Raw genomic sequence first — 70,247 nt, 5'->3', positions numbered from 1 at the left:
TAATCACTTACATTTTCCTATTTACACATGACACTAAATTGCAATACCATTTGTCTCATTAATTATTGAGTAGTGATATTTTAACGACCATTTTGGTACACCTTTGAGACAACTTTATATTGTTCTCTATTTTCATTGGTCAAAAACAATGAAGAGAGAAAAAAAGAAGAGAGGGAATAAAAACATAGTATAGAGAGAAAGTTGTAGAAAAGTTGTACCAAAATGGTTATACAAATATCATTTCTCTTAATTATTAGGCCTAATAATGAAATCCGATTTTCTCCTACATTGACGGTGTACAATGAATGAATGACATACCAATGTTGGAAATTTGATAAAAGGAAAAAGCAAAAGTTGAGTAACTTTTTTGACTGAATTGTGAAACAGGCAAAGATGATAAGGCCATTTGCACTTTCCTATGATCTTTCTTATTTATGACTATCAATATGCAAGACAAACATTAAATTACCACCCACGCCTCTGTCTTGTTTTGTACCAGTATAAATTTGCATCCTTATAATAACTTATCAACCCTATCTTATACACTACCCTACCCCTTTTTATTCCTTCTCTTGTATCCCTTCGCTTTGTTTCAACTTTGAACTTACGTATTCACAAATATAATATAAGGTATTTCTTTGTTTTATTCTTTCATCTCTTATGTTATCAGTATCACTGCCTTCTCTGTTAGTTTGCCTACGTATGCATATCATATGATCATAGTATATTGTTTAATTATTATTATTATTATTATTATTATTATTATTATTATTATTGATCTAAACCTAGCCTAGCCTATCCATGATTCTATTTTATTTTTTCTCAACTTGTTAATTAAATAAGAGGGTATATATGTACTAATCTCAGTGACTGATATATTGGATATTACTCAATTCAGCATGTATACTGAATTTTGCTTCTGACAGCAAGGATCTCGGATTCCGAGTCAGTGGCTATATGACAGAAAAGTTACGGTGACTTTAGTGCGATTTTGTATTTTTTATGCCAGAGAATAATATAAGAGAAAGATAGAGATAAAGTCACCGTGTCTTTTACGTCTTAGTCACTGAATCCGGATCCAAGGATCTTATGGTTGGTAATGTAATATGCTTCTTCTTCTGAGTTACGAGCATAATACGTATACAGGATACTTGAATTTTGACCAAGGTTTTTCAGGAAAAATGGTAGAGTAGATAGTGTTTCTGTTGATATCTTTTTATTTATTTTGATTTGTTTAACAAAATGTTATTTTTTTTCACATCACACACCAAGAGAAAGATGTGAAAGAATGATGCAATGAGAAGGAAGAAAGAGATATATAGAAGTGAATGAAGATCAGTTAAAATATCGAACTGTGAAAAGTTTCAAACTTTTCACTAGAGTCTTACATTTGATGAAATATGACTTAAATTGAGTTTACAAGTGAGAGATGTCCCTCAGTTCATAAGTCATTTTTGTAACGATGAGTTAAACCTAATATAGTTAAATACCTAATACGGTAATGAATCTTGTATATGCTCTGATACAGTATGCAGGAAGGGGTTCAATTGATCCTCTTGAACTTATAGAAATGCAAATATACCCTTATATATTTTGCATTCGAACCCCTGAATTTTGTTCTGTGCCACTAGCCCAAAAAGGTCCAAGAACTTAAAAGTTTGAATCTTCTAGACCAGGGTCCCGACTCCGCCACTAAGGGTCTATTGAAGATCTGTTAGTCCTCTCACTATCGGACCACTCAGGTTACGCTCGCATCCCTCACCTTACCTTACAAGCTGATTTAGTAAATATGAACTAAGCCCAAAATAACCACCTAATTAAGTTCACATAAGCTATTTATTTATTTTGTTTTTTCCATTGAGCTATTTATTCCATTTAGATATATTTTTTGGTTGCATGTCCTTTATATGCATGATTTTCTTAAAGCTGAACATTGTAACACACATGCTTCACAGGTTATAATTTGTAACTAAACAAAAAATGGTTAAGAAGATCTGTGGAATTGGAGCTGGATATGTAGGGGGTCCAACAATGGCTGTTATTGCCCTCAAATGTCCTTCAATTGAAGTAGCTGTGGTTGACATCTCTCACTCTCGCATATCAGCTTGGAACAGCGACAAACTCCCTATCTATGAGCCTGGCCTAGAAGAAGTTATACAACAATGTAGAGGAAAGAATCTCCTCTTCAGCACTGATATAGAAAAACATGTTTATGAAGCGGATATAATCTTTGTTAATGTCAACACACCAACAAAAACAAGTGGCCTTGGAGCTGGCAAAGCGGCGGATTTAACTTATTGGGAAAGTGCAGCGAGAATGATAGCCGATGTTTCAAGATCAAACAAAATTGTCGTTGAGAAATCAACTGTTCCAGTTAGAACAGCTGAAGTAATTGAAAAGATTCTAGTCCACAATAGCAATGGCATGGTCAAGTATCAAATTTTGTCAAATCCTGAATTTCTTTCTGAAGGAACTTCCATTCAGGATCTTCTAAATCCTGATAGGGTTCTAATTGGAGGAAATGATAAGAATCTTGGAGGTCAAGAAGCTATTCAAAAATTGAAAGCTATATATGCTAATTGGGTTCCTGAAGATAGAATCATAACTACCAATCTTTGGTCTGCTGAACTCTCTAAGTTAGCTGATAATGCTTTTTTGGCTCAAAGAATTTCTTCCATCAATGCCATGTCAGCTTTATGTGAGGCTACTGGTGCAGATGTTTCACAGGTTTCTTGTGTTTTAAGTAAAAACACCAAACTTGGTTCTAAATACTTAAATGCCAGTGTTGGTTTTGGTGGCTCTTGTTTTCAAAAAGATATACTCAACTTGGTTTATATATGTGAGAGTAATGGACTCGTTGAAGTGGCTAATTATTGGAAAGAAGTAATCAAGGTGAATGATTACCAAAAGAGTAGGTTTGTAAAAAAAGTCGTGACATCCATGTTTAACACAGTTTCAGGTAAGAAGATTGCGGTTCTAGGATTTTCCTTCAAGAAAGACACTAGTGATACAAGGAAAACTCCTGCGATCGACGTTTGCAAAGGTCTTTTGGCAGATAATGCTTGCTTGAGCATTTACGATCCGCGGGTAAGTGAAGATCAGATTCGGACAGATTTGTCTACGAATGAGATTCGTTGGGACTGTTCAACTCAGGTGAAGCCGGCGAGTTTTACTAATGTGAAGCAGGTTAGTGTTTTTGGGGATGTTTATGAGGCAACTAAAGATGCTCATGGGATATGTGTTCTTACTGAATGGGATGAGTTTAAGACAATTGATTATCAAAAAATATTTGATAGTATGGAGAAACCAGCATTTGTTTTTGATGGTAGAAATGTTTTGGATGTTGATAAGTTGAAGAAAATTGGATTTATTGTATACTCAATTGGGAAACCAATAGACCAGTGGGTGGATTGCTAGCTTCTATGTTCTGTCCAAATAAAAATGTCATTGCTTTGAGGTTATATCTATATTGTATAAGATATCAAGAGTATTACTCATGTATCAGTGAGAGTGAGAATTTATATCAAAATAAATAAATACCTTTTATTTATTGATAAAAGTAAATTGATTCCAATAGAGTATGTTGCTAGTTTTTTGCACCTTATATATGCTGCATTTATAAAGCTTATGATGAATAGTTTTTTTTTTTTTTTTTTTTGAGGGATCTTATGATGAATAGTTGAATAGTGTAATCTACTAAATTTTTCTTCAATGTATAAATAATTCATTCCATCCACATATCCCTAAGATTCTTAACAAAAATACAAAGATAATGCTTTTGGTTTAGTTTCATTGTTTGTTCATGTTCATTGTGCATTCCACATCAGTTTAGGCATGAAAACTTGATGGAAATTCAGCTGAATCATATAACCAAATAAAGCATAAATGGGAATGCATAGCTAATGGATCTCCCTCCAATCTCCATGATTGTCTATATTGCAAGGATATGGAACCATATAAAAGATACAAACATGTACACTGGATGCACTACCTTCACCCAGGCTAAATAGAGAGAGCCAAGCACACCATGTTTAACCGAAACCTTAACCATTCAGAATGTGATGAGGAAAATTTATTTTCATGTTTACCTGTCACAAAAGAAAGAAAAAAAAAAAAGAAACATTTATTTTATTTTGTTTAAATTTATGTTTAATCCTGGTGAATATAGAGGATTTTTGCGGTAATTCTTTTAAGGAAAATGTTTGATATACATCAAAACAGTCCGTGCATACTTTGATAAAGAAAGAAATAGAGACTGATACGTGACAAGTTGCTAAGACAGTTGTTAACAAGTGCTCTTAAGACAATTGATAAAAAGTCTAAAGAGTAAATTTTATCTTGAAAATGATACATTTAACACATTGAGGGTCCGTTTGGTGCACTTGATAGGGAGACAGGATAGGATAGAACTATCATATCTTGATTCAATCGGTTGTTTGGTGCACCAATAGGAAAGGATAAATTAAACCTATTTCCTATCCTATCCTATCTAACCTTTGTTATTTTTATCCTTAGTTTTTGGTGGGTTAGCAACCTGATAGCATAACAACATCACGCACACGCATCTTTTATTCTTCAAAGACCCTCTTTCGACTCCATCCCTCTCCAATAATTCTATGTCAAAATCGATTTCAGTTTTTTTTCCTCTCCCAATGGTTCATCTCTCTCTCTCTCTCTCTCTCTCTCTCTCTCTCTCTCTCTCTCTCTCTCTCTCTCTCTCTCTCTCTCTCTCTCTCTCTCTCTCTCTCTCTCTCTCTCTCTCTCTCTCTCTCTCTCTCTCTCTCCTCTCTCTCTCTCTCTCTCTCTCTCTCTCTCTCTCTCTCTCTCTCTCTCTCTCTCTCTCTCTCTCTCTCTCTCTCTCTCTCTCTCTCTCTCTCTCTCTCTCTCTCTCTCTCTCTCTCTCTCTCTCTCTCTCTCTCTCTCTCTCTCTCTCTCTCTCCACTCCACCGCCAACCTTTCTATTTTAGTTTATTTTTCTGATTTATCTGAACTCAATTTCATATTCTTGGATGATCTTTGCATTTTCTGGTAAAATTGCAAAACAAAATTTTCACCTTTATTTGTGAATCGTTGAACACTGATTCATTTAAATCCAATTTGATATTATTGGATTATGCCCTTTTCTGGTACAATTGCAAAACAATTTTTTTTAACTTTATTTTGTGAATCGGTGAATAAATCACCAATTATTGAAATTAGTGGCATCGGTTTGCTTTTGAATGTTATTGGTACCTTTGTGGCATGGATTTGCGAATGTTCTTGCTGCCTTTGGAGTTTTTGAAATGGCTGAATGTTCTTAAGTTTAATTTTTGTTTGGCTTACCAAAGGTGTACCAAACACATGAAAAAATAAAATTATATTTTCCTATTATTTATCATGTGTGCATCAAACATATGATAAGATAAATGTTATCAGGTCACTATCATATTATATCTTTATCCATCTTCTTATCCTATCATGTGTTTATCCTATCATGTGCACCAAATAGGCTCTAAAAGTTTGAAAAGTGACTTTTTTTTATATAAAATTTGTAAATCATATTCTTATTTAAATATTTAATAAGTGTCCTTAAAAGACTTGTTAGCAAGATCAAAAAAAATAAAAGACAAAGATAAAGTAAATTGAGGGGTTGAGTGTTAGAAAACTAAGGTGTCTTTATTTTAGTTTCTAACCTCAAAAAGTTGACCTGGCAAATAGAAATATGCATAATTATTTTCATAGGATTGGATGACAATGTCTATGTCAAGTGTTAATATCTCAAAAAAAATTGCCAAGTGCCAATATCACATTAGATGAAGGTGACATGCCACATTTGTATTGAGCCATTGACACACGACATTTTTATGGCCACTATTGCCCCGTCTTCATTTAATATGTGTTTGCTATTGGAGTAGTTGTGTCATAGTCAGAGAAAGAAATTAAAGAAATAATAGAGATTTTAACCATTGATTTTCATATTATCAATCCATTTTATTTTATTTTATTTCAATTTTTTCAATTTTTTTCTTCAATTGAGACAATCCATTTCTAATTTCTTTGAGGCAGTACTACATGACATGTTATTGCCTCCGAGCACCATCATTTACATGAAATTGACACTTGACACAATCATCTTATATAACAATGACGATGTGTATTTTTGTTTGCTCTTCAACTTTTAAAGTGATATTTTATGTCATGGACTAAAAATAAAGACATTGGACTTTAGATGATGGAAAATCCATTTTTTTTTCCGCATAAACTAAATTCAAAATTCATTATGTTTTCATCGACTAAGCATGTTGAAACATCTCTATTGTAAGCATAGGCTCCAGCCGATCAATTGAGGAAAAGAAAATTGCTTTTCACACGGATGAATTTGCTTAAAAACACATGAAAATAACATTTTTACCCCTAATGATAGTAACAGTTGGAAGTAAAAGCGTCATTTCCATGTATTTTTAAGCAAATTAACCTGTGTGAAAATCAATTTTATGAGGAAAAAGAAGGAAACGATGCATATGTTAACCCAACCCAAGTTTGCCAATGATCTACATAGCATTGGGCTTAGACACAATATTTCGAAAGCAACTTTTTAACCCCATTGATTTCTTAGAAACTACACACCCCACAAAGTGATTTATCAATTTTGGATGAAAATGAAATGTTTTTCTTGTGTTCGGATGAATAAATCCAGGAATTATTTATTTATTTTTTAGTTTAGTAAAAACTCACGAATCTTTTTGTAGGATTTCTTTTTAGTCTTAATCCTCCGGTTCTTAGAAAAAAAAGAGTCTAAATAATCTGAAATTCGATAAGAAAGTGAATAAAATATGACTAATTATAATTTCACCTATGTTTTGAATTCAAATCTTTGGAACGATTCATCTTTAAATGTAGATCATCGATCATTTAAACACAATAACTAAGCCAACTCTTCTAAGTATTTGAGATCTTGACTATTTAGTAAACTTAAACAAATTAAGAGTTGATACAATAACAAGATATTTATATTTGTACTAAAATCATATTTGACATAAAGTAGAATCACTTCTTATATGGTATTAAAAAAATCCATTCTTATACTCACCACCCCAAAATTAATCACAGAAAATGGAAGATCTTGGTGGGGACCATGTCTGATGTGGTAGCCCAGTCATGGACCAAAAAAATCCTGTGTGGAGAAACTATTTACAAAAATGACCAAAGTACCCATCATCAAGTTAAAATAATTTCCAAAGTAAGTTAATGCAATGCAAATTTAAAAAAAAAAAAAAAAAAAAATCAAAAAAGTTAATGCAATGCGACCAATTTAGACATTTTTACATGTGAAGAAAACAAGTGGAAAAGTTGGTTCCTAATATCTTCACATTGACTATAGTTTTGATTCTTACACATAAATGACCTAATTAGGCTGAAATAACCTGGCATGGGATATTTTTTGCTTTGTTAGCACTTAGTAGTTAAACCAATTGCACCAAAATACAAAGGTAAAACGCTACAATGGTGGGTTTCTATACCAAACCACACTTTTCACACAAAGGACAGGTATATATGATTGGTCCCACATTATCACATAACTTATTTAATTTCTCAAACTAAATTCCCTTTTCAACTACATGAAAATTTTAGTAATTCTTTTTGAGTATCTCCAAAGCATTTCTGGTGAGAACTTCCCCCCTAACACATGGACCATTATTACTTGTATGAAGCAACGCATGCACCTTTTAACTATACATTCTATATATATGTTCTTGGAAAAGAAGAAAGAAAAAAGAATGAAGGTTGCTGTTTTACAAGTATATGGGATCTCACATTTTCCACCATTATCTATTTTATTTATTAATTATCTTTGTGAAGGTAATCTATTTTTTTAAATGAACTTTTTTGAAAAGGAAATTAAGCTATAATAAGGTTCCAACTTCCAACTGCTAGAAAACACTAGCTTGTGATTTGATTAAAGTAATTATCATGCAAATTATAACAAATTATAGTATTTGCTGCTATCTAATCATCCACCAAAGAAAAGGAAAGTTCTACTTTCTAACCATTTTCAGAACTTCAACCACTGATATTTCAGCTACATCTAAACTGACTAATAGAAAGTTGAAACCTTAGCAAAGTGGCTAAGATATCTATTACATCTTCAACCAACCTTTTGGCTATAATTTTTATATTGGTCCTTATGATAATTACATGAAGAGGGTGTCTGCAAAAAGAAGCTAATTAAATCTAAAACTCCCTAATAAATGTTAATAATGGGAAAAAAAATTAATGCTATAGAAAGGTTCAAAATCAAGTGCATGACAGCAATTATATGCATTGAATTTACCTATAAGTAGGCCATTGTGAATCATGTGTTGCTCTTTTTCACCTTATGTGTTAGATCAATTAGATTTAGTAAAAGTTAGTTACACTAAAGTTTTGTTTGACAAGACAAAATTTTGAGGTGTTACAAGCTCATATCATAAAAATAGATCCGTTTAGTAACAATTTTTTCTTAGGAGTTTATAACTTAGTTTAATAGTTAATAAGATAATTGAAGTAGCTTATAGTTTTTCATTTCTCTAGCAATTTTACCCCAATTGTCTAAAAAATAATATTAATTAAACAAGTTTTTTTACGTCATTTTATATACATGAGTTAGTTCAACCATTAATTTTATAAAACACTATAAATTCAATTATATCAATTATCTACTATAAATTCATGGAACATGATTTGATGCTGTTACAACATATCTTAGTCGTACGATCTTCAATTGGTGGTTGAGATCAAACTGTGTGAAACTGGTCAAATCAATCTGAACCGTTTAATCACTTGTCTACTACTGAGATCACCTACTGCATGAAGCAGTTACAATAGACAATCTAGATCCTAAATTCATCCGTTATAAACTACCTTATCGGTTATTCCCCTTTTTTTTAACAAACAAACATAATTAGTTAGTTATACTAGTAGTTAATTAGTTGTTCTCATTGGTTATATAAACTTGTATCCCTTCTTTTCTTTTTTTAGGGAAAACTTGTATCCCTTCATGTAATCGAGGATCCTCAATTTTCATTATCAATACAATTTGTATATTACTTTTCTATATCTTGCATTATATATGACTTCCATAAAAAATAGTAATATTATGGAGCTTAATCAAGAGTACTATGTGATATGAATTTATAATTGTCCAAAAGTAATTTCAGGGGTAGTTTGAAATTTAAGACAATAGACACGAAATGAATCTAGATCTATGATATGATTAAAAAATAAAAATAAAAAGCTAAGTAGAGGTTGTTAAAGAGGTGAGCAAAGGGAAGCTCTGTCTAAACTATTAAGCACGTGTAAGGCTAATCACTCTATTATCTACCACCGACAGTGTTTATGGGACTTAATCACGGATTGGATTGGTAGCATTTGAAATGGTTAAGCTAGCATAAACCTTAAGGAAGGTATCATATGCTAAATACACAATAGAGTAGAACACAATACTAATAATGAGTGTTCAATATTATTTTTTGAACCTTTTTCCAGTTGTATGTGTCAATTCTAGATAGCTGACAATCTTACCTCTCAAGTGAAGCTTTTGCTCTGTATATGGTACTCTAGTATATTACCACTTAGCATAGCTCAACCACTTCTATGCAAATTACATACATGCTCACCTGTATTCTCTCTTAATTTTGTTTACTTACATTTATTTCAATTTCTTTGCTAGACCCCAAATTTTTTATTTGTACCTAGTGAGTTTTGTTAGACTTGTATTTGTTTGCATGGAATTGTACATAGTAACAAAGGGTACTAGTTCTACTGAGTGCAACTATTTTTGTATAAAAAATTATTAGGTGATTTAGATTATGGGGTTCATCATATTAGAATACGTCTTTAGGAGTTAAATAATGTTGGATATATGAACGAGAATCTCATTATGTTAAATCATTTCATTAAATTAAGAACAACCACACAAGTGAGATTGTATATATATCTTCACCAAAATCTTTTGAATATTGAATTTATAGATCATCTTACTTTAATGTTTGCTCAAATTCAACTTTTTCATCAAATGAGAAACTTTAATTGACACTTGTAATATCACAGTAAATAATAGTGTTCACAAAATACTTATACATTACTCATCAACGAGATCTTTGTACCAACAACGAAAGTTGAATCATGTTATTCAATTTCTTAGCAACTTGACAACTCTCTTTTAGTCCATTAGCATTTAGCACAAATTTACTTTTATTGACTTATTAGGTATGTGATCTCAAAATTTCATGATTATTCGAATATTTTTTTAAATATAAAAAAAGAAAGCAAAATAAGTGGCGAATTGGAATAAGCTTGAATGCATCAAAATTATTACTCAAATTTCTGAGAAATTAAATCTACTCAGAAGACTTTGTCAAGCATCTTGAAAATGTATTTATTTCTTCATAAATCCAGCTATAACGTAGACGTGTATAATTGAAGTGAGTTAGTTCATATTGATATATCAAAAAAAGGCATAACATGTTACATTATACAGAAGATATGGGCTAAAAAATATGGAGTGCACATCGAGTGTGTGTGGTAGCTAGCTGCTAGGCACACCGCATACATTATGCGCCTGCACATGATTCTCCTAATACAAAATTAATGCGGATGATAAAAAGTCCAATCATACCATTTCGAACATATAGCAATAGCATACTCTAATCTTCAGATCCTCTAATCCATTTGTACATGAATTTAATTATTTATCTCTAGCAAATAATCCATATAAATTAAAAGTAGGAGAAGAAAACAAAAATGATAAAAATTGACAAATACAGCTAGGTAGTGTACTAAGTTGCCGGCAAAAAGGGACACAGATTAAGTGTAGTAATTACGGAGAGGTTGCTGTATGGAGTCATAACATTAACACTTATAATAAGACATTCATGTTACGATTACTGCAATGAACATGGCCGGCTTTGATCTAATTAGGAAAAATATGCCGGCATATCTTCTTGATCTATATATGGTTTTGCTTCAATCCTACTTTCATAAAGCTTCTTGCGTGCTGGCTTGATAATTTAGAGTTCGGTTAAAAGATAAATAAAAAGTTGGTAGAAAATCATTTCCATTAAAGATTCATCTCAAAATATTAATCGTAACTTATTAACCACTTAAGTTTAATTGTTAGAGAAGTCATACATTTATCAAACACGAAGTCATAAATTTTGATGCATTGCACTATGGTCATGATTAAATAAACCAGTCACACGAGTCACGACGCTAGACAGCTTGTATTAATTGTTTATTATTGGTGTATTTGGTGATGGCTGATATCTAAGACAATACTTTAAAGTTGTTAAGCTATTAATCATATTGCTGCAACTGATTTTGTATATAATCGTACCTTGTGAATGATAGGTGCTATACTGGTACATTATACATGTAGTATACATAGAAACATGCATAATGTGGACAGTACTAGTAGACACACACTGACACTGCACACATTTAAGATTCATCTATAAAAATAGTCATATAACTAATAAGTATTGCAAAAAAGCTACTAGTATTTTTGTTACGTTATAGGTACGAAGTTTTTTAACATGCTGAACACATAAGGTTCCAAGATATTAAAAATTAAAAGAAGGCATAAAATTGTTATGAAAAAAGAAGAAAGGTATAAAAGTAAAATTTAAAGATGTTTTGGATTACTGCTATGGTATGGTATCAAAGTGTCCAACTAGCATACTGAGTAGCCAGCCAGTGTGAATAACCAACTCTAACCTCTCTGCATCAAACATAACATGTATTTTTAGAAGCAACCTAACCAATTTAAACAATTCCTGTCATGCCAAGAGAACTTAGCTGTATCATTGTGGCCTTTGGGATCAAAGATGGCATTTACAATACTTTATATCTACGATTCCAAAAGGATATATATATTATAACAAATAACAAATTTAAATTAAGACAACAAGAGGCAGGTCATGGTGATATACTCTTGGACTCACATAAATGTTCCAATTTTTAGTTGCATTACTATTCCTCTACTAAGCTAGTCCCTGACTTACATGATTTGGTGGTATCACATTCCCATAGTTCATCTATTACAATGGTCCATGACTTAAATTAAAAAAGTAAAAAAAAAAAAAAAAAGAGATTTGTATTTAAGCTATGAAAGGATCAATTGAACCGACCATATAATAAGAATAAGAAGAAGTTGAAATTAAAACAAAATATATATATAATATAGCAGAACTAGAAAATGACCCCACCAAAAATATTTTTGCATGGTTTATTACCAAATAGACCTTATAATGCAGCTAAGGAGAATCAATAAACAGTGACATAGCATGTTGATTGGGAAATGAAGCAAGCAAATGGATAGAGGACCCACATGAAAATCTTTATTAAAATCATAAAAATAATAAAAACCACTTCACTAATAGAAAGTCCAAAGAATAACGGCCGAAGAGTGGAACCTTACATTTGAAGAGTGTGTGTGTGAGAGAGAGAAAGAGAAAGAGTGGAGGCATTTTCTCAATCTCAATAGCAAGACAAAGTAAAGAATATCAATATCAATATATAGTTGCAAATTTAAGTTAGTTTTTTTTGTAGGGTTCCCTAACCTATATATAGACCCAGCTTACGTGGATAAATCTTAAACCATTGGATCAAGAGTAGCGTAACATACTTAGTTGAGTACACGTGCTGTCATGCTATCCTCCCTCTTTTTTTTTTTTTTTTTTTTTTTTTTAATAATAATAATAATAATAATCTTTGCTTCCATGCATGGATTTCTCCTCCAAATATAGTGAGAAAAAAAGAAAGAGTGGAAGAGAGAAATCAACGCTTAATAAACACTATTTTTTGTTTTGTTTTGTTTTTCTCTCTTTGCCTTAGCTTGTTAATATCCATCATTAGCAACAAAGTTAACAACACAATACAATACAACTCTTCAAGTTTTGATTTTTTCTTCAAAACTCAACTACCCAAGAAGCTACTACTACTAATAGTAGTAACCATAACCAAAGTTGCTTTGCTTCACTACTCATTCATTCTCTCTCTCTCTCTCTTGCCACTCTTTCTTTCTTTCTTTCTTTCTTTTTCTGCCTTAGATCTTGCACTACCTTTGAATTTTGTTCAAGTGATGCAGTTTTTTAGCTCTATTCAATTCTGATCTAACTTCTCACACTTTTCCTTCTTTTCCTTTTCCTTTTTGATCTGTTTTCAATGGAAGAAGATCAAATTCAAGAATTCAAACATGCTTGCAAATTCTGTAGCAAAAGCTTTCCTTGTGGTAGATCTTTAGGAGGTCACATGAGGTCTCATATCAACAACTTATCAGCTGAAAAAGCAGAACACAAAGAAAAGCAGCTTATATTTTCAACAAAAAAGAATGATAGCATTGGTTCTGAAGCTGCAACTAATGGTAGCTATGGTTTAAGAGAGAATCCAAAGAAGACGTGGAGAAAGAGAATTGCAGATTCAAGTGAAGATAGTTATGTGTATGACAAATTCTGCAAAGAGTGTGGAAAATGTTTTCACTCTTGGCAAGCTTTGTTCGGTCACATGAAGTGTCATTCAGAGAAAGAAAGAGTTTCTAACAGCTTGGAAGATCAAGATTCATGGACTAATGATGCTAAAGATGTTCAATCTGATAATGAAATCACTGCTCCAAATAGGAAGAAAAGATCAAAGAGAACAAGAACAAGGTATAACATGGTAGCTACTGCAACAGCTTCTTCTTCTGTTTCTGAGGTTGAACATGAGCAAGAAGAAGTTGCTATGAGCTTGATTATGCTTAGTAGAGATGTTAGTCCTTGGAGTGGTCTTCATTATCTTGCTGCTGAATCCTCTGATAATAATTCTGTTTACTTTGAAGCTCGATCTTCCGTTCGAACTAATCTTGTTACTAAATTTGATGCTAATATTGCAAAGTTGATGAAGCAAAGTGAGAACAAGAAGTATGAGTTAGGCAATTCTGTTTCCAAGAATTTCAAGTTCAAAGGGAAAAGTTTAGAGATTTTGGATACTGAAAAAGGATTCAAGATGATCAAAACTGGAGTTTCCATCAAAGGGTTTCTCAAATCCACAAAATCTGAGCTTGATTATCTGTCTACATTGGAAGATTCAGAAGTTGAAAATGGGAAAAGCAGAGTCAATGGAACAGAATCAGTTCTATCAAAGTCAGCTACTATAAGGAGTTCTGTGAACAACCCTCATCATGATCATGAAGATGAATTTATCAAGAATTTTAATAAGAGAGGAAAGTTTGAGTGTACTACTTGTAACAAAATCTTTCATTCTTATCAAGCTCTTGGAGGTCATAGAGCTAGTCATAAAAAGAACAAAGGGTGTTTTGCTTCTAAGATTGAGAGCAGTGAAAACAGCATTGAATTTGAAACTGATCTCTCCCATCATGAACCAACAACTGAAAGCAAGCTCATGAAGATAAGTGATAACATTGAATATGTTCAAAATATGGGAGAAAGAGAAACAGTTCGAGATTCCAAGAAGAAGATTAAAGGGCATCATGAGTGTCCAATTTGCTTTAAGGTTTTTCAATCTGGTCAAGCCTTAGGTGGACATAAAAGATCTCATATTGTTGCTACTGGTTCTGAGAGTAGAGTTGTACTTGAGGAACAAGTTCCACAGATTAGGGACTTTCTTGATCTTAATCTTCCTGCTGCTACTGAGGAAGAAAGTAACAGTCATGCTGATTCTAACAGACCTTGGTGGATAGTTGAAGGCAACCATAATCAAGAGGCACTGGTAGGGTAGGGACTCATATCTAGCTAAACTTCATAAGAGTGAATTTTTTTGGTCTTAACCCTTCGATGCTCCTCGAGGGAACGGGGCCCACATAATCTGACGTTCGACCGAGAAGTAAGTAAAAAATTGTTCGAGCGAGTCAGGATTCAAAGTGAAGATTTAAAACTGTATAGAAATAGTTCTGCATTTATTTCATTCATTCTTTACAGGATTCATGTATTCTTCTCCCAAGGTATTTCTGTTTTTTTCATTTTAGATTTTTTTTTTCAAGTAGTAAGTGAGATGAACTTTCCTCCTTTTCTTTTCCTTTTTGTTTTTGGGATTCTGTATGTTATATTGATATTGGTACTTAGTTCATAATTTGTGCATGACTATTAGTGGTAATGTTAGTTGTCAGTGTTTGAACTGTGAAACTAACTGAGATGTCTACTTGGAACTTCTCTTAGATACTAAAGGAATAAATTCTAACAAATTTTGTGTAGTGTATACAGTTGTGTTATTTTCACCCACTTTGATCAGATCTTGCATCCTAGAGATGTACTTAAATTGTATAAATTCCAAAAGTGACATGCTTGTGTTGTGGGGTAACTATTTATATTTATCTTTGCATCAAAGACAATGAAATGAATGAGGGGTTGAAAAATGGGGATAGGTACTAGAAGTGATTTTATTACACATGAAGAGATAGAAAGGTTGATTTTATAATACTACATACAACATAAAGAAAGCATGTGAGCTCAAAGGTGGTTGTTTAGTCACCTACCATAAAACCTGACTACCCATCCATCTCTTGTTTCCTTCTCTTTACTTCGCAGGCACACAAGTGGTGTGCTAATAAATCCTTCTCACTAATTACTATTATTAATAATTCATCAAGATAGTGAGTTGGATAGCTGGACCACTACAATCTAATGTAACAAAGTTAATTTACAGCACCACAAACTTAAGCTCACAATAAAATTAAGCTCAACCTTTATATTATCACTCTTTCTTCGATTAAATATAATTTAGGCGAGTCGGTTCTCGGAGGTTTACTAGGATCAAGAAAAATATTGAAGGCTCAAAGAGTATCGATAAAGATACTTGCATAATATCCACTAACAAAATTGTCACATTGGAAACGAGATTAAAATTCAAGTCCTTATGAAATATGAGTTGAATCTTTACCACCTAAATCCCTTTTTCTTTTCTATTAAAATGACATTAATGTTTTGACATAGTATAAAGTGTAATGGAGGAAGGGTAAGGTGTACCAATTGATTTGGATTGCTATTTTGTGCTAACCAGTTGAAAGAAAGTGGAGCAATACATATGTGCTTTTTAATACGTCACATACAACTAATTTAAGCGGCATTTGTTGGCAACATGGCATGGCATTTGGTCACTAGTATGGAGGGAGTACTGAGCTTACTTGGTTTTATTGGTAGTGGCAGATGATGCAGTTAGTTAATTGTTTTGTGCACTGTTGCAATGCAAAGAACAAATTGTTATGAAAGCTATGCTATCTGAACAGTGCTTTTTTTAGTTACTAGTTAGGCAGCTATTTCTCTCAACTCAAATGAGTTCTTTTTTTAAATGTTATATTTCATGTATTTATTTATCTGTTAAAGTGATATAAGATAAAGAAACACTTTATAAATATAAAATTGCACAACATTTTTATGATAAATTTAAGTAAATACGCTCCTACCTCAAAGTTTGGTCGAGTATGTATCAATCATTTAATATCATATCATTTTTTTTTATTAATTTATTCTAAAATAAATTAAAATTTTGAATGAATATATTAAGGAAATGAATTCTCTCAATTTATTTTTTCTAATGTTTTCTAAAATGTCGAACATCTCTATTACTGAATCACACTTTTTGTAAAAAAAAATTCTCTCTCTTTTATAATAGAAGGTGAAGATTTTAATGGAATATCATATGACATGAGAGGATCCATTCCCAAACTTTACCTACAAAATACAAATACTCAACCAAACTTTAAGATATTTGGAAGTTTACCTTATTTTATTCAATGTGACATTGGAATTTTAAAGGAGAATTGTTTTTTGGTACCCATAAAAAAAAGTTGGGCAGTACTAGTAGTGTGCTGATTTTTTTGCCAAAATGGGTACATCTCACTTTGATGCTCTGAAGTTGCTTTCGTCTCCTCCTGTGTTATATTTAAATAGAAAATAAATAAAAATAGCTTGGAAATTTTATTAAATAGCTTAATAATAATAATTTACATTTTTTTTTAATGGCTCTAATAATTTACATTGTGTTGGTTTTAGCTTTTCAAAGACCTAAATACCATGTGATTGAAGGAAGTTTCTTGTGTAAAATGTGCATTAGAATTCCTGCTTTCTACATTTATAGCAACTCTAAAGTCAAACAAAACAGATAGAGATAGTCCTTTTTGCGAAGGATCTAAAATAGGTAGTTAGTTGATACTATATATGTCCCTGATAAGATTATTCAAACAACCAGTCAAAAAAATAATAATTCAAACATTAGAAAGTTGAAACTGATATATTTTCACAAATGGCCTAATTTTATAGTAGTTACTAATTAACTCAGTCTTTAATAATTATAAGTTTTGAGAATAACTGCTATACTTTCTTCTTCACATTGTTATGTGTACACATACATTACGGCTGCTGCAGTTTAATATATAGAAAATAAAGTCTAAATGAAAGTGTTAATAATGTTTTTGTATTAAATCGTTATTCCACATATCAGCCTTACATCATCCTCTATATTGGTATAATTTTTTTCTATATTAAAAAAGGTAAAGTCTGTATCAGATCGAAGCAAAAAAAAACTTGGTAGCCTGTCAACTTAGTTTATGGATAGAGTCAATGGTATTCATTTAGAAGTTTGATTCCTGAAAATGTTCATATATATATATATATATATATATATATAGTGGCACAATTTAATAACAACATTACGATAAAATAATAATGAAATGAAGATTAAGATGAGATGAAGTCTTGATAACAATGTGATCCATGCACTAAAAAATGAACATGTGGCAATCAAATTACATGGTAGGTGTCGTGAAACAAACAACAAATGATTAGTTCAGCTTTTATTGGATCTTGGGATTTCCGATTCAATTCACTTTTTAATTTAACATTGGACCGTTCTTGATGTCAGAGGGGAGATAGTAGTTTGTGTATGTGTGTTCTGAAATAACACTAGTTTTTTTTAGAGGTGAAATTATACTATAGTTGATTAATCACAAAAAATAGTATATAATTGTTACCCATGAGCTTAACACACAGTTGCGCAGGGCAGGGTTCGAAATGTCTATAAGTCATGGAAACATTACTTATAGTGCCATTCCCAAATCAAAGTTTGACAAAAACAAAATTGAACTTATTAAATCAACATCTCACTTATTGAAAATTTTGGCATTGAATTAATGTAATGGTACTTTCTGGTCAATGTTAGCATGATGACATCATATTCAAATCTAACATTACACCAAAACTTCACATTATGAGACTCAGAAGTCTTAACTGGTTTTCCTTTATGGCTTGCATCTTAGTCCATGGAAGAATACAAAAATGTGACTACGCACTACCCACTCTACCGACTCCAATCTCTTTAATCCTTCTAATTACACGGGTTTTTCCTTTTAATGGTGTCACTTTCTCTTCTTTGAATTTCCTATCTTAACTTAATTGCTTTTATTTTTATTCTAGTATCATTTATGTCAGACTCACTTTTTCTTTACATATATTTATCACGTCACGTACTATTAACTTCAATAGCTTCTGCATTTCTGTTACGGAACCCAACATAGTGTGCATTGTTAATACTCTTAATTGTTTCTAGTTTTCACTTTAATGGAATCAGTGCTGCTGATGAATCATGTTACTGACTTTCATAATCAGTCACAGTCCATCTGCTTGTTAATTTCTTGGTGCTATTTGGATGATACATACTACAAACTATTTGGAAGTTCATTGTTTATCAAGTTTTCCGGTGGCTACAGCCTACACGGACATACTTTAAATGTACATATCAACCAAAAATTTCGAACTCAAACCGAAACTCCTACATATCAACTTTCTTGTGGTACTGAAAGTGTACTTTTAAACCGGAAATGATTAATAATTTTTTCAATAATTATATTATATACTTCATAGTTCATACAATACAACATACCCCTCGCATCACAGCTATTCGCTCTATCCTTAAGAGACCCTATGAAACACCCAAAAAAAAAGTAATTAAATAAAAAATTCATTTTTCCAAAATTTTCTTCAAATATTTTTATGACTCCGTCCGTATACTCGAATTCGATAGAAAAGTATATTTTAGAAAATTGAAAGTTTAATTTACCAAAATATATAAGTTCTTTACGGAAAAAAAAAAGTTTTGATATTTGAAGTATGTAAAAAAAAACAATGTGTTTTAGAAAACTTGATTATTAAGGATATGATAAATTCTAAAAATTGAAAGAAAAAAATGTACACATTATGAACCATAGAATTTTGTGGAATTAAAAATTAGTTTTGAATTGTAAAATATTTAGTCAATTCAAGAAGGTAAATATGATTTATTTATTTATTGTATAATGGAATATATTTCTGTTTTTCTCAATGTCAAAAACTATTTTGAAGTCACTACAGGGGTGTGAAAAGTAATCGTGGGTTAGTTTTTCACGAGTGATACTGTGTGGGCCGAAATCCAGCGTATTGGCAATTTCAAGGCCTTTCACATTTATCATCATCGTATTTTCAAAATCTCTGAATCATCGGTAGTATTCATATTTTTTACTCAGAATTTCCATTTTGCTAGTTTGAACAAAGTGTTCCCACAAATTAGTATTATCTGGAAATCAACATCACAAAGGTTTCGAATTTGCTTGCATAAATGTCACAAGTGATACCTTAATTGCAGAGGAAATTGGAACAATATTCAGAGACAGAGAGGTAACCCTTTTGCTTCATTGCATTATCAATTAATCATTACTAGCTTTCATATAATTTGGAATTCAATCTTATTTATGACATTCATACATATACTAGAAAAGTGCTCATATGGAAGATAAGAAATACATCCAAAACTTGGAAAAAGAGCTGCTGAATTGTTCTCAAGAAATAGGTATTTTGTTATGAATTTGATTGCTTAGTCACAGAAATAGGTGCTCTTTAATAGGCATAATTTGATTTCAATTTTTATACAGATTATCTTCAGGATCAACTTAGTACAAAAAACACAGAAGTGAACTATCTAGAAGAGCGTGTTCGTGTTCTTGAATTGAAATTTAAAGAGACTGAAGATTTACGAAAACAAGTTTTCAGCTTAAGGGAGGAGCTGAAAATATCCAATTCAGAGCAGTTTACCTTGATTCAGGAACTAGAGACTAAAGAAGTGGAATTAGAGCAGTCAGGTTTGTCTATAGAGAGACTGGATGAATCATTTTCGTCAATGGCATTAGAGTCTCAGTTTGAAGTCGAGAGTATGAAGCTCGAAATGATGGCCTTGGAACAGAATTTATTCGAGGCCAAGAAGATTCAGGATGAAACTCTAGAAGAAAATAGTAGAATGAGTAGATTGATTGACGAGTTACAGGATGCATTGCAAGATGCACATAAAACCATCATCTCTCTGAATGAAGAAAATAAAATAATTAAAGAGAAGCTTGACACTGCCAACATGAGTAGTATATTATTTTCTCAAAAGGTTGAAGAATGGCTGGAAAACAAGGATAGACCGCAAATCAAGGATCAGTTTCCTGTGAGCAAAGAAAGGAGCAAAGCATATGACACAAGGTACAAATTTTGAAGTTTTGTAATATACTAATGTGTATGACGAGTTATACGCGAAATTTGTCCAGTTATTTTAATTAGGTTTCGTTGTGGTCGCCTATTTACTCTTGCATTTAATTTGGCTTGATCTTCTATTTGATAGATAAGAGAGTGGAATTGTCACTTCTTCTATTTCAAATGAATAAAATGGAAATAGGGTTTCTCAATTTACTTTTCATAGTGTTTTTCATATTAAATTTCCATTTTTACATAATGTCTGGTACTGTAAGTGTTTTTTTATTTTATTTTTAAGAACTGGTACTGTAAGTGTTAACTGTTAGTTTTTAAGTGTTTATGAAGAAGCTAAGTGAGAGAGCTTCTGAAAATAATGAAGGTTCAACTTATGAGAGAAGTCATTAGTTAAAGTACTCATGGCTTTTGAAAATCGTTTTGATTTTACTTTTCTGTAAGTACTTGTGGAAAACTTTATCCAAACTAGCTTTAAATATGGCTATACGGATAGTTATGTATGGAAAAGACTTGATTACTGTCTTTTTCACTAAACGTTGGTGATAATGGTGGTACCTCATTGTTTCCATATGGACAGTTATGTATGGAAAGACTTGATTGCCGTCTTCTTCACTAAATGTTAGTGATAATGGTGGTACCTCATTGTTTTCATTTTGTGTTCACAATTTGAGGTATACTTTCATTAACCTTTCTAGTGATCATTTCGTAATATTTCCACAGAATTTATGGAGAAATATTGGGTCCACTCCTTGGTATTTTGGCAATGAAATTAGATCCAGCATCAGAATTAAAAGGGAAGATAGAGATGTCCTGTCAGATCCAAGAATATGAGTTTCTTGTGGAGAAACTCAAGGTACGACTATTGATTTAAGCTTAATCATTGAAGTCTCTTTGTGAGTTTGTTAAACACATAAGATAACAAGTTTTTTTTGACGTAATTGCATGATTAAAGTAATTCTTTTGCTATTGGAGATATATGTATATATATAATTTTTTAACTTCCTTTACTAGGAAGAATTAAGAGTGGAAAAGTTGAGGGCAAAAGAAGAAGCAGAGGACTTAGTTCAGGAAATGGCAGAGCTGAGATACCAACTTACAGGTCTGCTAGAAGAAGAACGTAAGCGCCGTGCTTGCATTGAACATGTGTCCTTGCAAAGAATTGCTGAGTTAGAGGCTCGGGTATGAATTTAGAAGTTACACATATCATTTTTCCTCTTTCTTATCCATTATAGGCTATTCAAAGTTGTAACGTTTTTTTTCCTTTTTCCTATTTTTTTATTGAAGCTTCAACGAGAGCATAAAAACCCATGACTTCTGTCAGATATCCCTTTGAAACATAGAGGCTGTCATTGGTCTAAGTCTTTCTGAATTGGCTTAAAGAATGGATCTTCAAGGTTTGTGTCAATGTATCTCTAAAGCTACAATCTCAACATAAAAATAGCTTGCTAACTAGAAACCACCGGTGTCTACAAAGTGGAATGATCGAACTCACAATTCTTGTTAGATTGAGTTCAAAGTCCAGCATATAATTCTTATCTCGTGTTTTTCTCAGCCATGTGGTTTAGATCAGTGACCTTTGTGGCTTTGACCCGGTTCTCTTGTATTCTATAGGGTGAGTGTAGTGGTTCTGGGTCCTTATAGCTGCATACTACGCAGTACTTGTGAGTTTATCTTTCTCCTCTATTAAAATAACTCCTCTCTAGTCTGACCATGCTCTGCCGCAAATTCCGGCTTTCTGCTGAGGCTCTGACCAGGAACAAGTCGAGGAGCAGAACTTCTAACATCTAATTTTATGGAGAAAAGAAAATAACGGAAGTTTGTAACAATGGCCAGAACATAGTACCATGATGATGCATTAGGTTCCTTCCCTCTGTTTCAGTTGTTAAAAAATTGGAGTTTGCCCCATCTTTAATTCAAAAGTGCTGAAATTTTCTTCATTGCCGGTTTCTAGAACATATGTGTACTATCAATCTTGCACTTTCCTTTATGACTCTTGTGAAGTGTTTCACAAATCCAATTCCACTAATTTGAACTGCTATTCTTTGGCAGGGGTTGTAGTTTGCAAATGCATCCATAGAAAGAAAATTGATATATTCTGGACAGTGTTTTTTCTTGTTCCTTGGTGTCAGCTTCTATTGAAGCCAAAAGAAGCGAACTGCATAACAGATCATTGCATGACACCAATTCCACCTTTCACCATCACCACTTTTGTATGACATCCTCAACCACCTCTTGACACTCTATTGTTGTTGTTCTTGTTGTTGTTTGACGCCCTCCGTCTCAAGGGCTAAAATATATGTTAAGTCCAAACAAATTTTGAAAGGATGCCTTTTAAATTAATTGAAATAATTATTATGATGATTATATTTGAAATTTATCTTTGGAGTTGTTTGATTCTTTATCAATTCCTATATGTTTGTGTTTGAGTGAGGGCTACAACATATGTTAAGTCCAAACAAATTTTGAAAGGATGCCTTTTAAATTAATTGAAATAATTATTATGATGATTATATTTGAAATTTATCTTTGGAGTTGTTTGATTCTTTATCAATTCCTATATGTTGAAATTGATTATCATATTTTAAAACTCTTTTAATTAATGTTTCCATACACACATGTATTTGAGCTTTGCCACCCGTTACGGTCATATCCATCTCAAAGGATTACTCTTTGCAATTGATCAAAAGAGAATATCTGATTCGCGCCAAAAAAAGAAGAAAAATACACGCATATAGATTTTTGTCTTTTTTTTAGGGAGAAAACCTATCACATCTAATTTTAAATCAAGTGGGCAATACAAGTAGGTATTGTGGAAAATAACTGAGAACAAGAACTAGAAACAGATGATAAGGAATCATATGTATAAAAAAATACTAATAATTGAAGTCAAGGAAATAAGTCATTTGCTACTTGTTCATGATTGAGCGGTTTTTGGATCCCAGTGTGTTTTTGTTTTACAAAATTTCCACCGTCTTCTGTTGATCGGTTGTATTATGTTAAGAAAAAAGCAGCAATTAGTATATTTATAAAGGTTAAAAGAAAAAGAAAAAAAAACATAATTATTGAAAATAAAAACATATTTAAATCAAAAGGAGTTTAGGATATAAAAGGTTGATGAGATTTTAATCCCAAAGTTGTTGATTTTGATCACATGATTGAGGAGGTTATATGTAACATAAATTTTAATCAATCTCAACCTCGACATTGTTGATTCTTTTAGACTATATAAATAGGTGGATTTTAGGGTGAGGGTTCAATTAAGTACCTCGTCGATGGACTATGAATAAAATAACGTTAGATTTAATTAACGTTTAGATTTTGTTGAAAATTAAAAATGAGAACAAGTTTACCTTGCTACACACAATCACGTTCCTTTCCTTTTCTCTTCCCCATCCGGTTCCTTTCTAACCAAAACTTCTGCACAAGATGTTATTTTAACCAAGACACACTACAACATAATGTTTTAAGCATTAACTAAAGGTGTGCAATGGAAATATGGATTTGAAATAATGCGACTGTTCCATATGTTTCTTCTCACCATGTTTGGTTAAGCAAATGTGAGTTACAATTTGTTGTAAGTAAACACCCCTCTCAACAAAATTGATTCACAATCCACATTGATTTCATTCAAATTCAATGCATAATGATTTGATAATTTAAAAAATAAACTTTTATCTTCATAATTTCAATGAGAATAATAAAGCATGAAGGATTTTTAAATCGTAAATAAATCAAAACCTCTCTCAACAACTTCAGACATTCCCTCATTCTCTTCATTATAATCTTAAAGTTGGAAGGATGCACAACCAATGAACTCCCAAATAATTATACGAAGAAGGGAGATGGGTTTATGTAAATGCGGTCACTGATGAATGGGAAAAGGGGAGCAGAAGATGGGAGAGAACAGACAAAAAGATCTAGTGCAGATAGCCTATAATAGAATATATGCGCTTGATTGATCTAATGGCTCTCAATTATTGTTAATAGTGGTTCACCGGTAAGAGACTTAATTGAACCCTCACTCTAGAATTCACCATATAAATATATACTTTTTTTTTTTGAGCAAATATAAATATATATACTTGAATGGAAGATTTGTGTGTTTTTGAAGAAGATAAAATTTAGAGATTTATGGACTGAATTTTTTCTTTTCAATTCTATCGTAATAAGGTGAACATATATATCGGATGAAAACATTACATGGCAGCAAAAAGATATTCTCTTAACGACTAAAGTATTTGAAATTATTTTTTTGAATTATTAAATTTGTATTTTTTATTGAAAGAGAATAAAAGTTTTTGTGAGTATTTTTGGTAAAAAAAATAAAATCATAGCAGTGAATATCCATCCTATGACAGACAGAGCACATCTGAAAAGGTCCCACCGAAGTCCCAACCCCACTAGATCAGATCCATTAAACTCAACTCAACGGCTAAATTCAGAAACAGAAAGAACGCCCCCTATAGTAATAAATAAATAATCGAAACGAAAAAAGAAGAGCGCGTCAATCACCAAAAACACGTTCACTCCAAGTTCTTCTTTCTTCTTCGCAAACTGCGTTTTCTTTGCAGTTTCCCAATCGAACTTTTGTTGACTGACGCCATTTTCCAATTGTCTTTGTTCTTATTCTAATTCCTCCCTCTTCTCCGAGGACTTCTTCCAGGTACAACTTTCAATTTTTATTATTTTCCCCTTAATTCCATCATATTCTTCTGTTGATTTTATACCCTCTTCTTGATGCAACTTTTGTACCCTTTTTTTTGTGTTTCTTTACTCTTACTGTATTAACGTTTTTATTTATTCTTTCTACCCTAGTTTATCTGATTTGCCCTTTTTAGTCAACACCACTATTAATTGATGCTTTTCTCATAAGTTGATTAAGATTAAGAATATTCATGTTTGGGTCTCAATAGATCTTGCTTCAATATTACAGGGAGTAAATTCAGGATTTGTTGAGAACTTTACGTTTCATCTGCATTTCACTCAATTCTGCAATAACAGAGACGACAATGTTCAATTCAAAGAATTCCCCTGTCAAAGTTGGTCCCGTCAATGATGTTAAATCCTGGTCGAATCCGTTTGATTCTGATGATGAGGAAAATGATAGCAGAAAGACGAGTTCATCGAAGAAGACGTCGTCTTCAGAACGAGCACTAGTTACCTTAGAAGTGAACACCAACCCGTTTGATGATGTTGATGACGGTAAGAAAACTCCATCATCAACGTATGCTCATCGATCAGCAGACCGTAACAGGTATAAGAATCATTTCCGTGATTCTGGCGGAGTAGAGAATCAATCCATGCAGGAGTTGGAGAATTATGCTGTTTACAAGGCTGAGGAGACTACCAAATCGGTACACAATTGTTTGAAGATAGCAGAGAACATAAGAGAGGATGCTGCCAAGACATTGGTCACCCTTCATCACCAGGGTGAGCAAATTACTAGGAGTCACCATGTCGCCACCGACATTGATCGAGATTTAAGTCGGGTATAATCTTCTTAATATACATTTGTTCGGGTGCTTTTATATAGTGCTTTCTTCATGTTGTTTTGCCTTTTTGGAAAAATTTATGTTGATTTTCATAGAACTTGTGTGATGAAACCCGTTCAAATTGGTATCGTGGACTAAGTGTCAGTTTTGATAAACTTCTCCACAAGCACTTATGGAAAAAGAAATATCAAAAAGAATCTTGCAAGCCTATGAGTATTTTTAAAAAAATAGTTTTTCTTATTAGTTGAAATTAGCTTTTGCATTTCTATAAACTTATTTTGTTAGAGAAGCTCCAAGCTGTTCCGAAAATTTACTAAATTTTGACTGTCTTATTACCTGCTTCCAGGGAGAAAAGCTTTTGGGAAGCCTTGGTGGCCTCTTCTCCAAAACATGGAAACCAAAGAAGACACGTACAATAACAGGCCCTGTTATTTTTGGAGGTTAATATTTTCTCTCCATATCTTTTCTTTTCTAATTATTTTGTGTTGTATCATTATCATAGGTATAATGTGCTTCATGTTATATGTAGATGATGCGGTCAGAAGAAAGGGAAACCACTTGGAACAGAGAGAGAAGTTGGGATTGACTTCTGCATCCGAAGGGCAGTCCAGGCTGCGAACTCCACCTCAGGAACCAACAGATGCACTTACAAAAGTTGAGGTTCGTATCAACTCAGTGAAAGATTAAACTGTTCTATAAATTAAGCCTGCTGAACTTGATAAAGCTTTAGTTTCTTTCTGATATAAATCCATTTAATCTTTGTTGGTTACTTTCCATTATACTACTATACTTTCAACTCTATTGATCAGATCACTAGTTTGCATCATCAGTTTTATTCACAGCCATTAATAATGTTGCAAACTCTTCATTTTCATTTGTGATTTTCTTCTTTACCTTGCACAATATTAGTGTTAATATAGAATTCAGATGCTAAATAAAGTGTCCTGAAACAGTTTGAAAAGGGTAAGCAAGATGATGCACTGTCAAATTTAAGTGATCTATTGGGAGAGCTAAAAGACATGGCTGTTGACATGGGATCAGAAATTGAGAGGTTAGTCAATTGTATTCTATTTACTGTTTAATCTTAAACAAATAACAAAGTGATGGTCGATTTGGCATCTGTATCAACCCATAATTTATTTTGGTAAATGTTGCAGGCATAACAAAGCCTTGGGTCATTTAGATGATGATGTGGATGAGTTGAATTTCCGAGTGAAAGGCGCTAATCAGCGTGCTCGTCGTCTAATGGGAAAATAAGACTGATTTTCAACTTTTAATCATTGTTTTTCCATACTGTAATGGATACATCATTTGGGTTAAAGACCATCTTTAGTTTTTACACTTACTGAATTTGCCCTAGATTAAATTCACCTTTTGTGCAATGTCGCTGCTCCATTCAAACTTCTTTATGTCTTGTGATAAATTGACCATAATAACTAACAACAAACGACAGTGGAAAGAAAATCTCTTTATATAGAATTTTTAATTTATCATTGTAGAATCAAACCGTTCACAGTAATGACTAACAAACCTGTAGTGATAAATCCTAAGGTTTTGTTTGGGAGGAAAAGGCAAGAGATGACTTTGACGATAAAGGGACGGGGAATGGGAATTGGAAGGGAGAGTAGTTTACTACCTTGTTTAATAGCTTGCAGAGTTTTATTTTTCTTCATTGGGCTAAAATCCTCCAATAAGTGGGAACTGTAAATGCATCAAGGGAGGACTTTGGAGGATTTTGAATAAACTTACCAATCATTTTCCTCCCTTTATAATATTCTCTAAACAAAGAAGATATTACTCATAAGTATGAGTATATTATTCCATGCTTCTATTGAAAAACACTGTTCTACACAAACCCGGGGATTCTCCTCCCTTTTCGTCCTTGCTCCCATATAACGCCCAACTGTTCTGAAGGCATTTTGCTGTGAAGAAAAAATAGAGCTACTACGTAAAATTTCAATGAGTTTACAATTCCAAATTCCTAATATTCTACAAGATTCAAAAAACATTTCTTGTTACAATTTACTGTTTCCAAAACAAGTTGGAGCATCAAGGTTGGGGTATACAATAAATGCAATGGATAAAGGATCTACGTGTATCGAAGAATATACATTATTGAGTACTGGATCCAATTTAGGAATTTCTCCATCATCTGTTAACTTTAGCGGACTACCATTCAGCAACATGGTTTTGCTATTTAGGTCATTATCTTCTGGTGTTAAGTGGTACTCCTCCCTGAATGTGACATCTGATAGTTTTGTTCCAACCCAAGAAAATGCCTTCTTGAGTTGATTAATGAATGAATTATCCATGTGGGTGTTGCTTTTTGCATCTTCATTTTCTCCATTACTCACATGCACGCTGTCATGAACATTGAGTATGAACTTAGTCTGATTGCTTAAGTTGATTAGCAGTAATGTTACTCCATCCTGCAGAGTGAAAGAAATTAAGAATGGTTATAGGAATGCTCCAATGTGTTGAGCTAAAATTCAATTTGCTAACTGTCAAAAGCTTTTGTGCACATACATGTAATGTAATGATTCTTATATGATAAAATTTGTATGCCAAATGTCAGTGTGCAGTGTTGTTCTATATGATTTTGTATCAGCTGAAGTTTTATAAATTTACATGTCAAATTAGCATACTTACTCTGCCTTTTGAACAATGGGCGTAAGTTCGTAAAAATGGTGAAAAAACATCACTAGAAGCTGCAAGAACACCTTTCCCCATAAGTTTATGCCACAAAAGTGCACTGCTCAAAATCAAATCCAAAACATAGGATTAGATATATTAAATAATTGGCCATACATATTATAATTCTTAAACAATTTGGAAAAACAGATATATATTACTGTTTTCTCCTTCATTGTACATTTTTTTTTTCAATTTACACTTGCCTGTAGTAGTCAGGATTGGGAGTGAAAGTGGTGACATTAAGAAGGCCATAGTTTCCTCCAATTAAGGTCTGCCTGCAATAGACCTTAGTGTTGTATCTGGATGCTAATCCAAGTTGATCTAAGTACCTACAATTAATTTAAATTTCAGAATTTCTAATTTCTCTTTTACAAAATAAAGCATAATCATTAATTTAGCACAAAAAAAAGAACACAAAATGGTGGAAGGAATTTCCAAACATTACCAAAAGCTATCCACAAATGTGTTAGAAACATCACGACCACCACTGTTGAATGCCCCGCCGGCTTCTCCAACCCAAGCAGCCGACCAAGGACCATGTGTTTGAATGGTTTCTGAAAGATTGCTAAAAATTGATTCTACCTTACTTAAGTGCGCTGGATCTAGAATCTTATTTTCAAGATGTGCATCATTACCTAAACAAAAACAAATCATTTAAACCTCTAGTAATATTCTAACAAATATGTTGAATGTCATCTATTAATGACTACAGCAGAAAGAACCATGCAAACCTGGTCCCAAATTGTATACATGATGAGTGATCACATCGACAACGCCTGTGCCTGAAACCTCAAGAAGCTTATCAAACCATTCCTTTTGATAGAAACCTCCTGGTGCTATAAGTGATGGTTTGAACTTGGTGTACTTGTATAGTTTGTTTAAATTTTGTTTAAGCTTGATCAAGTCTTTCCCGTATTGTGCAGCATCAACACTTGCACCAATGCCTTGACCACTCAACTCATTACCTATATGGCATCATGCAAAGAATAAGTTTCCAATGAAATAGAGTTGACATAACATAACAAATAGCTTTTCTTGTGTTGTCTTACCAAACTCCCATGAATCAATTTCGTATTCTTTTGAAATAGTGTAATTTATAAAATCATAAGCATTTGTAGGGTCCCAGTCTCCTCCCCAAACCTTACGACTAATTTGGTGCCTCCCACGGAGTGCATTCAAGCCAAAAGTCACCATGGCCCTGCAAGTGATAAATTCTAAGTTCTAGCATAAAAGTGATTTTTCTTTTGTAGCAGAAACAAATTCATTTGGTTCTTACCAGGCTACAGAAAAGTGACAGCAAGTGATATTTTTACTTTTTAGCAAATAAATCTTGTGACTTTTTGTCACAGACTTGCAATACCCTCCTACATAAGAGAACCTAATTTAACTTTTCAAACTCTTACTTTGGCTAGAAGCAAAAAGAGGAGATAGTTGATGAAAAAGAACAAGAATCTAATCTAATGAATACAATTCTGACTCACCCTGTATTTTTGAAAAAATGATTCAGCTCATCCCACCTTTTCATGTGTAAACATCCCTTTGAAAATCCAAACAATCCACCCTTCATCTTTTGAAAATTTTGGCAAGGGGACTTCAAACTTCCTACCTCATACAGCACTTGGTCTTGCAATGAACCTCCAACTCTTATCCTCAAAGGCCTGAGAGCTATCAAGTAACCATTATAGAAAGAATAACATCAGACTTAAAATAAATATTCCAAGATTGATACTACTAGTAAAAATGCATTGCTGTTGTAGGTTATGGATATACATACATACCTTGTATTACCTTTGCAAGGATAGGATTAGACAAGTCCTGAAAAGCCATTCCACATTGAGTTATCAGTAATACTGCTTCAAAGCTTTCTATAGTTCAAAATGAGAGAATGCATGTGCAAGGGATATATACAGTATAGGGGTCTAAGTCTAACACAACACAAGTGATTGGTGTGCAGTGTATGTGAGTGATGTAAACTTCAAAATGCCGAGTTTGATTCTTACTGATAAAAAAAAATACGAGGACCTAAATACTAACCAAATTGAGAACAGATGAAGAGCCCCAGGGGCAATAATTGTAGTCACACTTTTCTTGAGGCCACCAATCAATAGTAGCGCAAATGAAGTTATCATCATTTTCAGCAATTCCTTGAACTCCGTTTACTTCGATGGAACCATGTTCAATATCTTGAGTTGAAATCAAACGAAGAGATGCCAGAAAGAGAAACAAGGCTAGGTGGAATCCCATCAATTAGTAGTAGATCAACTGCAACTGCAAGAGCATCCAAGCCCAACTCAATTCATCCAATTTAATTTACTGCAATAAAAAAGATAAGATAAGGAGTGAATGATTCATAATTGCAAATTGCAATTTATAAAGAGATCCTTTGAAGCTAAATATATTTGCAGGTGTCTGTATCTTAGCTTTGACACTACATAACATTGAGCATTAAACATAAGAAATGATCAAATTGAAGGCTGTTTAAAAAGCATAAACATAAGTTGCATTAACTTAGAGTTCAATTTTGATACATCATCAATGTAAAATGTTTTACACTACCAACAAATCACAACCAATCATATTTATGACTTTAGAGATAGTTATGTTAAAGTCAAACGTTTTTAATGATCTAAGGATCATCGATAATTGACGGTGTTAAAAAAAAATTATACATGAATTTTACATGCCATAAAATACAATGGGAAACCTTAATGCTAAATCTTGAGCTATAAGCTAAACCACATGAAGAGCACCCAGATGAAGAAAAAAAAACAAGAAAACATAAAAACCAACCTCAATAATATTCCTCAATGTTAGAACAGGTAAGAGGCATAAGGCGCCAATAACAATTAATAGTGTTATTAACGTAAGAGCAAAAAAAAATATAGAGAAGTTTGTTTGCGTTGGAGTGACCCATTGGAAAGGTTTTACGATTGTGAAGCAACCACAATGAGAAGGAAAGGATCGAAGGAAAGGACAATGTTGTTTGTTGTGATTGTGGTAGTTGAATGATTAAGATGGGATAAACCTGTCTCGGATAGGTTTGTTTCTTCACGTAGACAACAACAACAACTCACGTTGATTTGATTCAGCTTAGATTATTTTTCTTTCTTTCTTTCTTGCCTCCAAATTAACCTTTCAAATATTAGGTGTCCTTTTGTTAGAGTAGTTGAACAATATACATCATTTTGTGAAAAAGTCTATAATTACTCAAATAGCGGATCTTTCCAATCAAAACCAACTGTCGATTCTGTCTTTTTTTTTTTCTTTTCTTTTTCTTTCCTTTCATTAAACATTTACTTTTTAATTGGATGTAAATTATTTTTTTTAGACATAATAATAAAGTAACATATGGAGATTCGCGAATTGGGTAGTTGAACTAATTTAAGTTAAAAGTTAAGGGGTTGGAGGTTTTGGTTCAAATTTGAATGAAAATGTTCTTAATAGTTTAACTCAGTTGGTAGGTAAAATGTATAATATATGCAGGTTTAGGGTTCAAACTTCGGTCACAACAACAACAACAAAAACAGATGAAAATATCCAAGAAAAAAATCATTTTTTTTAATCCATATAGTATACATGATTTTTACTAATAAAACAAATACATAAGTTAAATTCATGGACTTAAGAGACACAACATTGTTATGCATGACCCTTTGAATTTTAGGTAGAAGGTTAATGACCTCTTGTGCTAGAAAGCCAAAAGTTTCAAATGTAAATGGTATAAAAAGAAATTGATTGTCAGAACACGCTTTCTTATGTTTGACCACTTTCCTTGACTTAGCTTTTAGGGTTGCATGTCCTACCGCAAAAGTTTCGGGCCCTAATCCCACAAGTGGTGAAGCATCAACCAAGTCCATTTATGCATGCTTTCCTCCTACCTGTACACCATAACATCTTCATCGATACTCCCACCGCCCGAATATATCAAAAAGGACATCCAAACATATTCATGTATATATCTAAAGTCAGGAAGCTTCTTACAGTGAACGACTTGTTCCCCAAAAGAAAATCATGAGCGTTTGTTGCTTGCAAATACCCTAAAATTGTTTTTTGTCTTATGGTCATGTCAAACTCAATTTTCATATCTTAAACACTTTTAGTTAAAATGGCACTTGTCAAAATAGATAAATCCATCTAAAAAATTAGAGAGTTTTATATTTATCGACATTTTTATTTTATTTTATAAATAATGTTATAATTAGGATAAGATATAATATATCCTTTATTGTGTAACAATGCTATTATAATAGTTTTAGCCCATTTGGATTGGTTTGGTGGAAGTTTGCTCTTCCTTCATGTTTGATAGTGTCAATTTAGACGAGTTAATTTGATTTCTTGAAAAGAAAAAAAAATATATATATTCCACTTGAATCAGAATTTTTTTCTTTTACAAAATCAAACCCTCGTGCCACTATATCTTGTGTTGTTCAAAATAAGGGCATACCTTACCCAAACATAACCTGCAAAAACAATTGATGAATCGCGTTTGGATCCGAACCCTAATTCAACATTAAGACGCATGAATGGAGACGACGACACTGCCGCATATGCCTAATGAATTGATGATCCAAATCCTACTAAGGTTACCAGTTAAGTCTCTCATACGTTTCAAATCCGTTTGTAAGTCTTGGTTTTCTCTCGTCTCCGATACCCACTTTGCATATTCACATTTCAACTTTCCGCCACAACACACCCTCGTTGGTAGAGTTTTATTCATATCAACTTCAGCTCGTAAATCTCGATCTATAGATTTAGATTTAGAAGCATCGCCGCTGGATGATGATGATTCAAGCCTTTATCTATGGAATCCATTCATTAGAGTTCACAAAGAAATACCTTTGTCTCCTTTTGGTTCTAATTTAGATACAGATTATTTCTATGGTTTTGGGTATGATCAGTCAACAAATGATTATTTGGTGGTTTCAATGTAAGTTGATCCATCACACTTGGAGTTTTTCTCGTTGAGAGCTAATGCATGGAAAGAAATTCAGGGTGCTCACTTCCCATATGTGAATGGATCTGAATATGAGCCCAAAGCAGGGTTGTTCTTTAATGGTTGGCTTTTCATATTGGTTTGCAAAAGGATGTTATTATTGCTGTTGATTTAATCGAAATGAAACTTTTTTATATGCATTTGCCAGATGAGTTTAACCGTGAACCTACCGATTGTGGTTTGTGGGTATTTGGAGAATTTCTCAGTTTTTGAGCTATGCATTATGATAATATTAATATTTCAGTTGAAATATGGGTGATGAAAGAATATAAAGTGCATTCGTCTTGGACAAAGACTCGTGTTCTTCCTTTTGATGGTATATTCCTTCTCTATCCCTTTCCCCTTTATGCTCTACAAAAAGCGGTGATATTATTGGAACAGATGAGATTACTAGATTGGTGAAGTATAATGATGAAGGACAGTTGTTAAGACGTCTCTCCTACTATAGAGATCCACTTGGATCTCAAGTGGCCGTGTATACAGAGTCTCTCCTTTCACTTTCTGGTGACAATGAGCAAGCTTAAGAAGATGACACAAACAAGAAGAAGAATGAGGTTCCTTCACCTTTTCTTGATATTTATAATGATATTGTATAATGTACTTTGGGTGGCTGCATTTGTAGACTAATGCATGTTTGACTGCATTTGTAACATGAGCCAATATGCCACATGAGCTGATCGAACATGTCATGCAATGTCTATTGGTTAACAATTTGTAATATGCTTATTGAAATATTGACAACTCTGTTTGTGTGATTCACTGTTATTCTTGCATGTGTAACTTGATTGAGTTCTGATGTATGTTGTGTTCACTACATGAGCTGATCCAATAGTCATGAGTTTATGCATGTTGATTGAGTTCAAAATCACAATTTCAGGTATTTGCAATTCATTAAAAAATTTATCATAGCCAAATATGTAATAGAAGGAAAAAGAACGTTGTGTTCTCTAGTTTCGGTCAACTAACTTTGGTTGTTGCCTTTATTCTGCTTCAAACCAGAAAAAGAACTAATTATTAATGATCTACTCATGAACAATTAAATGAATTGTTAATACTTTAGATCATACGAAACATCAAAACCTAATCACCTCATGAAGCTAAATAGTGCTGCAATTGCAACTTAAGAGTTTTCAAAGAACCGGGTTTAAGAAAAAGCAAATGCAGTTTGCAAGGTGATAAGCTTCCTAGGAGGGTGTTAATTGTTAAACTGTTAGCTGTAGGCTTAAAGCAAAGAAGCTTTTTATTGGAGTTTGATTAGATTTGTGGTATATCTTCTTTTGAAGTGGAAATTTCTTTGGCCTCCTAAGAACTAGCATACTGTTTTTGCCATTGTTGCATCAAAAGTAGTTTCTTTTCCCTGCATGTTCAAATCCAACTTGTTCAAATTCTGTGTAACTGGTTTGGTTGAAATTTTATTTCACAAATCATAATGCTTTTATAGATGTCCAAAAAGACTTAGATATGAATTTGACTTTACCTGTTTTCATTAGGGATGAGATGAGATAATGAAAGGAAATAAAAAATTACCCAAGCTGGCAGGTGGGAAATATTATATTGTGTTCATGAAAAGATTTTAAAGCTTTCCATTCTAACAACTCAGAAATAAAAACTGGTGCATTGAAGGCTTGTTTCTTATTATGTGTCTTGACTGGTTCTTTACCTAGCGAGTAAGTATGAAAAGAACAGAAGGGAAAACATGTACATATTTTACAGAGGAAAATGCTCCAAAGAAAACAACATAGAGAGGTTGATTGACCGACTAAGTTATACAATGTTATCAAAAATTTAGATGCATGTAAATATTGTGTGCATGTGAAATTTGAACAAGTAACTCGGTGAAATTGGGATGAAAATCGTAAGGAAGAGCTGGAAATTAATGAGGAAGAAGGTGAAGCAGATAGTGAAACAAGTGATGCGGTTCACAATAGCAGTGTTTTAGTCATTGCAGAGGTAGGAGTTGTGTCTCTTGAGCTTGCATACTTAAGTGTTTGCCCCTGTAAGCATATTTGAATCCAATCTGCTACATTATGAATATGATAATAATGGAGCAGATTTTCAACAACTTCAAACGTAGTACTTGTATATAGGTCAGTATTGTAAATTGATGCCAACTTAAAGCACTATTGATAGCTTGGATTTTGGAAACTGATTTAAGAACCAGCTTGTTTCTTGATTTAAAATGTGGTGGATTTCAAAAACATTGTTTCTTTAGCAACATTTCACAGTAGGGTCAATGTGTCATATAGATTCAACGTTTCATTAAGATGTTGATGGAGCATAGTTTCATTTGTTTATGAATGAAATCCAGTGATCTTGCATTTGCTAAAAAGCATTAGGAGCCACCGCAATTTATTTTAAGCGAGTGAATTTCCATTGCATTGTCCCATGAGCATAGCCTAATTCTTCAATTTGACATAGATATTACGGTGAATTTCTAGTCATTAGACTATTTAACAAAAAATATTCCATTGCATTGGAAGTTTGTTCATATCACTATTGCATGTAAAAAAAGTAACAATGTAATACTTTAATTAGTAGTTTTTTAAAAAAAAATACTGTAACAAACATAATCTTTATCCATCCATGAAATTAGTCATTGAACTAGCTCTCCTATTTCTAAAAACAACTAAAATATGGATATAATTCTCTCAATTTTTTCTCCTCATTTTTTTTCATGTGTTTTGATCTCAACCATTAAAATCTATTTTTTGCTTGACCAAAAAATAAATCTACTTCTTGCTTAATTCCTTTTCTCTCTCATTTTTATTAGATGGTGGAGATTTTAATGAAACCTTAATGTCACATGAGAAGATCCATACCTCTAAAATACTAACTTGGTGTAATTTCTCATGTGTTATGATCTCAACCATTAAATTCACTTTTTGTTAAATTATTTTCAATTGATAGTGGAGATTTCAATGAACCCTCGTGTTATATGGATTTAACGGATTTTACGGTAAAAAGATAAATTTTGAATTTAAAGGTTTTAAGTCTTGCTAGTGCTCTTGAAGGGTGCAATATTAGTGTTCTTTGAATTTTAATCTTAAATTTTTTCCCACATTAGACGGGAGGACCGCCCTTAAAAAATTTCCCACCTTAGACGCCGCCCTTTCACCCTAAATTCTAACTTGACAATATAATTGAATTGAATTATGCAGCTGTGTGATGAACAAACAGTAAACTATTATGTTAAAATATAACTTGACTTTTCAAAGGATTGACTATTGCAGTCCATGTATGAAAATTGAAAAGTACCGAGTGCTTAACATTGAACTTGTCAAGAGTACCAATTCTTCAATTGGTTCAAGTAAACGGCACCCCCAAAAAGAATTAAACAAAGAAAAAGTATTACAAGGACATTTTTTTTTTAATAAATATTAGAAGGACATTGTCTCGTAAGAATAGTTCCGTTGGTAGGATGACAATGCATACAAGGGTCGAGGTTCGAACCCGGACACCCCACTTATTCACCTTATAAAAATGAATTCTAGCCCCTCAAAAAGAAAAAAAAGATCTACATAAAACTTAAGAACAATCGTTAGCATCACCTTTAAACATAAAGTTCTATATTAATTAAATACTTTATATATCATCATCCTACAAATTATAAATCACAAGTGAACCAAAACGCAAGAGAAACAAGGAGAAAGACACATGGAGAACAACATCCAGCATATGCCTCATGAATTGATGATTCAAATTCTACTAAGGTTGCCGGTGAAGTCTCTTATACGTTTCAAATGTGTTTGTAAGTCTTGGTTTTCTATTATCTCTGATCCTCATTTTGCAAATTCACATTTTCAAATTACACAGACCAGTAGAATTGTACTCGTATCAAATCCAGATCTTGAAACTCGTTCTATAGATTTTGAGGCATATGATTCTGCTTCTGCTTCACTAAACCTTAGTTTTGTGGATCCCCAATCTCATTTTGATCTTGAAATTAAAGGTTCATGTAGAGGGTTTATATTTTTGCATGGTAATTCAACCTTCTATCTATGGAATCCATCCACTGGTGTTCAGAAACAAATACCTTTTTCTCCTAATTATTCTCAATATTTCTATTATCCCTATGGATTTGGGTATGATGAGTTAAGAGATGATTACTTGGTGGTTTCAGTCTACTATGTTACAACAGTAGATGAGGATGATGATTCACATTTGGAGTTTTTCTCATTGAGAGATAATACTTGGAGAGAACTTGAGGGTACTCACTTCCCTTATTTGAACGCTAATGAATTTGAACCTAGAGGAGGGTCCTTCCTTAATGGGGCTATTTATTGGTTGTCTTTTCGTCATGATTTATCGATGAGTGTTATTCTTGCCTTTGATTTAATGGAACGGAAACTTTTAGAGATGTCTTTGCCTGATGGTTTTGACCCTGGTCCTACATATTGTGATTTTTGGGTATTCGGAAAATTTCTCAGTCTTTGGGCTAAGAAGGAAGATACAGTTGAAATATGGGTTATGAAAGAATACAAAGTGCATTCGTCTTGGACTAAGACTTTTGTTCTTCCTATCGATGGCGTTCCAACTCGGTACTTTTCCCCATTGTGTTGTACAAAAAGCGGTGATATAATTGGAACAGATGGTCGTGGATTGGTGAAGTATGATGACAATGGACAGTTTCTAGAGCATCATTCCTATTGTAACAATCCAAGTAGATCGGGATTCTATGCGGCTATGTATACAGAGTCTCTGCTTTCACTCTCTAGCGACAATGATCAAGCTTAAGAAGATGGCACAGACAAGATGAATGAGGTTGTAAAATATTACCCTTCCCTATTTTCTTGAAATTTATAATTATGTTGTATTATGTACTCTTGGGTGGCTGCTTCATTTGTTGGGTAATAGGTAGTAATAGCCTGAACTGAGCTGATGTAGTAATCAATAAATATTACTAATATGTCATGAAATGTTTATTGATTAATTGTTTGTAATATGCTTCTTGGAAACTTTGACAACTCTGTTTGTGTGATTCACTTTTATTTATGCATGTGTAGTTGGATTGAGTTCTAATGTATGTTGTGATCACTGTTAGAAATTGTTTTATAATGTAATTTATTTTATGAATTTATGCATGTTGATCAAGATCAAGATCACAATGCACAACTTTTACTCAAGCACTTCATTAGAAATTTGATCATGGTCGTATATCATATACGTATTTGACAGAATAAGAAGGTTTTGTTCTCTAAATTTAGTGGACTCTATTAACTTTATCCCTTGCCATCTCTCAATTTCAAACCAGGAAAGCAAGGCAAGGCAAAATAGGGGGGATTCTTTTAAAACTGGTATACATTTATATCATACATTTGTATACTTGCTGTATAGAAACTGTGGCTTGTGCAATGAAAGCAAGGCAAAATAGTAGTGTGACGAGAGATTGAATGAAGAAACATAGTATGAAGGGTTCATTCTCATTGTGCACCTTATGTGGTAAAGACATTGCAAGAAGTCATCGAAAAGTTTTTCCAAAGAAGAGAATGCAACAATATAATATTTAAAATGGAGTTAGAAGACATTGTTGAATTTGCAGATGATGATGAGAAATGTTATAGTATTGTATGGTCCAAGAAAGAGTAATATGTTTAAAGTACATGTTGCATTCTTATGATGAAGTGTTATTCTCTCCTGTTTCTGTTATTCTCTCTTGTTAGGCTTTGAGCTTTTTAGCAATTAACCATCGTACTGATTGATTTACAATTCTTTATCAGAATTGTATTAGCAATTTCAGTTATAATCTCATTATACTGTTCTATTGAATATCAATTGAGGATTTCTTGCATTTCTCTACCTGCAAATCCTTACAGCTTCATATATATTTTGTTTGATTTGTGTTTTTTTTATACATATTCTGTGTATTGTGAAGTTATTTTGGCGTGTGATCCTCCTACACCAAGTTCAAACCTTCACCCATAGCACCTGGTGGATTATATCAAAAGGAATGGTTTGATAAGCTTATTCGGGTTTCAGGCTCAGGGGTTAACGACGTGCTGACTCATCGTATCTAATCTGTTACCAGGTTTACATAGTTCTTTCTAGGTTCTTTTATAGTCTTTCCTAGTGGATATTAACATGTTAGGACATTCCTAGTGATGAGCATCTTGAAGATAAAATTGTAGATAGCTTCCAGAAACCATTCAAAAACATTTGTAAATAGCTTTTAGTAATGTTTGGACATTCCTTTCATCATTTCATGTTCCATTTTTGTGTGTGCTGAATTGAGGAATGTATTTTGTTTAGTAAAAGAGAGAATCTTTGATATGAAATTAAAGATTCTCTGAAATTTAAGTTAAAAGTGTAAGTGTTTGTTTCGTGGTTACCAAAATTATTCCCAGGATTAACCTTTTCCCAGGAATAAAAAAAGTTGTGAACTTTATTCCAAGGAATGTTCAAAAAATATGTTTGGTTGATAATTTGAATTCCTGGGAATTATTTTTAAAATATATATATAATTATCAAAATACCCTTGTATCATATTTGGTAAAGGAGACGTGTCTTTAGTTTTCTCTATTATTTTAAATTATTACTATTCACATCAATGAACAATCTAACCCTGCAATTCATCAAAAAGAATCTAAACCAGTATATTTGAGAGTTTTATTTCATACATCAATTCATCTATGTTTTCTTTTATTGATGCAATCAAAATAATATGACTTGTCTCCATGAGCTTAGCTCTCATTTAGTAAGGGATAATGCACAATATGTGTAGGGGTCGGGGTTCGAACCCCGGACACCCACTTATTCATCTTTAAGGTGAATTTCTCTAGCCACTAGGCTACTTGACAAAAAACAAATAATATGACTTTTGTAATAATAGAAAAAACAATATGACATTTATTGTTCCAATAAAAGTGCACTGCCTACTAACATCCAATCGAAAAAAACAAATATTAAAAGTTGTATGATCTTTTTCCATGGCAAAATCAGTGCAGAGAAGAAATAAATTATGGATGGCATGTAAATTGGTATATAAACGTAGTGGATATGTAACCAAAGAAAACGTGGGTATATTGCGGTTTTAGGAGGGTAGAAATGGTCTTTCTAAACACAAAGGATGTTAATCGCCGGGAATAAATAAAACCCACCCTTTTTGCTGAGAAAACAATGCAGTATAGTGTAAAAAATATTGCTGGGAATAATTCATTCCTTGGAATATTTTTGTGTGCATGTCTACCAAACATGGGAATAAATAATTCCCATCTTAGATTCCTGGGAATTCAATTTGTAACCATGAAACATACGCCCCCCTAAGTACTTAGATCAACTTGGAATAGCATCCTTATGGCCTTCTTAATACCTCCACTTTCACTCCCAATCCTGATTATTCAATGTAAGTGTAAATTGAAAAATATAAAATGAAGGGGAAAACAATAATATATGTCTGTTTTTCGAAATTCTTACTTGTATACTTACCGATAAGATTCATTCTTCTATAAGTTTCATTGAGACAGCCAAAAAGAAATTATAAAGTAATGACCACCAAGATACACATAGTGATTTGATCTTTTGATCACCCATTTTTGGATAACTATTTTGGGGGGCTTCCGCCTTACACGCGGAAGATTGGGTTTCCTGAATCATGAGTCTTATATATTGTGTTACGATCGCCTCATGTTGATAAAAAGTCTGGAGAACAATTTAATTACACGCGGAAGATTGGATTGCCTGAATCACGAGTCTTATATATTGTGTTACGATCGCCTCATGTTGATAAAAAGTCTGGAGAATAATTTAAAATGGAAAACAAGAAGAAATATTTGGTTATAAAAACAGAAAAACATGAATTGCGAAAGAAGTTTTTTTCAGTTAAGACGCCGTGCGATTTAGAGGGCCTGAGACTTCTTATTAAGCCAAAAAGATTGTTGGCAAAATGCTCCTATCCCACCATGTCTGACCCTTTACCTTACCTTAAGAATAAGGAGGTATGCAGCGTGGAAAAGAATTAAAGAAGTGGGTAACTTTAAGAAGTAGTGGCAAAGCTCTTGATGATCAACGCTAGTGAACTGTGATTAGATGCTTTGTAAAACCGCACTTGTCGGTCACTTTATTGTTTTCATGTTATTTTCTGTAAGTGAGTCACTAAAGAGTATCATTGAAAGATATAATATATGAAATAATTGTCATCAATCAATGAGTTTAATTTTTTACATCTTCTAAATAAAAATAATCATAATATACTAGTTATAAAAATAAAATAAAAAACTTTCATTTTACATTCATTTTAAAAGGTGAAAAATTATTATTTATCAACTTTGTCTTATTTTTTGCATGTCATTTCATTGTTTTCACATTATTTTCTACAAATGAATCATGTTTGTTAATCAATCGACTTTTATAAGAGATCGACAAATAGATGATAGTGTTGTTGAAATTACTTAAGTGTTTGATAGGGTGAAGACATTTGGAAAATATTGTTTAATATTTAAAGATGATTTTGAGAAGAAAAATAAAATATGACTTTGTAAATTGTACATTCCTTTCCTTGGTTATACGATGAAGTGGTATTTTATCATAAGTGGATGGCGTGGATCCTAGTGAGTGGTTTTCAGGATGTCTCTCGATTCTTATGAATGGAAGAAACCCAGGTGATAAATTGAATATTTTTGTATAGAGTTTTATTTTCAGGTGTTTCGCACGGTATCTTTAATTTGTATTTTCTGAATATCGATCTCTGTTCGTCTAAGGATTTGGTTTTTAAATAATATTTGCACTTCAAAAAAAAAAAAAAGACCCGTAACACCTTTTTTATTTTTGATTTTAGCAGAGGGTTTGGGTGGTTTAATCCAAGAAGAGTTGGCGCGTAGATTTAAAGGAATCAAAATGGAAAATGGAGGATTGGTTATGTCTCATCTTCGATATGCATATGACTAATTTTTAAAAAAATTGAAATTCTATTTTTTGACAATTAAAATTGATATTTGATATGTTAATATCTATTATGTAATCTCGCAAATACCGATAACGAGGTATGTTTGCGGTGCAGTTTGTATTGGTTTGAATGTAAAAAGTCATCCGATCTAAAAATTATAAAATCGCATGATTAGTTCAATTTTATGATCAATATCATCAGAATATTCATGTTTTTTGATCTACAACGTTACATCTAAATTATTAATTAAATTTGTGATTGACTGAAATTGATCTTTTAATATGAATCAAACTAGTTCTAATAAGTGATAAATTTGAAGAAGATAAAATGGTAGTAGTAATAAATGCATATAAAAATTTGTAGAAGGTTTTTTTTGTTCAATATTTGTAGAGGGTTTTATATGTAGAGATTTTGTTGTTTTGGTTTATAAATAATCTAATAATTTGGAAAAGATGAAATATATTCTTTGACAATTCCACTTTTTTTTTTTTTTTACAAAACTAAACCTTCACCTCTAAGTCATGCCCACTATTTCATTTTCAACTTATAAAACAGAAATAGCGAGAGAGACATAACCTGCAAAAACAATTGATAAATCAACAAAACGCATGAATGGAGACGAAGAACGTGGATCTTCCTCATGAATTGATGATCCAAATCCTACTAAGGTTACCAGTGAAGTCTCTTATACGTTTCAAGTGCGTTTGTAAGTATTGGTTTTCTCTTATCTCTCGTGATTCACACTTTGCAAATTCACATTTTCAACTTTCCGCCGCAAAACACACTCGTAGAGTTTTATTCATATCAACTTCAGCTCGTCTAACCCGATCTATAGATGTAGATGCATCGGTTGACCATGATTCTGCTTCACTCAATCTTCATTTTCTGCTTCCCGAATCTTATTCTGATCTTCAAATTAAAGGTTCATGTAGAGGCTTTATACTTTTGCACTGTTCTTTAACTTTAAGCCTTTACCTTTGGAATCCATCCACTGGATTTCATAAAAAAATACCTTTGCCTCCTTTTGCTTCTCATTTAGATGATGGAATAGATTATTTCTATGGTTTTTGGTATGACCCATTAACAGATGATTATTTGGTTGTTTCAATGTCCGTTGATCCATCACACTTGGAGATTTTCTCATTGAGAGCTAATACATGGAAAGAAGAAATTCACTTTACTCAATTCTCTTGTGTGGGTGTATCTGAATTTGAGCCCAAACCAGGGTTGTTTTTTAATGGGGCTATTCATTGGTTTGCTTTTCATCTTGGTTTGCGATTGGATGTTATTATTTCCTTTGATTTAATCGAAAGGAAACTTTTTTATATTCATTTTCCAGATGAGTTTAACCGTGAACCTCACGATTGTGGTTTGTGGGTATTTGGAGAATTTTTCAGTTTTTGGGCTATGGATTATGATAATGATACAGTTGAAATATGGGTGATGAAAGAATATAAAGTGCGTTCGTCTTGGACAAAGACTCACGTTCTTCCTATTGATGGCATTCCCACTCAATACTTTTCCCCTTTATGCTCTACAAAAAGCGGTGATATTATTGGAACAGATGATCTTAATAGATTGGTGAAGTATAATGATGAAGGACAGTTGTTAGGACATCGCTCCTACTATGACAATCTACGTCAATGTCAAGTGGCCATGTATACAGAGTCTTTGCTGTCACTTCCTGGTGACAATGAGCAAGCTTAAGAAGATGACACAAACAAGAAGAAGAATGAGATTCCTTCACCTTTTTTTTTTTTTTTTTTTTTTTTTTTTTTTTTATATTTATAATGATATTTTATTTTGTACTTTGGGTGGATGCATTTGTAGGTTAATACGTGTTTGATTGTATTTGTAATGAGCTGATCGAACATGTCATGCAATGTTTATTGGTTAACAATTTGTAATATGCTTATTGGAAACATTGATATCTTTGTTTGTGTGATTCATTGTTATACTTATTCATGTATGTGTAACTTGTTTGAATGCTGATGTATGCTGTGTTCACTACATGAGCTGATCCAACAGTCCATGAGTTTATGCATGTTGATTGAGTTCAAAATCACAATTACACGTATTATGCTCAAAGCAATTCATTAAAAATTTGATCATAGCCAGATATGTAATTGAAGGAAAAAAAGCTTATAATCTCTAGTTTCGGTGAACTGACTTTGACTGTTGCCTATTTTCTGTTTCAAACCAAAAAAAGAACTAATTATTAATGATCTACACATGAAAAATTAAATGAATTGTTAATACTTTAGATCATAATAAACATCAAAACCTAATCACCCCCAGGAAGCTAAATAGTGCTGCAATTACAAGTTTTCAAAGAAAAGCGTTTAAGAAAAAGCAAATGCAGTTTGCAAGGTGATAAGCTTCCTAGGAGGGTGTTAATTGTTAAACTGTTAGCTGTAGGCTTAAAGCAAAGAAGCTTTTTATTGGAGTTTGATTAGATTTGTGGTATATCTTCTTTTGAAGTGGAAATTTCTTTGGCCTCCTAATAACTAGCATACTGTTTTTGCCATTGTTGCATCAAAAGTAGTTTCTTTTCCTTGCATGTTCAAATCCAACTCTTTCAAATTCTGTGTAACTGGTTTGGTTGAAATTTTATTTCATAAATCACAATGCTTTTATAGATGTCCAAAAAGAGTATATATATGACTTTGACTTGACCTGTTTTCATTAGGGATGAGATGAGATGAGATGGGAAATATTATATTGTGTTCGTGAAAAGATTTTAAAGCTTTTCCATTCTAATAACTCAGAAATAAAAACTTTAAGGTGCATTGAAGACTTGTTTCTTATTATGTGTCATGACTGGTTGTTTACTTAGTGAGTAAGTATGAAAAGGACACAAGGGAAAATATGTACATATTTTACAGAGGAAAATGCTTCAAAGAAAACAACTTAAACTTTTGGCATATTTGTTCACGAAATGGTTTCAGAGGCTTTAATCAAGTGCTGTAGAGTTTGATTCTTTCTATTTATAGTTCATTATTCTTCAAACACAAAGACTGTAGTTCCAGGGATTTTGTTAGAGATATAATATAAAAACTGTTCATATGTTTTCAACCTATAAGTAGCTCAAGCTTTTTGAATTGATGATTCAAGACAAAGTTCATCTGTGTTGAGTTTGCTTTGACAGCTAAAAAAATTAGGCAATTTAATTAATTTTTTTGTATAAAGGAGAAAATTATACTCCCGTGCTTGGCTTCTGTTATGATTGGAAATGATTATGTGGTGCAATCAATTCAAGCACCTAATACAGTTAGCAATCATGGCAAGTGAAGCTGAAATCATGGTCTGGAGGAGGAGTCATGCAGAGATGAACTCTAATATAATTAGTGAGGAATTGTATTTAAGGGAAGTTTTAGTAATGATTGGGGAGACTATTGATTAGAAGAACATTCCTCTGCCTTCTTGGAATTATGTCCCTTCTCTCCTGTTTCTGTTATTCTCTCTTGTTAGGCTTTGAGCTTTTTAGCAATTAACCATCGTACTGATTGATTTACAATTCTTTATCAGAATTGTATTAGCAATTTCAGTTATAATCTCATTATACTGTTCTATTGAATATCAATTGAGGATTTCTTGCATTTCTCTACCTGCAAATCCTTACAGCTTCATATATATTTTGTTTGATTTGTGTTTTTTTTATACATATTCTGTGTATTGTGAAGTTATTTTGGCGTGTGATCCTCCTACACCAAGTTCAAACCTTCACCCATAGCACCTGGTGGATTATATCAAAAGGAATGGTTTGATAAGCTTATTCGGGTTTCAGGCTCAGGGGTTAACGACATGCTGACTCATCGTGTATATAATCTGTTACCAGGTTTACATATTTCTTTTCTAGGTTCTTTCATATATTCCTAGAGGTTTAATTGTTTTGTGTTTGTTTAGGTAGTGAGGAGCATATTGAAGATAAGATTCTAGATCCTACACGATTAAGCAAGTTAGAATCAATTTTTAGCAATCTTTCAGAAACCATTCGAAAACATTTGTAAATAGCTTTTATTAATGTTTGGACATTCCTTTCATCATTTCATGTGCCATTATTGTGTGTGCTGAATTGAGGATTGTATTTTGTTTAGTAAAAGAGAGAATCTTTGATATGAAATTAAAGATTCTCTGAAATTTAAGTTAAGTGTAAGTACTTAGATCAACTTGGAATAGCATCCTTATGGTCTATTTGCATGCAGACCTTACTATGGCCTTCTTAATACCTCCACTTTCATTCCCAATCCTGATTATTCAATGCAAGTATAAATTGAAAAATATAAAATGAAGGGGAAAACAATAATATGTCTGTTTTTTTAAATTCTTACTTGTATACTTACAGATAAGATTCATTCTTCTCTAAGTTTCATTGAGTCAGCCAAAAAGAAATTATAAAGTAATGACTACCAAGATACGCATAGTGATTCGATCTTTTAATCACCCATTTTTGGAAAACCATTTTGGGGGGCTTCCACCTTACACACGGAAGATTGGATAATCACGAGTCTTATATATTGTGTTACGATCGCCTGATATTGATATAAAGTCCAGAGAACAATTTGAAATGGAAATCAAGAAAAAAAATATTTGGTCATAAAAACAGAAAAGCATGAATTGTGAAAGAAGTTTTTTTGGTTAAAATGCCGTGCGACTCAGAGGACATAAGACTTCCTGGTCAAGTCAAAAAAGATTGTTGGCAGAATGCTCTTGCCCACCATGTCTGGCCCTTTACCTTACCTTAAGAATAAGGGGGTATGCAACATGTAAAAGAATTAAAGATGTGTTTGATACAACAACAGGTAATCTTAAGAAGTGGCGGCGAAGCTCTTAATTGTCAACACTAGTGAACTGTGCTTAGACGCTTTGTGAAACTGCACTTGTAGGTCACTTTGTTGTTTTCACATTATCTCCTGTAAGTGAGTCACTAAAGAGTATCATTAAAAGATATAATTCATACACGAAATAATTGTTTGTCACCAATCAATGAGTTTAATTTTTTTACATCTTCTAAATAAAAAATAAAAATAATCATAATATACTAGTTATAAAAAAAAAAAACTTGCATTTTACCTTCATTTTAAAAGGTGAAAAATTATTATTTATCAACTTTGTCTTATTTTTTGCATGCCATTTCATTGTTTTCACGTTATTTTCTACAAATGAATTATGTTTGTTAATCAATCGACTTTTATAAGAGAACGACAAATAGATGATAGTGTCATTTTTTTTTTAAATTACATAAGTGTTTGATAGGGTGAAGAAAGTTGGAAAATATTGTTTAATATAATTTAAAGTTGATTTTGAGAAGAAAAAAAAAGTATGACTTTGTAAATTGTACATTCCTTGATTATTCAATGAAGTGGTATGATTTTGATCCTAAGTGGATGGCGTGGATCCTAGTGAGTGATTTTCAGGCTGTCTCTCGATTCATATGAATGGAAATAGCTTTAGGAGACTCAAACAAACAAGAACACACATAATAACTCACTAGGTGTTGGCAAACATAGATTTAAAGGAATCAAAATGGGAAATGGAAGATTGGTAAAATCGAAATTCTATTTTTTGACAATTAAAATTGATATTGGATATGTTAATATCTACTATGTAACCTTGTAAAGGGATGTTTGCGTTGCGGTTTATATTGGTTTGGAAGTAATAATCATATGTTTAGTTCAGCTTGGATGTCTCGTTAAGAAATTCAATCCGATTCAATTTTATGTTATTTAACTTAAACTTGATTTTTGAATATCCAAATTACAATTTAATTTTTTTTCATTATTATAATTATTATTAAAATTATAGAAAAACACTAAAGTTATCCGTTTGATGCAAAATATTATGTAATCATGATGAAAGATTATGTTTAAAACATATAAAATAAAATATATATATATATATATATATATATATATATATAATAGTATAATTAAAGTTTTTAAATACTAACAAATAAATAATATATTGATACTAATGCAGTATATCTCTGAACAAATCTTTCAAAAGGACATCTAAACACATTTAATAAAATTCATTTTTGTGCAGTTTTTGATTCGATTTTTTTAATCAATTTGCGATTTTAATTTGAATATGTTTGATTTTGAACACTTCTCCTATCAATAACTATTCTTTTTGGGAAATGTGTTGTGTCGCGAATCATTTTTCACGGAAAAATCACGAATGAGACACCATAGAATAAAAACTTGATCATCATGCTTTTAACGATAGCTTGTTCACCTCTACTCCTCCAAGTTTGATTTATATTAACAATTATGATCAAATTTGTAAGTGAAAATATTTATTTTGATTTAGTGGGAGGCTGGAGCACAGCAGAGGTGCTTAATGTTATAAAATAAAACGTGCACGTAGCACTTATGTTTTAAAATCAAGTGTCAGCTCGTAAACTTTCTCTTCTCTCTTTCTCAAATTTTAGCCGTCACTCCTTTTTTCTTCTTCTTTTTTTTAGAGGGATGATTTAGGGTCAATATAGAGGGGTGATTTAGGGTCAATATAGAGGGGTGATTTAAGGTTTAGGGTCAATTTTGATCCAAAAATCACCCCTCCGAATTGTTTTTTCCTTTTATTCTAATTTGAATAAGTGATTTCACATATTTTCTGTTTTGTTTCGTTTGTTTTTGTGATTTCGTCGTCTCTGAACAACTCTGTTTGTTTTGATTTCCCGTCTTTGTGCGGTGTGTTTTTGATTTCCCATCTTAGTGTGGTGTTTATTTGACTCAAGTTGAAAGATTAGCTTTGATCAAGTGCAGATCTGATTAATGACAATGACTTTGGCGTCGTCAATGTTACAGATCCGGAGACATGAGTATTCCGGAGACATAAATATAGTCATATTAGTCATATTTGTAGGCATAGGTACTTTGCCGTTTTATGTTATTAACATGGATGTTGTGAGTTTGTTCACAGATTCACCCTTTTTGTTTTTAGCGAATTTGGATTTGTATTGTATCGATGTACTCTATCAATTTGAATGAATGAATATCGTTTATTTTTGTTTAAAAAAAAGTGTCAGCTCGTAAAGTTGTCCAATTTTAAATGTTAATTTAGTCTTAAGTCGATTGTAAATCGTTTTATAGTGAAATTGGAATTTGTACTGATTTTGACTGAAATAACAGGTGATAAAATCATGTAAAATTTAGTTTTTTTTCTTTCTTTTCGATTTTACCCTATTTTGAACAAATTAGCTCTTTCTTTGTATGGATTATTAAAACTTTAATGACATTAAAAAACTATTTAAACTTTCTTTATTTGGATGTTTTTACGATTTGGTGGGATAATTTATGTTGTTTGATGAAGTTTACGAGTATCACACTTTTTTTTTGTCAGGTAGTCTAGTGTGGTTAGAATTCATTTTATAAGGTGAATAAGTGGGGTGTCCGGGGTTCGAACTCCGACCTCTGCATATAATAATGCACTGTCCTACCAACTGAGCTATGCTGACGGGACATGAGCATGACACTTTATTATGGTGATTTGGTATATTTTGTTTTATAATTAAGTTAAAATTATGACTTATTGATGCATTTATGGAATTATATAAGTATATATGTCATGTATATAAACTTTTTAATATTATTTTAATTTGAGGTAAATTCGTATGAGTTTACGAGTCGATTCCACCTGAATAAAACGAGTTGAGTTGCCACATATTAGACCGTCTTACTTATATTCTACTTCTAGTATAAATAATACTCATGTCTATTGTTTTTTCTCATTCAATCCACCGTTTTCTTAACCTAGAAAAAAAAGAGAAACAAATTGAGGGTTTACGGTTTTAGTTTTCCAAAAGGGGAAGAACACACGATATCCAAAAATAAAAATCAAATTCATCATGTCAAGCACATGATCGATCAAAGCAAAGGTTGATTAAGTTGGTGTATAGAAACTGTGACTTTCACAATGAAAACAAAAAGCTATACATCAGAATCAGATTGCAGCAGATTCAAACAAGACTCAACAATCCAAACATGACCCCAATGTGACATGAGTCCGTCAATTCCTTCTATCCATTACCCCACCTGCATAATTCTGCAACAACAATACCATGACACTACCGTCCTTGATTGAACCAACTTCAAATTTTATAGCATTGTATTCGTATGTTATTTTGAAAATTAAAAATATGCTCTTTTGGATTCGTGATGGAGTTCATTTATTACAAGAGCATTGCTATTTAAAGATAAAAATTGAACATCTTTCAAAAAATAATTTAAATTGAACAATAAAAATTGTAATATTTAACTCCAAAAATACTAAGAAGAAAAATGAAGTGTGTTGTTGAGTAACCTTGGCACTAATGATATAGAAAAGGCCCAACTTTTTGTATATTTAAAATCTCAAGAGGCCCCAAACGTTTTTTCCTTTTTGAATCAATTAGTGAAATGACGGGTATATATCCTGACTTTTGTATACCTTGTTGAGCAAGTTATTAATTAGATCCAATAATCCGTTTCTTTATTTAGGAAGGGTAATCCACCAGTCTTATCCAATATAATCCATACTTTTTTGGCAAAAGAACAAATCACTTAAGTTTCTTTGAAGTCTCTTTTTGTTGACCTAGAGGCTTCTAATCTCTGAATATAAATATTAACACACTTCTTTTTGTTTTGAAAGCGACGATTCACTCAGCAAAACTTAACAACAGGTGAATATTTCATCTCTTCTCTCTTCTTCAATTTCACCTCAACAAGTTTTCATTCTTTCTTTTTGTTTTTTTGTTATTTTTTTATGCTTATACTTTGTAAAAATTAATTGTATATGTAGTTGTCACTATAAAATATACAACTAAAATATGGTTTATAATTAATAGTGGTGATTAATATCAAGATTACAATGTCTTTTTCTGTTCTTACGATTGTTTAGCTACTTGACATGTGATTTAAGCTAACTGTGGAAGAAACAACACTTCCACGTCAGCTTTGCTTTTTTTTTTTTTTTGATAAGGCACAAAAACACTAAAAGACAGGATTAGGGACCTGAACCCATGTACACAAAATCATTACAACAGATCCAAACTAAGGCAAGGCAAAGTAAAAGCTCACAGAAACTATAGCAAAAGAAACATATCAAAATAGAATTCTAGCCAACAACAGCAATTTCATTTTTTATAGGCTTTGGAAATTCCACTCTTGGCACGGGTGTGAATGCAATCATCTTTCAGCCCTTTTGACTGTTGTGATTTGTTCTTCTTCTTCTTCTGTTTATTTGAAACAAAAGGAGTAAACTCCTTATCTGCATGACCATCATCCACATCAGTGTGATCCTCCTTGTCTATCTTAGCATGATCAATAGAGGAGGTGTCCCCCCAAAACGTTTTTAAAATTTCAACACTTCTTAAAGCAGCATCACTATAGATAGGTGCAATTTTGGTGTCTTTTGGTATTGTTACCAACATCTCAGCATTCCTATCCTTCAGATTACTGTGGTGAACATTTTTAACAGGACAAATGGATGAGTTCTCCATTGGGTGGAAAGTGAGATCATTCTCTAAGGAATTATCAGATTCTTCATCCGCAAGGTCTCCGCAAGACTTTGGCAGAATGCCCACACTGTTCAGAGCTGCAGCATAAGAAGTAACTGCAGTTTCCAATCCAATTTTCACAGGTTCTGTTGTGAATCCGGTTCTACAAAGAAACCTTCACACCAATGAAATAAACAATGATGTGTGGAGCAAGTGATAGTGGTAATCTATGAGAACAAATGGTCTTCAAGCTAACAACAACAAAACAGTCCTAGACTAGTGTAAAGCAAAACCACACAAGAGATTCCAAAGCACAAACAAGATAAGCGGTAAAAGGAAAGAACAAAACATCGAGAAGATTGTTGATCCAGTTCAGCTAATATGGCCTAATCTGGGGGAGAGAGCAGCTCTCCAATCCAATATGAGAAAGTGTTACAAAAGGTTACAAGACTCTAGCTTTCAAGCTTTACACATGAACAAACCCTAGATTCTACCCTTTGGTATTTTCCCACTCTCACACTATGAACCCTAAACCCCAAGGTGATTACAATGTTTTTCCCAACCTAAGAGACACTCTCATCAAAGGCACACACCCCATAGGATCCCCTCTTTGATCTCCAAGATTTTCTCTCTTAAGCTCTCTTAAGGTTGTCTTCAAAAAAGCACAAGAACACAATATATACTAGTCTTCCCCTGAAGAAATCGTGCCACGATTTCCCTAGATCGTGTCACGATCTGCAACGGTTCCCAGGTTGACCAGTCCTTATCAGTGATACTTAACCAGCAAGTTTCTGAATCGTGTCACGATTTCCCAAGATCGTGCCACGATTTTGCATCCAGCAAACTTGGCTCACGGCATCTCAAATCGTGTCACGATTCCAAAATCGTGTCACGATTTCTTTGTTCTTCCAGACCACAAATTTGAAGCCAATTTCAACATTTCTCCACCTTGACTTCTAATTTGGTGGTGATGTCAGTTTAACCATCAACCACCATGCTGCTCTCTCCAAAAGGGAATTACTCTTCGACAAACTTGATCAAGTCCAAGCAATGCTTGAATCTTGATCGAGGCAATGACTTGGTGAACACATCCGCCGGATTCTCCTTCGATGCCACTTTCTCAACCACAATCTCTTTTGATTCAATCATGTCTCTGACAAAGTGCAGGCGAATGTCAATGTGCTTTGTCCTTTCATGATACACTTGATGATTTGCCAAGTGAATGGCACTTTGACTATCACAATGTATCTTCACACATTCTTGAGTAATTCCTAACTCACCAATCATCCCTTTCAACCATATGGCCTCCTTCACACCTTCAACAAGTGCGATGTACTCCGCTTGAGTTGTAGATAATGCCACCACGGATTGTTGGTTTGCCTTCCAACTAATCGCCGTGCCATAAAGAGTAAACACAAAACCCGACAAGGATTTTCTAGTGTCCACGTTGCCCGCATAATCCGCATCAACATACCCCTCCAAAGCGTCTTCATCTTGAGCTGCCCTTGTGTACTTCAAACCGCCCTTCAATGACCCATTCAAATACCTCAAAACCCACTTCAAAGCTTGCCAATGCACAATTCCCGGATTTGCCATAAACCGACTCACAATGTTAACCGCATAAGCTAAGTCCGGCCTACTACAAACCATTCCATACATGATGCTTCCAACCCCACTTGCATAGGGAGTACCTTCCATCAATTGCTTCTCATCCTCGGATTGAGGACATTGTTGTATGGACAACTTTGTGTGGTGACCCAAGGGAGTGCTCACGGTTTTAGAGTTTGACATTCTAAAACACTCCACCACCTTCTTCAAATAACCAAGTTGAGATAAGAAAAGTTCGCCTTTGTCACGATTCCTCACGATATCAATCCCAAGAACTCTCTTTGCCGGACCAAGATCTTTCATCTCAAATTCACCATTTAACCTCTCCTTGAGCTTCATAATCTCATCCTTGCTAGAGCTTGCCATCAAGATATCATCCACATATAGAAGAAGATAGAGAATGACTTTCTCACTCTTCTTCAACATGTACACACAAGAATCATATCCGCTTCTCACAAAACCGGTCTTCAAAAGAAACTCATCAAACCGACGATACCATTGCCTAGGGCTTTGCTTTAACCCATACAAAGATTTCTTCAAAAGACACACCTTAGACTTGTCCTCCACAAAACCTTCCGGTTGCTCCATGTAGATTGTCTCTTCAAGGTCACCATGTAAGAAAGCGGTCTTCACATCCATTTGTTCCAACTCAAGATTGAATTGATTCACAATAGCCATAAGTATCCTTATGGAACAATGTTTCACCACCGGTGAAAAGATCTCGTTGTAGTCGATCCCCTCCACTTGAGTGAAACCCTTTGCCACAAGTCTTGCTTTGTACCTTGGACCTTCAACACCCGGAATGCCATCCTTTTTCTTGAAGATCCACTTGCATCCAACTACCCTTTGGTGATTAGGTAGCTTCACAAGTTTCCAAGTTTGGTTCCTTTCCAATGAATCCATTTCTTCATTCACCGCCTTCAACCAATACTTGCTCTCTTTGCTCTCAAATGCCTCCTTGAAGTTTCTAGGCTCCGAGTTTTGCACATCTTCCGCCGCATTTAGAGCAAAACACACCAAGTCCGCATAACCGAATCTCTTAGGAGCCGTAATGGTCCTTCTTTCTCTATCTCTAGCCAATAGATACTCAGGATCCACTACCGGTTGAGTTCCACTTGTATCCGATGTCGAAGCTTCATCTTCTACATCTTCTTCTTCTTCTTCATTTGGAAGCTCCACCTCAAACTGAGTGTTCTCCACCATAGTTTCCGGTACTTGAGTCTCTAGGTCTTTACACTTCATCCCCATCCGGGTCTCATCAAAGGTAACATCCCTACTTATCAAGACTCTTGATCCTCCACTAGATTCCAATTTCCACAACTTGTACCCCTTCACACCTTCCGGATAACCAATGAAGACACATTTCAAAGCTCTAGGCTCAAGCTTGTCTTGCTTGATATGCGCAAATGCCAAAGCTCCGAAAACCTTCAAAGAGGAGTAATCCGCCGGTTTCCCACTCCATACCTCCATAGGTGTCTTGAAGTCTATTCCCGTTGATGGACATCTATTGATCAAATAAGCAGCTGTTGTCACGGCTTCACCCTAGAAACTCTTAGGTAACCCAGCTCCTAGAATCATACACCTCACACGCTCCAAAAGAGTCCTATTCATGCGTTCCGCAAGACCATTTTGTTGCGGTGTTCTCGGTATGGTTCTATGCCTCTTGATTCCTTTCAACCTGCAAAACTCATTAAACTGCTCTGAAACAAACTCCAGGCCATTGTCAGTTCTTAAACCTTTTAGTTTAGTTCCCATTTGATTTTCTATGAGAGTGTGCCATTCTTTGAACTTTTCAAAGGTGTCACTTTTGTTTTTCAAAACAAAGACCCACACTCTCCTAGAATAATCATCAATGATAGAAAGAAAATAGGAACCTCCCCCATGAGTAGGAGTCTTAGAAGGACCCCAAAGATCCGAATGCACATACTCAAAAGGCCTACTAGAATGATGCATGCCACTCCCAAACTTCACCCTATGTTGTTTGCCTAGTATGCAATGCTCACAAAATTCTAGCTTATCCAATTTATCTTTCCCTAGCAAATCTTGTTTAGCTAGTTCAACTAAACCCCTCTCACTAACATGCCCCAATCTCAAATGCCACAATTCAGAATTATTATGAGATGCAACACTAGCTACCGATGCATTACCAATTACTATGGAACCATCTAAAATGTATAAACCATTCATTCTAGACCCCTTTACCGTAATCAATGCACCATGCGAAATTTTACAAACCCCATGCTCTATTCTAGTGCAATAACCTAGATTATCAAACATGCTTAGGGAAATTAAATTACGCTTAAGTTCGGGAACAAACCTCACATCCCTTAAAAGGAATTCACGGCCATCAAACATCTTTAGACGAACGTTGCCCATGCCTTGGACTTTGCAAGCTTTGTTATTTCCGAGTCGAACAACTCCTCCTTCTTTTAGAATCAAAGTCTCAAAATATTCCTTTCTAGGACACATGTGATAAGAGCATCCCGAGTCCAAAACCCAACTCTTCTCCGGTTCCCAACTTGTTACCACTAGCGCACCCGCACTCTCATAACCTTCTTCATTTGAAGCCTCCGCAACTTGAACCGAAGGACTACCATCGCCCCCCTTATCCGGACAATCTTTCTTGAAATGACCTTGCTTGTGACAAAGAAAGCATTTATACTTTGATTTGTCAAAGCCCTTGGACCTAGACTTGGATCTTGATTTCCCTTTGCCTTTTCCTCTATGCTCATTCCTCCCTCTTGTAACATTCAAGCCTTCACTACCTTCATCAACCCTCATGTCCTTGAACTTGGTCAATTCTTTGGTTCTCAAAGCCGCTTGGACCTCCTCCAAAGTAGTAGTGCCCTCCTTACCATAAAGGATGGTATCCTTGAAATGCTCAAAGGACTTTGGTAATGAACAAAGTAACAACAAAGCCTTATCCTCATCTTCCATGTTAACTTCAATGTTGGCCAAATCATCAAGAATCTTGTTAAACTCCGTTAGTTGCTCCGAGATCGATTTAGACTCCACCATCTTGAATGAATAGAGTTGTTGCTTCAAGAGTTGCCTATGAGCCAAAGATTTCGTCATATACAATGACTCCAACTTTGCCCACATCGATGCCGCGGTAGCTTCTCTCGCGACATCCCTTAAGACCTTCTCTCCGAGACATAAGACAATGGCACTCTTTGCCTTGTTTACCATCTCACGCTTCTCCTCTTGTGTCAAGGTTGCCGGCATCGCCGCTTCACCCTTCAATGCTTCTACACACTTTTGTTGTGTCAAAACCACTTGCATCTTAACCTTCCACAACCTGAAATCATTACTTCCGGTGAACTTCTCGATGTCCCACTTTGACCCCATGATACCAACTATCAATCACGCCTATGCCCCACGGTGGGCGCCAATTGTTGTGAATCTGGTTCTACAAAGAAACCTTCACACCAATGAAATAAACAATGATGTGTGGAGCAAGTGATAGTGGTAATCTATGAGAACAAATGGTCTTCAAGCTAACAACAACAAAACAGTCCTAGACTAGTGTAAAGCAAAACCACACAAGAGATTCCAAAGCACAAACAAGATAAGCGGTAAAAGGAAAGAACAAAACACCGAGAAGATTGTTGACCCAGTTCAGCCAATATGGCATAATCTGGGGGAGAGAGCAGCTCTCCAATCCAATATGAGAAAGTGTTACAAAAGGTTACAAGACTCTAGCTTTCAAGCTTTACACATGAACAAACCCTAGATTCTACCCTTTGGTATTTTCCCACTCTCACACTATGAACCCTAAACCCCAAGGTGATTACAATGTTTTTCCCAACCTAAGAGACACTCTCATCAAAGGCACACACCCCATAGGATCCCCTCTTTGATCTCCAAGATTTTCTCTCTTAAGCTCTCTTAAGGTTGTCTTCAAAAAAGCACAAGAACACAATATATACTAGTCTTCCCCTGAAGAAATCGTGCCACGATTTCCCTAGATCGTGTCACGATCTGCAACGGTTCCCAGGTTGACCAGTCCTTATCAGTGATACTTAACCAGCAAGTTTCTGAATCGTGTCACGATTTCCCAAGATCGTGCCACGATTTTGCATCCAGCAAACTTGGCTCACGGCATCTCAAATCGTGTCACGATTCCAAAATCGTGTCACGATTTCTCTGTTCTTCCAGACCACAAATTTGAAGCCAATTTTAACAGGTTCTAAGACAGGAAGTTGATCACTTGTTAGAGAGATATAATTGGTAGTGATAGGTTGTGGCAAAGGCCTAATTTCCCAATCATCATTAACAGTTTCTGCTGCATGGGAGCTATCACAAACATCCTTCAGTGGAGAAAATGAATTATGAAGAGCCAATGAAGGATCCTCATTCTGATCTTGAATAATGTCATGTGAAGCACATGCATTTGCTTTTCAAAAAGATGCTCTGTTGGATTCGTGATGTAGTTCATTTATACAATATTGAGAAATAATTCATCTTGCCTTCACCTAATACCTTAAACTTTTGACATATTTGTTCACGAAATATGGTATCACATTCACAGGCTTTGATCAAGTGGTGTAGAGTTTGATTCTTGCTGTTTAGTTTCCATTCTTCAATGGTTGTAGTTCCAGGGATTTTTGTTGAGATATAATATAAAAACCATTTACGTGTTTTCCACCTACAATAGCTCAAGCTTTTTGAATTGATGATTCACGACAAAGCTCATCTGAGCTGAGTTCGCTTGGACAGCTAAAAAAATAGACAATTTAATTAAAAAAAAATTATGTAAATGAGAAAATTATACTCATGTGCTTAGCTTGTTCGTTTCGTGTTTCTTTTGTATAGAGTTTGTAACGGTTTTCTTCTTTGTTGTTATTTCCGGTTCAAGTTTGATTGAAGCAAGATGGAAAAAGTGTTTCTTGTTTTGGCATTTTTACTTGCATTTCCATCGAACGCTTTGTTTGCACCGACTCCAACTACAAGCTGCAGATCGATCATGAATGATATGATGGTTGAATGTCTTCCATATTTTGTGGATCACAACAATAATTCTCAACCATGTTGCTCTGCTTTTGAATCTGTTGCAGCAACTGCTTCTGGCTGCATTTGTGATATTCATATGGATATCAACAATTTTCCGATGAATGTCACAAAGATGATGAAGCTGCCTGCTGTTTGTGGACTCTCACTCCCTTGTCACTGTAAATGTTTAATTTTATTCACTTCTAACTTCTTTATATGTTCATAATTATGTTTACACTGTTTGATACTAATAATAACGTTAACTCATTTTCATGATACAGTGGATGCTAGTGCTGCTCCATCCTCAGGTATGTAAATTATGCATTTGTTTTATCTAATTTTTTAGTGAGAAATCAACCATATAATTTGGGTCTATGTAGCACTGACATTTTTGATCGAAGGCATGTCATACCTGGTGTATGACACATGTCAGTTTCCGATTGCATTAAACTATGTCATTTTTCAAAACAAAGAAAAATCGGTGTTAACGTCTGTTTGTGTCGTGTTTGGTGTTCGTGCTTCATAGATTTGTGTTACGTACATGCAGTTTTCAATCGTAGTTTAATTGTTGTTGCATGAACGTTGTTTTTTAGCTTATACTTGAATTAATAGAAATAAATGGAGCTATTGAATTATATTATTATTTTGGTTTCGAAAAGTTTAGAAGTGAGACTCACATACTCTAAGAGGAGAAGAGTGGTATTGTAGATTTAAGATCTCACACATCAAATGTCCCTGCAACCTTTTATCATCTCACAGTTACAAGATTGAAAGTTTTTAGTTTAAAAATTAATAGAATTGGATAAAATACGATGATTGTTCCTTTTACTTTTCCTTCAGTTTTAGATGCACAGTAAGAAATGGCATTGTTGAGGTCCTCAACAATTGAGGTTGATACCAAAAAGTCAATGAAAAGAACACATCTTAATGATACCAGAAGGGGACGTAGCATTTTTGTTGCTCATCCCATCCTATCATTCAAATTGAATTTATCCCATTCCACTATAGTCTATATTGCATATATGGGTTTCAATGCTTTTAATGAAATGTAATTTTCAGCTACTAGCAAATTTTATCTTGCTTTAAAGTTAGTACTTTGCACTAATTATGGTTCCAATAGAGTCAAAATCTGATAATTTGTTAATGTATTTATTATATTCAATTACATTTCCAAGAATTTATGGTGGTTATGTGACATTGCAGTTGATGCACCTGAGTCATATGCTTTTGAGAATTTGATTTCAAGCTCATCACAGTCTCCTTCACAGAGTAGCCCAAAGCCACAGCCCAATCATGCTCCAAGTTCCCCAGCATCGGTACCAGTTCAAGTGGCAGATAATCCCGGATCGTTTTACCCTTTTTCTTTTGGGTTTCTTGCGATGATAATATTCATATTGTTTTTTAAAGTAGATGAAGATGAAATAGCTCACCCAAATTAAATAATCACTCAATTGATCAATGATTGTAATGTGGATCTATATGATAAATGAGATAATGACTACCGTATGACTATGAAGTACGGATACGATGCAGAATATCAGATACAATACGTATCTGATACGGTGATATGTGTAAGATAGGTATATAGAAGTTAAAATAAAGTTGTAAACATTAGTTAAAATATTTATACTCAAATTAGAACACAAACTCAAGAGAAGTGGTGAATTTCAAACTAAATTCAATATTTTGCCTAATTAAAATAAAATGGAAATTTACATAAACCAAACTCAGAATTAGAAGAGATGTTGCTACATTCAGTGGCGGAGCCACGTTCACCTCAGGGGATGCACATGCACCCCCTCCCATTTATAATTTTGCACCTACTATACTGTTATATTTTTATGTTGAATCCCCTAAGTTTTCTATTTTGCACCTCCTTTGCATCTGACTTTGAAATTTGTTCGTAGATTTAGGCATGCATCTTTTTTCTATTAGATTTATTTATGTGCTGGCCTGCTGGAACCCATCATTAGTTATTACCGATGCAATTCAGCTTTTCTTGTTGACTATATTTACCTTCTTCTTATTATTATATTATAATAATTATTTACTAAAATACCAAGAATGAATCTCTGCTATTGAATTTAACAAGATATACCACCAAGCCCATACGAATCATATTGGTTGATGCGCGCAAGTGTTATTTATAACTCATATTTCATAAAAAAAAAAAAATCTTATACCAATCTCATTTTTATTACCTTGTTAAAAAACTTTTTCTTTTCTAAATTATTATTGATGATATTACTTTTCTATATTATTGGTGATTGATGATATTACTTTTCTAAATGTTAAATGGTAAATATTAGAATTTGTGTAAGAAATTTACAAAATTTATATGTTAATATAACAACTTTTGAAGTTAGCCATGATCATTTTTATGTTATGAAGATTGTGAAGACTATGTTGCGTAATCAAATGGAGGCAATGGGATGTATTACACCACCAAAAAAAAATATGGAGGCAATGGATGACCGATTATTATCTCATGACTTATATTGAGAGATGTGTTTGATAACATGAATAATAGGTTGATAAACCGCATTTGGGACTAAAAAAAAAATCGATAAACCACATAATGAAAAATTGTATAATATGTTTTTAATTTTGATTACAATTTTTTTTTGAGAAGGATTACAATTTTAAACCAGTTAGTAGAGACAATGTATAATATATGTAAGGTCCGGGGTTCGAACTCCAACCACCACAAAAAAAAAAAAAAAAAAAACATTTAAATTCGTCGCTTGAACCCCTGGTCCAGAGTCCTGGCAACGCCACTGGCTACATTGTGTTGCTTCTGAGTTCCGCCTTTTGATGACTGGTTTGGATCAAGGAGTACTCTACAACCCTTTCCTTCAAAGCTAGATACCCTAGTAGTGAGTAGTGGCTAATGAGTTTGTTTGTATCCTCTATTGATGCATTCCTAATCAATACTTTTCTCCTTTATACTCTACAAAAAGCGGTGATATTATTGGAACAAATTATCGTAATAGATTGGTGAAGTATAATAATGAAGGACAGTTGTATCACACCTCACCTGCATAATTCTGCAGCAACCATACCATGACACTACCGTCCTTGATTGAACCAACTTCAAATTTAACTATACTTTCTCAACCACCAATACACTCCCCACACACTACTCCTTCAAAGTCCAAATTACTCAATACACTGGTCTATTGTTATCACAACTGAGTTTGAATCTTGTCTAATGAACTGCTGCTCCCATCTATAATTCCTAGTGCCACACTCATTTGATATTAACGATAAATCAAAGACGGTTTAGCTCCCACCGGTACAAACTAGGAAGGATTTGTTAAGACTATTTCTTTGTCAATGAATCCTCTTCCCCAGTCCAATGGCAATTTACAGTAACCATTTGTTTCTTACCTTTTGTAGTGTATGCATTTTGATTTCAAAATATAATGGTGAAACTTATATTCATATATTGATAAGGGGAGATCTTTTCTTAAGTTTTGTCAAATTACCTAAAATTAGATTTCTTTTAACAGTGATATTTTTCATCAAAATTTACTTTCTTCTCAATGTTTCTCGTACGAGATTGTCATATCTGTTGAAAGTGGTGCAATTGGAGAAATTCTTGATGGTACAATGCTACCTGCACTTGTGGATAATTTGATCGAGTTGGATGCAAGTTTGTTAAGCCCCTGTCACATTTTCAGTCAAAGTAATGCTGGGACCTTTAACCATTAAATTAATTCTACCTGTCTTGGTGGTAGGTTGAAATTTGACGGGATGGTAAAACGCAGGAGGATTCCCAATGCATATTTGAGATGGAGTTAGAAGACATTGCTGAATTTGCAGACGATGATGACAAATATTATAGTGTTGTATTCGTATGATGAAGTGTTATTTTGAAAATTAAAAAGATGCTCTGTTGGATTCGTGATGTAGTTCATTTATACAATATTGAGAAATAATTCATCTTGCCTTCACCTAATACCTTAAACTTTTGACATATTTGTTCACGAAATATGGTATCACATTCACAGGCTTTGATCAAGTGGTGTAGAGTTTGATTCTTGCTGTTTAGTTTCCATTCTTCAATGGTTGTAGTTCTAGGGATTTTTGTTGAGATATACTATAGAAACCATTTACGTGTTTTCCACCTACAATAGCTCAAGCTTTTTGAATTGATGATTCACGACAAAGCTCATCTGAGCTGAGTTCGCTTGGACAGCTAAAAAAATATAGACAATTTAATTAAAAAAAATTATGTAAATGAGAAAATTATACTCATGTGCTTAGCTTGTTGAATTGATGATTCAAGACAAAGTTCATCTGAGTTGAAAGTTTGCTTTGACAGCCAAAAAATTAGGCAATTTAATTAAATTTTTTGTATAAAGGAGAAAATTATACTCCCGTGCTTGGCTTCTGTTGTGTTGTGACCGGAAATGATTATGTGGCGCAATCAATTCAAGCACCTAATACAGTTAGCAATCATGAACAGATGGCCTAATAAGCCGATAATGAAATTTGGGTGGACTTTGAATTTTATATATTGTTGGTAGATTTGTGATGATGATTATTCATAATTAATTTATTAAAAAACAAATAGATTAGTTCCATAACTATCCATTGAAAAATAAATAAATTAAATTTTGACAAACATATAAAATTAATGAGATCATGAGTTTTAATACACTACAAAAAAAAATCAAGAGTTTTAATAAGGACGATTATGAAATTTTATTATATTTTTAACGAAATTTTTATCCGTAATTAATTTTTCAAAAAACAAATAAATTGGTTCCATAGTTATCCGTGAAAATTGGTTACACTGAATTAGTTTCATATTATCCGTGAAAATTGGTTACACTAAGGGGGTGTATTGCATTAGAATTTTAAAGGACAATTTTTGTTTAAAAGGTCTTAAGAATTTTAAAAGACTTTGCATGATTTTAATGGATTTCAACGGATTTACATCATAAGATTTTAAAGGATTTGAAAAGATTTTATGGATTTTATAAGATTTCAAAAGATTTTAAGGATTCACTGGAAAGAAATGATTATAACACACTCTTTTACAATATTCTCAATACAAACTCTTTTTTTTTTTTTTTTTTTTTTACGAAACCGTTAGACAATACAAACTCTTTTACATCATAAGATTTTCAGATTTGAAATTATTGTATCAATTTTTAAGAAAAATTCAAAATGACCCGTGGATTAAAAAATATTATAAATCTATAATATCAAATTGCCTAATAATAATAAAAAAAATGTCTTATCCCATAAGTGTAGCTCTGTTGGTAACTATCAGGGATAACTTCTGCAGAGGTTGGGGTTCAAACCCCGAATTCCCCACTTCTCCACACATATAATGTGTGTGAATCTAGCCACTATTACTAGGCAAAAAAAATTAATAATAAAAATGCCTTAAAAAAATAATGGCCACTTAACAGTAATAGACATATAATTGTACCAAAAAAACAAAAGTAATAGGCATATAACAACAACAAAACAATCTGCTAAAAAAATAAATGATAATGAGAATAAATTAGTAGAAAAAAATGACTTGAACAAAACTTCAGTAAAATCACCGAATTATTTTAATACTTGAAATAGTCTCTATAAAACTATAGCAAAATCACTTGAAATGAATTCCGTTTATTACGTATTTTCTGTAACACTTGAAATTCTGTTTGTTACGTATTTTTTCTGTAATACTTGAAATGTAATAATATGGAACGTGCACAGGAACAATATTTTTTTTTTACTGGAAGCATGAACAACAACGTTGTGACCGGAGAAACAACTTCCGTAAAAAAGAAAATAACGAGAAGCAAAAAAGTCTCAAGGCTATGTGTGGGAGACAAAAAAGTCTCAAGGCTAGGTGTGAGATTGTTGGTAGATACATTTTACACTAAAAAGTTTCATAAAATCCATTACTCACAACAATCCATTAAAATCCTTAGAATTTTGAATACCAATAGACAATTTTTAAGTTGTGTAAAATCTCAATTGAATACCTCTGGATTTTATTGGACTCATTAAAAAATCCTGAAAATCCTAATTGAATACCACAAGAATGTTTTAGATTCCTTAAAAGTTTTGATTGAATACCTAAAGACATTTTTAAAACAAAAAAGTCTTTTAAAATTCTTTGAAATCTCAATTGAATACACCCCCTAAGTTAGTTCCATCGTATCCGCAGAAATTAGTTATACTTATGAACATTATCAATAATTAATTTTTTAAAAAACAAATAAATTAAATTTTGTAAAATGATCGTTATGCATACAAAATTAAAGAGATCATGAATTGTTTTAATAAAGTAGGTTACTTTCAAAACCCTAAAAAAAAAAAAAAAATCAAAACCTCTTCTTCATCGTCGCACTTCAACACGCTTGTGGAATACGCTTAGCAATTTTCTTTGGCTTTAAAAATCTTTCCCATTCGAATTTTAGTAACTTCGCTCGCATTGTTAGTTTCATAGAATCTTAACAAATGTTAGGCTACAATTCATAAAAACATCTTTTCAGTATAGGAGGTCAACCTACTTCGATAAATATAAATAAAACCTTTTTATTACAATTGTTATAGTATATTTAATATTTTAGATTAAATTCTAAAATTTATAGAGGAATAATTTAATGTATTTTAATCAAAATCAAATGACTAATATACTATGACATGATAAAAACTATGGAACATGTCATGAAAGTGTTGCTCATGCTAGAGTGTAAACCACTTTATTTACTAATAGGCATACTAAATTAGCACCATAATTTAGAAAAAAGCTAAAAGGCAATTGATTATGCATCTCAAAAATTAGTCTGCTTTACAATATTGTGTACACTTTACTTGGTTACCAGCATAAATACAACTCATTTAGTGACACTTACATGGATGTAAAAAGAAAAAAAATAAATATATTTTTAAAATAGTTAAATGAGTGTATTATATTAGTGTGTGATTAAATAGTTTTGATTTGTTCCTTCAAAAAAAAAAATAGTTTTGATTTGCACTACCAAAAAAAAATAGTTTATGACAATACAAGTATTTATCTGCAAAATTTGGTCACCAAGTTCTTAAAAAAAAAAAAAAAAAGTTACTCAGTTCTTTAAAAAATAAATAAATAAATAAAGTTACTTAGAAAAATGCAAAGTGGCCAAAAGTTGAATTAAACACTTATAGCTAATAATCCTTCAAAAACAAAACACTTATAGCTAATAAATTGCTACAAAGAATGACACTAGTAATCCTTAAATAAGGTGTAATCATTATGTCAATTTGCAAAAACAAAATGATGGAATGTCAATTTGCAAATTTTGCATACATTCCTTTTGGGTGGCATTTAAAATGAGAAAGGGGAGTTGTTTCCCACCATGAGAAAGTTAAATTTGACCATTAGATTAAGTAATGAACACATTCTTATCATAGACACTCAACACCATATCTAAAATCCATCTTCTTCCTTGCTTCTTTCCACCACCTCAAACCTTCTCTCTCCTCCTCTATCACCAGCTTAATGGTTGATGGTTTTACAATGAATTATACATTTATTTCTTGCCTTCCATTTTATCTGCATCATGAAAATTATTTAACCCATTTTCAGATGCAGTGGCCGTTTTCCATTTGTATCTTTGTTATGAATTTTGGTTTTTTTTTTTTATGTATAATTCTGAAAATGAGTTTTCAATGTGAAGTGTGAAATGACATAAGATTACAAAGCATAATCTTATGTATATTACAAGAATCAAGTTTTTAAGATTATTAAGATCCAACATCATAGAAATTAATGGTTATGGATCTTTCACTTATGAAATATGAAACTGGAAAATCAAAGAAAAATGGAGAATTGTTTTATGGTCAAATTGAAACAGTTTGAAGAAAGGAGAGAGAGTGACCGAAAATTGAAACAAAAACCCTCGCGAGCAGCTGGAATTTTCTTTATTTATTTTACCACCTGCAATTCATTTTCACTTATTTCATCATTCCTTCTAATACTTTTCTTTTCTTTCAATAAAGATTTTAATATTTATTCATTATATTTTTATTGCCATGGTAGAATGGTGAGTTTCTGTTTCCAATGTTTGGTTAGATCGGTTGATAGAGGAGGAGAGAGAAGGTCCAATGAGATGTGGAAGGAGGCAAGGAAGAAGATGAATTTTAGATATGGTGTTGAGAGTCTATGATAAGAATGTATTCATTACTTAATCTAGTGGTCAAATTTAACTTTTCCATGGTGGGAAACAACTCCCCTTTCCCATTTTAAATTCCACCCATTTTTTGGATTTTTGAGTTAGTTTAAATTTTGCGAATTAAATTGAACCTAATTTCTAACGTGAATTGCGATTTCTTCCCTCCTGTTTCTTTTCTTTCCTAAATTATCACTTTCAAAACCCTAATAAACCACAACCCCTTTCTTCCTCAATTTCCCTTCAAATTCCATCCACACTTGCCACGCCTTCCAAATTCATATCCTTTTCCTTCAAATCTTGTTAGATACGGATTCAACATTTTGATTTGGCTTTAAAAATCGTTCCCAATTATCACTATTTTCAATTTCAATAACTTTGTTCGTATGATTTCACCTTTATGTAAATTTTGGTAAAATCTTAACTACCTTAGCGTGAATCACTTCCTGCATTTGTGATGGAGGACAGTGATGCAGTTGATGATCAGAACTCAGGATGGTTCCAAGTCAAAAAGGTTATTTTTTTCTTCTTTTAATTTATTTTTTTGTAATTTTCAACTTGGTTGATACACTCTAATGTGAATTATCTTTGTAAATTTGTAAAGTTTCCTTTTTTGTTATTGGGGTGAAAAAATTGGTTTTTAGTGAATTGTCTGTAAATTTGATCCTGGTTAAAAGTGAGTTTGATTAAAATGATTTTATGTTTGGATAAATTTAGGTAAATGTGGGTTGAACAAAAAATTTGAGTGTAAATATCAATTTTAGAATCAAAAGATTCAATTTATAGATTCAAAGAAGAATCAATTATGGAGGCAAAATAAATTCTAATTAGAGAGCAACCAAACATGTTAAAGTCAATTTTACACCTCTATAATCAATTTTGGCTCTTACAAAAGTGGAACCAAACATAGTTAACTTGTAATTTGGTTGTAGCAAATGCTAATTTTTTCGTATCTTTTCCGCCTTTTGATATATAAACATAATATTCGAAGTCTCGCATTAAAGATTATTCCTTTCTGTTATTGATTGTTATACTAGTGTTACTTTACTTACACTCTCTAATGTTATTGTTTCTATGTTATCCAGAAGCATAGGAATGTTTCAAAATTCTCTTTGCAGAGTTGGATGGGAGGATTTACGGGGAAAAGTTCTTCTACATCTCAAGAAAAACAGCAGTCCATGAATAAAAAGGAAAATAATTCACATGGCAAGCAGAAAAATCGTGTTTCTAGGTCAGGGGAGAATTTTTTACAAAGCCCTGTCCCTGTGAGTGTTGCGAGTTCGCTTTCTGTGTCAAACGAAGAAGTGGGCACAAGCCATGTTGATGCAAGTGTGGTTAGACCAAAAATTGAAACTCAGAAGTCAGATCCGCTGGTTGGCACATATTCTCAAGGTAAACATGAAGAAGCTAATAAGTTACACCATACTGACAAGTCTGACGTAGCCCAGAAATCAAGATGGGGTGATTTGGAGGAGGAGTGCGTGGCACTGCCGCCACGTGAAAACATGATTGGAGTTGGAATCAAGTTTGGTAGTATTGGAGATGATAATTTGCTTAGCTGTAGAAAGCACGAAAATATTCCTGATCATGTTGATTCATATCACGCTCAAGAAAAAGGCTCGACTGCATCGTCTACTGGCGCAGAGACCGTTCCTGACCAGCACTCTTCGTTGAGATGTGAGGATGAAAAACTGGCAGAGAATAGTAAAGATGTTAAGAATATACCTCTGGAACATTCTATCATTCAAGTAGACAATGGGGAAAAAATTGGTCCAGAAGAAGATACATTATGTCGTGATAACAAAACTGAACAAGTAAATAAAGCAGCAACCGATTGTGGTATTAATAATGAACATTTGTCTGCCAATGATGCTTCGGTGGTTGCCCATCCAGTGCATAGCCTTATCAATGCGGCTAGTGATATTAAAATTTCAGAAATGCCAGAACAAAGTTGCAGTTTAACGGAAGCAGTTACTTCCTCACAATTGCCTGAAATTTTCAGTAATTCTACTTCTGTGGAAAAGGTTAGGGATCAACCTGACAGTAATGTAGAAAATATTGTTTCAGGATCACACAATATTGATGCTCTAGAAGGTGGTTCAAATGAAAGCAAAGAAAGGTTTAGACAAAGGCTTTGGTGCTTTCTATTTGAGAATCTGAATAGGTCTGTAGATGAACTGTATCTTCTTTGTGAACTAGAATGTGATTTGGAGCAGATGAAAGAGGCAATTCTTGTTCTTGAGGAGTCTGCATCTGATTTTAAAGAGCTAATTGCTAGAGTTGAGGAATTTGAAAAGGTTAAAAAGTCTTCTCAAGTAATTGACGGAGTTCCTCTCCTTTTGAAGAGTGAACATCGCAGGCCACACGCTCTCTCATGGGAGGTATGCTTGATCATGTATTGTTGCTATTAGCCTGCTTCCTTCCATTGTTCATGTTATATTGTGGTATCAATATACCACTATGTCCCTTTCATGGATTTTATGTATTGTACTTGACAGTGTGGACCTTGATAAAGGAAAAAGAACTTATTCGCTAATAGTGCATTTACCATTTTTTGAAATGCAATGTTTCCCTGTACTATACAGATGTATTAAACTAAAGAATTGATGAACTCTAAAGATGATTACACTTACTATTTTTGAATGTGAGGGTAATGCGCATGTGCATATCATCTGTATGATAATACTATGCACAGTTACAGTTTCCTTCTGTGCTTTGTTTTTCTGACTTCTTTGTTTGAATATGATATAACTTGAGACCGAAGTTTACTCATTTTTGCCGTATGTGGTGCATTTCAGAGGGATAATTTTTTTTGTGTAAACGAATACATAAACATACAGCCATGTATGAACGAATACATATTTGGAGTCTCTCTCTACTTGTATGGCATATTTGGAAACTTATTAACCTATCACTTTGAACTAGATATAATGGTCTTATCCACCACTGGGTATTATTTATTTTATAACTTATGCATGGTATGTCATTCCAACTGGATTCTCTTTACAATTTGCGTTATTATAAATGTTGTTGTAATTTATACTAACAGTGGATATAACTGCGATGACCTGTGATCTTTTCGTGCGTAATTTATGGTTTCCTGTAGGCCAGTGCTCTGACTTCACATATGAGATTATGAAAACATTGCCTATTAGAAATATGTACAATGAATTTCTTCTGCTAAATTTGTTCAGTTACTCTGGTTCTAGGTCCGGCGGATGACAACTTCACCGCATAGGGCAGATATACTATCTTCATCTCTCGAGGCTTTTAGGAAAATTCAACAGGAGCGTGCTAGCCTGCAATCAAGTAATAACACAGAAAATTCCACGACTAAATGTTTGACATCTGAATCTGTTGCCAATGTAAAAATATCTAGGGTCGGTGATGGAACACACAATGCCAAAGATCCAGTGACAAAGTCAAGAAAGCATATTTCA

At 33.2% G+C, this 70,247-nt stretch overlaps 9 protein-coding genes across 18 annotated transcripts in view; 8 read left to right on the top strand and 1 right to left on the bottom strand.

The window, feature by feature from the left end:
- The first annotated feature begins 439 nt into the window (after positions 1-439).
- LOC25493872 (UDP-glucose 6-dehydrogenase 1) lies at positions 440-3,576 on the top strand. Of its 2 annotated transcripts, none has more exons than XM_013602512.3 (2): positions 440-630; positions 1,956-3,576. In XM_013602512.3, the coding sequence occupies exon 2, from the start codon at positions 1,981-1,983 to the stop codon at positions 3,415-3,417; it is 1,437 nt and encodes a 478-aa protein (XP_013457966.1). In that variant the 5' UTR covers positions 440-630; positions 1,956-1,980; the 3' UTR covers positions 3,418-3,576. The 2 variants fall into 2 exon arrangements, with proteins under 2 accessions (XP_013457966.1, XP_024638639.1); XM_024782871.2 differs by lacking the exon at positions 440-630 and adding an exon at positions 1,666-1,742.
- Positions 3,577-12,772: 9,196 nt separating this feature from the next.
- LOC25493870 (zinc finger protein ZAT4) lies at positions 12,773-15,210 on the top strand. Its single transcript, XM_013602510.3, has one exon. The coding sequence runs from the start codon at positions 13,183-13,185 to the stop codon at positions 14,731-14,733; it is 1,551 nt and encodes a 516-aa protein (XP_013457964.1). The 5' UTR covers positions 12,773-13,182; the 3' UTR covers positions 14,734-15,210.
- A 4,237-nt stretch (positions 15,211-19,447) lies between these two features.
- LOC25493869 (sarcolemmal membrane-associated protein) lies at positions 19,448-22,871 on the top strand. 5 transcript variants are annotated; one of them, XR_003011137.2, is made up of 7 exons: positions 19,455-19,658; positions 19,755-19,830; positions 19,913-20,501; positions 21,228-21,360; positions 21,519-21,686; positions 21,792-21,901; positions 22,557-22,871. XR_003011137.2 is itself a non-coding variant. In XM_024781463.2 (6 exons), exons 2-6 carry the CDS (start codon positions 19,767-19,769, stop codon positions 22,563-22,565), a joined length of 963 nt encoding a protein of 320 aa, XP_024637231.1. In that variant the 5' UTR covers positions 19,448-19,658; positions 19,755-19,766; the 3' UTR covers positions 22,566-22,871. The 5 variants fall into 5 exon arrangements, 4 of the variants coding, with proteins under 4 accessions (XP_024637231.1, XP_013457963.2, XP_024637230.1 ...); XM_024781463.2 differs by lacking the exon at positions 21,792-21,901 and having other exon boundaries at positions 19,448-19,658; XM_013602509.3 differs by having other exon boundaries at positions 19,760-19,830; positions 21,792-22,871.
- A 2,033-nt stretch (positions 22,872-24,904) lies between these two features.
- Positions 24,905-27,381, top strand: LOC25493867 (SNAP25 homologous protein SNAP33). The gene is made up of 6 exons (XM_013602507.3): positions 24,905-25,170; positions 25,441-25,996; positions 26,346-26,439; positions 26,529-26,659; positions 26,953-27,050; positions 27,157-27,381. The coding sequence occupies exons 2-6, from the start codon at positions 25,517-25,519 to the stop codon at positions 27,254-27,256; spliced, it is 903 nt and encodes a 300-aa protein (XP_013457961.1). The 5' UTR covers positions 24,905-25,170; positions 25,441-25,516; the 3' UTR covers positions 27,257-27,381.
- A 118-nt stretch (positions 27,382-27,499) lies between these two features.
- On the bottom strand, positions 27,500-31,752 carry LOC25493866 (heparanase-like protein 1). 3 transcript variants are annotated; one of them, XM_013602503.3, is made up of 11 exons: positions 31,484-31,752; positions 30,728-31,006; positions 30,472-30,508; positions 30,175-30,358; positions 29,743-29,891; positions 29,425-29,658; positions 29,139-29,328; positions 28,897-29,022; positions 28,649-28,751; positions 28,111-28,428; positions 27,500-27,921 (listed from the first exon to the last, which is right to left on the bottom strand). In XM_013602503.3, exons 2-11 carry the CDS (start codon positions 30,935-30,937, stop codon positions 27,778-27,780), a joined length of 1,695 nt encoding a protein of 564 aa, XP_013457957.1. In that variant the 5' UTR covers positions 30,938-31,006; positions 31,484-31,752; the 3' UTR covers positions 27,500-27,777. The 3 variants fall into 3 exon arrangements, with proteins under 3 accessions (XP_013457957.1, XP_039688906.1, XP_013457959.1); XM_039832972.1 differs by lacking the exon at positions 31,484-31,752 and having other exon boundaries at positions 30,175-30,351; positions 30,728-30,831; XM_013602505.3 differs by having other exon boundaries at positions 27,904-28,428; positions 31,484-31,750.
- An 842-nt stretch (positions 31,753-32,594) lies between these two features.
- LOC25493863 (F-box/kelch-repeat protein At3g23880) lies at positions 32,595-44,550 on the top strand. 2 transcript variants are annotated; one of them, XM_039833531.1, is made up of 2 exons: positions 32,595-32,633; positions 43,307-44,550. In XM_039833531.1, the coding sequence occupies exon 2, from the start codon at positions 43,672-43,674 to the stop codon at positions 44,269-44,271; it is 600 nt and encodes a 199-aa protein (XP_039689465.1). In that variant the 5' UTR covers positions 32,595-32,633; positions 43,307-43,671; the 3' UTR covers positions 44,272-44,550. The 2 variants fall into 2 exon arrangements, with proteins under 2 accessions (XP_039689465.1, XP_039689464.1); XM_039833530.1 differs by lacking the exon at positions 32,595-32,633 and having other exon boundaries at positions 43,098-44,550.
- Positions 37,184-39,893, top strand: LOC25493864 (F-box/kelch-repeat protein At3g06240). Of its 2 annotated transcripts, none has more exons than XM_024781024.2 (2): positions 37,184-38,447; positions 39,559-39,893. In XM_024781024.2, exon 1 carries the CDS (start codon positions 37,341-37,343, stop codon positions 38,418-38,420), a length of 1,080 nt encoding a protein of 359 aa, XP_024636792.1. In that variant the 5' UTR covers positions 37,184-37,340; the 3' UTR covers positions 38,421-38,447; positions 39,559-39,893. The 2 variants fall into 2 exon arrangements, with proteins under 2 accessions (XP_024636792.1, XP_013457955.1); XM_013602501.3 differs by lacking the exon at positions 39,559-39,893 and adding an exon at positions 38,938-39,476 and having other exon boundaries at positions 37,187-38,447.
- Positions 44,551-58,505: 13,955 nt separating the features above from the next.
- On the top strand, positions 58,506-60,216 carry LOC25493861 (non-specific lipid transfer protein GPI-anchored 31). The gene is made up of 3 exons (XM_024780780.2): positions 58,506-58,821; positions 58,924-58,950; positions 59,846-60,216. The coding sequence occupies exons 1-3, from the start codon at positions 58,524-58,526 to the stop codon at positions 60,079-60,081; spliced, it is 561 nt and encodes a 186-aa protein (XP_024636548.2). The 5' UTR covers positions 58,506-58,523; the 3' UTR covers positions 60,082-60,216.
- Positions 60,217-66,922: 6,706 nt separating this feature from the next.
- LOC25493860 (uncharacterized) overlaps positions 66,923-70,247 on the top strand; it is a 9,088-nt gene continuing 5,763 nt past the window's right edge. Inside the window, exons 1-3 of the mRNA XM_013602497.3 lie at positions 66,923-67,321; positions 67,893-69,188; positions 70,017-70,247. The exon at positions 70,017-70,247 is cut by the window's right edge and continues 1,500 nt beyond it. Coding sequence (XP_013457951.1) covers positions 67,265-67,321; positions 67,893-69,188; positions 70,017-70,247 — 1,584 coding nt within the window. The 5' untranslated portion in view covers positions 66,923-67,264. The remainder of the gene's footprint in view (positions 67,322-67,892; positions 69,189-70,016) is intronic.

The sequence above is a fragment of the Medicago truncatula genome, chromosome 4, assembly GCF_003473485.1.
Source record: "Medicago truncatula cultivar Jemalong A17 chromosome 4, MtrunA17r5.0-ANR, whole genome shotgun sequence".
In the NCBI taxonomy this organism is placed as follows: domain Eukaryota; kingdom Viridiplantae; phylum Streptophyta; class Magnoliopsida; order Fabales; family Fabaceae; genus Medicago; species Medicago truncatula.
Note: the sequence above shows the minus strand (reverse complement) of the source record. Positions and strands in the feature narration are given on the sequence as shown.

Excerpts from the sequence above, each read along its gene's own strand:
- LOC25493866 (XM_013602503.3), bottom strand. The coding sequence starts at position 30,937 with ATGGGATTCCACCTAGCCTTGTTTCTCTTTCTGGCATCTCTTCGTTTG. Across the intron at positions 29,659-29,742 it reads AATTGATTCATGGGAGTTTG|GTAATGAGTTGAGTGGTCAA; the intron begins GTAAGACAACAC and ends GATGCCATATAG. Across the intron at positions 29,329-29,424 it reads TGTATACAATTTGGGACCAG|GTAATGATGCACATCTTGAA; the intron begins GTTTGCATGGTT and ends GTTTTTGTTTAG.
- LOC25493872 (XM_013602512.3), top strand. The coding sequence starts at position 1,981 with ATGGTTAAGAAGATCTGTGGAATTGGAGCTGGATATGTAGGGGGTCCA.
- LOC25493861 (XM_024780780.2), top strand. The coding sequence starts at position 58,524 with ATGGAAAAAGTGTTTCTTGTTTTGGCATTTTTACTTGCATTTCCATCG. Across the intron at positions 58,822-58,923 it reads ACTCTCACTCCCTTGTCACT|TGGATGCTAGTGCTGCTCCA; the intron begins GTAAATGTTTAA and ends TTCATGATACAG. Across the intron at positions 58,951-59,845 it reads TAGTGCTGCTCCATCCTCAG|TTGATGCACCTGAGTCATAT; the intron begins GTATGTAAATTA and ends GTGACATTGCAG.
- LOC25493870 (XM_013602510.3), top strand. The coding sequence starts at position 13,183 with ATGGAAGAAGATCAAATTCAAGAATTCAAACATGCTTGCAAATTCTGT.
- LOC25493869 (XM_013602509.3), top strand. The coding sequence starts at position 19,767 with ATGGAAGATAAGAAATACATCCAAAACTTGGAAAAAGAGCTGCTGAAT. Across the intron at positions 19,831-19,912 it reads GAATTGTTCTCAAGAAATAG|ATTATCTTCAGGATCAACTT; the intron begins GTATTTTGTTAT and ends ATTTTTATACAG. Across the intron at positions 21,687-21,791 it reads TTGCTGAGTTAGAGGCTCGG|CTTCAACGAGAGCATAAAAA; the intron begins GTATGAATTTAG and ends TTTTTATTGAAG.
- LOC25493867 (XM_013602507.3), top strand. The coding sequence starts at position 25,517 with ATGTTCAATTCAAAGAATTCCCCTGTCAAAGTTGGTCCCGTCAATGAT. Across the intron at positions 25,997-26,345 it reads TTGATCGAGATTTAAGTCGG|GGAGAAAAGCTTTTGGGAAG; the intron begins GTATAATCTTCT and ends ACCTGCTTCCAG. Across the intron at positions 26,440-26,528 it reads AGGCCCTGTTATTTTTGGAG|ATGATGCGGTCAGAAGAAAG; the intron begins GTTAATATTTTC and ends TGTTATATGTAG.
- LOC25493864 (XM_024781024.2), top strand. The coding sequence starts at position 37,341 with ATGGAGAACAACATCCAGCATATGCCTCATGAATTGATGATTCAAATT.
- LOC25493863 (XM_039833530.1), top strand. The coding sequence starts at position 43,177 with ATGGAGACGAAGAACGTGGATCTTCCTCATGAATTGATGATCCAAATC.